The 72,089-nt window shown below is 35.9% G+C and overlaps 2 protein-coding genes and 1 long non-coding RNA gene across 4 annotated transcripts; 1 reads left to right on the top strand and 2 right to left on the bottom strand.

Moving 5' to 3' along the window:
* Positions 1-26,125: 26,125 nt before the first annotated feature.
* Positions 26,126-27,545, bottom strand: LOC114411165. The gene is made up of 6 exons (XM_028374919.1): positions 27,246-27,545; positions 27,102-27,161; positions 26,845-27,009; positions 26,592-26,772; positions 26,396-26,469; positions 26,126-26,302 (listed from the first exon to the last, which is right to left on the bottom strand). Exons 1-6 carry the CDS (start codon positions 27,543-27,545, stop codon positions 26,126-26,128), a joined length of 957 nt encoding a protein of 318 aa, XP_028230720.1.
* A 2,596-nt stretch (positions 27,546-30,141) lies between these two features.
* On the bottom strand, positions 30,142-32,638 carry LOC114412355. Its single transcript, XR_003666689.1, has 3 exons — positions 32,355-32,638; positions 30,610-30,995; positions 30,142-30,199 (listed from the first exon to the last, which is right to left on the bottom strand). It is a non-coding gene; the product is annotated as an uncharacterized LOC114412355 (long non-coding RNA).
* A 10-nt stretch (positions 32,639-32,648) lies between these two features.
* On the top strand, positions 32,649-49,841 carry LOC114412354 (double-stranded RNA-binding protein 1-like). 2 transcript variants are annotated; one of them, XM_028376202.1, is made up of 7 exons: positions 32,649-33,071; positions 33,874-34,020; positions 35,256-35,491; positions 35,603-35,828; positions 37,525-37,662; positions 48,922-49,095; positions 49,296-49,841. In XM_028376202.1, exons 1-7 carry the CDS (start codon positions 32,762-32,764, stop codon positions 49,541-49,543), a joined length of 1,479 nt encoding a protein of 492 aa, XP_028232003.1. In that variant the 5' UTR covers positions 32,649-32,761; the 3' UTR covers positions 49,544-49,841. The 2 variants fall into 2 exon arrangements, with proteins under 2 accessions (XP_028232003.1, XP_028232004.1); XM_028376203.1 differs by lacking the exon at positions 37,525-37,662.
* The last annotated feature ends 22,248 nt before the right edge of the window (positions 49,842-72,089 follow it).

The raw sequence follows: 72,089 nt of genomic DNA, 5'->3' as shown, positions 1-72,089 counted from the left end.
TCTGATTTCCTCATCGCAATTGAGGATACATAGGAGCGAGGGAAACACCCTTGTCGACCACAAAAAGATAAAAAAGATATATATATACAAAAGACCCATAAAAAACATAAAAACATAAAAAGTAAAAATAAAACAAATTGAAGACATGATATTGCACATTTGATTAAAGGTTGTCGTCCCTTGTGACGGACGCGTAGGGTGCTAATACCTTCCCGGTGCATAAAAACAACTCCCGAACCTTTCATGATTAAAGTTTGTAGACCACACCTTTTCTGGTTTTTTCAACGTTTTCCTCAAATAAATGTTGGTGGCGACTCCGCGCGCCTTCCTCCCTTGGAAGATGCACCAGTGAGCCTCGTGTCACCCTCCCGCCGAAGGGTAGGTTGCGACACTCATGATATGGTGTTTCTTGATTATACTTGCAAAGGGATTGGGTTTTCCTTCTTAAGTTGTTGTATATTCTTTTTTCTTTTTTCTTTTTTATTCTTTTTGTGGCCTTATGATGATTCATGAATCAACTCAACCCACCAGTGAACGTTGTAGCTTTGGCCAACAATTCTAGTAAACAGTTATGTTCAAATCCACTAATTATAGTCACTTCAACTAGTTGTGACCTCTAACTTCATTTTACCTTGTTGCCTGTGCTTGCTCAATCCACCTGTCTTTTCACATATTTAATGTTATATTTACAATTTTAATATACATATCATAAATTTTATTTCTGCTTGCTGTTGGCTAGGCTTGCGGTCACGTTTGACTAATTGTCTCTATTTTCTTAGTCTTCCTCGCTAATTTTACCCTATTGTCCATCTATTATCTTCTTGTTTTCAATTGTCCCTCCATCCTGTTGTATGTGTGATGTGTCTCTAGAATATATGTAGATATTTGACTAGTGACTACTGACTAGTCATTAAGCTTTGGGAAACCCACTACAGCTACAATTATTTGATGGAAATTTGCATGTTTAGCTAGCTTCAGCCAAACCATTCAAACTCTTCTATGTTTCTGTGTGTATAATTTGTAACTTAATCAATATAACGAAAATTTTGGCAGTTTCATAAAATTATGTAGCTTTTTTTATTCCTTTCGTTCGAGATGTTAACATATACTTTCATATTAGAGATATGATCTCTTGCATAGTGTTCATCTTAATCTAGAAGGATTATATGAGCTTTTCAAGGTTGTTCAGGTATGAGAGTTGTTAGTGCTTAGCTCTACTGAGTTTTAAAAGATTGGCTAAGATTTTGTTAAAACATAAGCACTTAGACAATGAAGGAAAGCTGGAGTTGCTGCACATGATGTCCAACCTTATGTCAAGGAATAAGATCGGGCTGCACAATGCACAAGGCAAGATAAAGTGTCAAGTGAAGAATTGAAGCTGCAGGATCCACGATGTCGGATACAATGTCCAGGACATCCTGCCCGAAAATACTGGAGTTGCTGCACAATGCACAAGGCAAGATAAAAGAATTGAAGCTGCAGGATCCACGATGTCGGATACGATGTCCAGGACATCTTGCCCGAAAATACTGGACACATAAATCTGTTATATCTTTAACAGATTATTGTGCAGTTAGCAACAGATTAGACGATCTATCTTTAGGAACGAATTAAAAGATAATTAAAGTTCGAATTACAAACTAGAAGAGTTCGTTCAGGGATTAAAGATTAAAGATAAAAACTAAAAGATCAAACTGTATCTTTTAGTTCTTTAAAGTGCAGATTTTTCAGGAGAATGATAGATCTCCTCCAGCACAAGTTGTTGCAGCCCAGATACGCACACTGCTATATAAACATGAAGGCTGCACGGGGTTGAGGACCAAGTCCGAGATTGAAGAGTTATTTTGTGAGTTTTGGGACTTGAGTGTTTTGTGAGCCACCTTGATGTTACCCTAACATCAAGTGTTGGACCTGAGTGTGTAGAGTTGATCTCTTTTGTTCAGAGAGCAATCTCTGGTGTGTCTTTGATTTATTTGTAAACACGGGAGAGTGATTGAGAGGGAGTGAGAGGGGTTCTCATATCTAAGAGTGGCTCTTAGGTAGAGATTGCACGGGTAGTGGTTAGGTGAGAAGGTTGTAAACAGTGGCTGTTAGATCTTCGAACTAACACTATTTTAGTGGATTTCCTCCCTGGCTTGGTAGCCCCCAGATGTAGGTGACGTTGCACCGAACTGGGTTAACAATTCTCTTGTGTTATTTACCTGTTTAATCTGTTCATACTCTCAAATATAATCTGCATGTTCTGAAGCGTGATGTCGTGACATCCTGTACGACATCTGGCATTGGTATCAGAATTTCAAGAGTTTTGTTAGGGAAATTTGTGCTCAAATAGAACTACTTGAGCCTGTATAAGATAGATTGACCAGACAGGATTTGAACCCACTTGATATACTTTTGAAATATAACTTTTGATGGTTCACTATTGTTAACGTTTCCATGCCACTTGGGGTTGTGTGTAAATTTAATGCTGGTATTATTATTGATATTATTACATCATAATACTCCAATTGCATTTTTTTATATTATAGTTTTCAACTTTAATTTGCCGCATGTAGCTGATATCACCTAGTGGGATAAGACTATTGTTTTCTCTTGTACTTGTATACTTGTTGAAAGAAAACCTTATTGTCAAGTCTGAGCCCCATTTACTTATTAAACCTTTTTCATAAAATTTTGAGTAATATTTTGGCTTTACCATTTTGAAAGAAGCTTTGGATGTTAAAAAACTAAAAAAAATCAAGTATTCCCTTGAAAAGATAAAACACCCACATACAATATTCCCGGGTATAATAATCTTGATCAATGTAGTCTAGTCTTTTTGGTTTCCTTATTGTTATGGCTTCTTATTTGCAGGAACTTCCTGGTGATGTAATTCCAAATGAATATGGAATTAATTGAAAGTAGAAGCTAAAGATTGGCTCAAAGGTAAAAGTCTTTGGGTAAGGAATCTTACAAATTGATACTAACAATTTTAGAACAGATTCCTTATAATGCATTTGTAATGAATAAGAATCTCTTCTTTGATTACAGGTGAAATAATTTGACTTATAACAAATATGAAATTTACTAGATTCCATGAAAGGAATGGATTGTTTATTCCATCACTTGAGTTGAAAAGATGAAGTGAAATATTAGGTTTAACTCTTGGAACAACGTAAATTGGGAGTTTTCCCCATGTATTTAAGCGCTGGCCAATAAATTTTAATTTCTAAGTCATGTAAATATTTTATAATTTGAAATAACAATGTATTAACTAATACTTGATTTAGTGTACCCGTGTGTAAATTAAATGTACACAGTAATCTTTTGGGCATCTCTACCACAACCAACAGTTGTTAATTCATTTTATTAGTTTTAACTTAGGAATTTAAACATTTAAAAGCAACAAGGTATTAACTATTACACATTTTTGTGTTATTTTTCTGAATTAATATGTATAATGTATCCTCCTTATTTATTGTACTTGTACCTAAGATGCATGTGTTTCGAATGTGTCTCTGATACTTGTATCCAGTGCTTGAGTTGGAGGTATTGCTCACTAGGAAAGCAGGAGAAGAAATTAAGGACCAGGTAATTCTCTCGCTTTATCATTTTTGTTTATACCTTGACATGCTTATTTAGTATATTTACATATACATAATAATTCATTTATAGGTTATTATAGCTTGCTGAATATTTTAGAAGAACTTGTGCATTTAAAAGAATTGTTCATACTTCATACAGGCATCTCGTTGTTAAACTCTGAACATAGCAAAAAATGCTTTGAAACTACTAATTCCCTATTTTTATTGGTGTGACTGTGACATAAATCCATTAGCGAGATTGCAAAGGCAATGTCAGTGGACAATGGGTATGATGGTTGTACTCTGTTTGTTGGTTTAATTTTTCTAGTGTTGAACTCTAGTTGTGTAATTTGTACCTTCTAGTAACTAGTGTGGATTACTTTATTTGAAATTTTTCTTCACTTCATAGTTGTAATGTGCTTGATTGCAAGCCTTGGCGCAACGGTAAAGTTGCACTTTGGGGACTAGTTGGTCATGGGTTTGAATCCTGAAACAACCTCTTTGCAGTAGAATTGTAGAAGGAACTAGGTAATAGGTATCATGAATCATGTTGGTCAACGAATATCATCAACTTAACCATTTATTATTTACTGTTTCATAAATTCAAACGGAGAAATTCATTTATGTTTGATTTTATTTATTTATTTATTAAAGTTACCTTGATGTTTCCCTATTTCTGCAGTTGAGGCTTCTCTGTTATTTTGCATACTACTTATGGACAATTAAGACAGTGAAAATTAGATAATATACTATGTATAGTGAGTCTTGTTGCAGTCATTCTATTCTTTGACTTCATTAGGAATTGCTAGAATAGAGCCATGACCTGACTTTAAGGTGTTTAGAGGCTATCAATTTAATTTTCCTAATACAACAAGCATAATTAGTTACGTGAGACCAAGGCATGTATGTATAATTGAGTGTGTGAGACAACAATAGTTTCCATGCAGTACCAATAATTAGATAGCAATTGTGTCACATAAAGAACATGTTTGTAATGTGCTTAAAAAATCAACATTGTAATAAAGTATTTTTAATAAAAAGAAATTTTATTTAAAAAGTAGATAATTCATAGCCAAATACATTATTGAATTTTGATAATATATAAAATATTGAAATATATACATTTTAATTGCAGCTTTATTGTTTGAAGACCGAGACCATTGTCGTGTTGCATTAAGGCCTGAACTTACTCCTTCTTTGGCAAGGCTGGTGATACAGAAAGGGTAAAATTCATTTTTATGCATATTTTAGATTTTCCTATATTTTCAGTTTTTATGTGAAGTCTTTGTCTAATAGTTAAACCTTAATCTACATAAGTTAATTCTTTTGTATGTGAATGCCAAATTCTCATTTTCATGTCTATTCTTTAATTTTTAGGAAGTTTGTATCATTACCAATAAGCCTAAGGCAGTATGTTGCTATTAAGAGAAGATAGTGAACAACAAGTGATAAATGTTTTTTTGAAAAGCATAGATAAATCTAATTTTGTATTTATATTTGTGATTGTGTCATTTCTATGATTTCACTTGTGCCATAAGGTACACTACAAGCAGGAACTTTTTGGATTTCATAGAAGTCCATGAGCTAGTGCTAGGATTTTGATATGATCATGTTGTTTCTAATCATATTGGTAAATATGCATCAAATCTTTGTGCTTCTAATGCCAAGGTGAATAGTATAGCAAAATTAAACCATGATATATAGTCAATTTAAAAGCAAAACAATGCTCTTATTTATTCATTTTATTGTTTAACATTCTATATTTTATGCAAATTATAGGATCTTCCATATGAAATAAAAAATTGATTGCACAAACAGATTTTGTTCAAAATTGATGTTCCTGATTCAAACCAAGTTCAAAGATGGCAAACTTATACTTTGAAAAAAATGACTGATGATAGAGATACAATTGACAAATTTATCAGTCTGAACAATATACAGGTTGAATCTATTATTAAATTAATTCATTCATGTTCTGTGGTCTATTTAATTATTATTCTTATGAGGGTTACATTGAATTGAAGTTGTTCAATTAGGAGGAAGCTGACTTGAATGAGACAATGGAAGACTTAGCCAGGGACAAGTGATTGGTACATTTATAATCCTCAGTGGCTTTATCTAATTCAACTAAAAATATAGAGAGAATATAATCATGTTAATTGTTTGAATAAATTATTCGTTTATTTTTAGACTAATGTTGAAGATGGAGATTCAAACACTAGAGGTATACTTGGTCAATTGATATTTACTACATGTGGTTGGTGCCCTGGAACATGGAAAGGTTTCTCTTTTTTACCATTCAAAGATATTTGCTTGTTGCCAAGCTTTTCGATTCATGTGGTGCCATGTTATGGTGAGCTTTCTTCTCTATCAACTAAAGGGGTTAATAAGTTCTTTATAAATGCCATGATTGCTTAATAAATTTGGATTTCCGTTATATAGGATATAGATTAATGTATACGCTGATAGAGGACTGAGCTGCACTAAGGTAAGTAAGAGATAATTGATAAACATTTTCTTGCTCATTTTATTCATTGATATGGTTTATATAGAGATGCCAATGATGAATACAAAGCCAATCATTGGTTGTTCACAATAGGACAAACTTTGTTATGGGATAATAATCACAATAGGTAGTGGAGGTAACTAATTTAGTGATCCTAACTAATTCTGCAGAGCAAGAATGATATAATAAGAAAAATAAAGTGAATGAATATAAAAATTAAAATAGTAGTAGCATATATTTATACAAAGGGATAAAAACAAAAACAAAGAAGAGACATACCTTAACTCTCCGTGATGTGTGATACAATTGTGGTTTCTAATTCTATCATGCTGGGATCAATCAGTTACTTTCCATGTTTCTTTCTTACTTTCTCTTGTGGTGGTGGGCGGTGAAAGAGAAGTCTATAGGTTGTCAAGTATTATGGATTCAAGATTGCCCAGAGGCAGTCACTTAATTACCATGAATCTAGGGGGACAGCAGGGTGAATATAATTCTCTTGTGAAGCATGCTTCAATGAAACCCAGAAACTATAACATAATTAATATGCTTTATGAAATTAATCTTCAAAATTAGTATTAAAATTTAAAATTTTAATATTTAAAATTGTCTGCTTACTGCTAATGCAATGAAAAAAGTTGTTTTAATTGCCAATATTTGTCTCTTGAAGTATGATGGAGACATACCAAGCTTAATTGAGGAACTACTCTTGCTGCCAGGAGTAGGTCCTAAGATTGCTTATCTGGTACATACAAAATGCTTATGAGATTCCAAAATCATTTTTTCTTTTTTTTTATTAAAATAATTATTTGGTATGACACACATTAGGAATTAGACCCTGGATGAAAAAACTCAAGTTTTAGTCCTTATAAAGGCATATAAGGACTAAATTTTAAGTAAGGGTAGGACTTCATATTGTGATGTGGTCACTGGTAGTTATAGTGGCCACTGCGGCTGAGCTGTTACACCCACATCATGTGATGTGGTCTACAATTTAAAAAAAGATTTGTAAGGGTATGACTTTAGATTGTGATTAATCAAGTTTGTTCTGATGAATTGGTTGCCATAAGATAACTGGTTTTTCACTGGTAAGTGATTTCTTTTTCCTATCATATTATATCACCTATTATTTTGTATATTTTTCTATCTTTTTTTATGCATTCTCTAGGTGTTAACTAGCATTTGGGGTGTCTATAGATATTTTTCCTAATACAATTTTCTTTTCAAATTAAACTGAGGGATTCACAAACAAACACAAAAATGTGAGAAGTGTCTGTCTCCTTTTGTGGTTGAATGAATGCCTGTTAATTGAGAATTTCTGTGAGTAAATTGCATTTTAGGTAAATAGATGTCTGGCAATTTATCGTCTCTGCTTTTTGAATCATAGATTATTTTCTTTTCAACTCATTAATCTTCTTTAATTTATGAATAACAATTGATAGTGAGTAGGGTTCTGCTATTGTTAAGGTGTAATATTCACTCTTTATATTGTGCTTTGTTACTGCAGGACAATGTTGAGGCAACTACCGAAGTTTCAAAGACTTTCAATGAAAAAAATTAGAAAGTGCTCTGACATGACACTACTATCATATGCCTATGCTGGAATTGGAAATGTTCTCAAGGTACAATCTTGTGATGAGCTAGTTATGAATTTTTTTTAAAAAAATGAAACTTTTGCGGCACCTTTCTATGTTTATAATTGTTGATTGTGGATGCATCTTTTATTTTAATATTTTGTTGGTGCTTCTTTCTTGTAGGTTAAAAATCTATTGGGTCATTGTTCACAACATCTTGATAAAGGTGAAACTCACCAAGGTCCTATTGTGCTTGGAATTGCTATGGTAGCTATGGCTAAAGAATTGGGAGTTAAGATGGAAATTCGATTAGAACATCTTCTACAATATGGAGAGCAGAATATTCGACAAGCAGTTCCTTTAGCCCTTGGTCTACTCTGTATATGAAATCCAAAGGTAAAATGGACTTGCTTCCTTGTATTTTTATCACTTTGGCAGTGTTATTATTGAACAGTGTGAAACACATTACCTTGCTCTTAAAAGATTACATATCGTTATAGGGCTACAAAATGCCACTAACTTTTGCTAATTTTTCTCTGAATAATGCTTGAATTGCTGGCATGCTTCACAATCTTTCAACTTATTACTACAAGGATACCAGCCTTCTATTCTGCGTAAGCTTTCTCTAAGCTTTCCTCCTTATTTTTTAATTTCCACTATTTTTATGGTCACCAATTTTGTTTTACCTTATCTATAGGTGTGGATTGCCCAAGGTCTTGTACATTTGGTAAAGGGCTTATTAACCCTTAAGCCATATCATTCCAATCGCTTCCTACTATCATCGTAAGCAAACCTTAATTTTAAGCTAAACATGTAGTAAGTCTTGACTTGGTTGCATTTTGCTTTTCTTTTTAACTGAAAGTTTCCTCCACTCAGAATTAGTGTAATGTGATGGAGCTGGACAAAAGATCATAAATTCTTGAAAATGGGAGTCACGTGGTAATAAACATTATTGTATTAATTTTAAAAAATGGGAAAGGTTTTTTTAGAAGAAAATGGGAAAGTTTTATTCAATGGATAATTAATTATATCTCCCAACCATTTATTAGATATAATAACCATTTGCCACGTACTTTGAATTTTAGAAATTAGATTAATATGTTGAAAATAAAAGAAATGAATTTAGTTATATCTCCCAACTTCTGTTTGGATGTCAGTGTCACGACAAAGGCTGTGTTTGACTTTCTGCGTGATGAATGGCTGAGAAGTGAGTGAGACATCTTTCCCAATGGTGGATCAATGCAGGAGATGGTACATATTGCCAATGGTACTTGTTTTTTGAAGCTCTCTTAAGAAACTAACAAAAATAAGGGATTATTTCTCTAAAACAAGTTGAGTCAAACACATATTTAGTCATTATCTTGTTCTTCTCTTAAAGACAAGTCAATCACCTCATCACATATTTGTACATGATGTTGCACGTGCTTTGAACCACTATAGGTGAAATTTGTAATTTATTTCTAATCAGGTCCTTACTGGTGTAAGATGTTCAATTTTTTAATGATAATATTTTATTATTTTAATTTTTTTTAAAAAAATACATTCTAAGACGGTTCTTAGAAAAACCGTCTTAAAAGGATACCCTTCAAATACGGTTTTTGGAAAAACGTCTTAAAATCTTCAAATTTTTTAACTTTTTTTGCTTTATTAGTAAGACATTCTAAGACGGTTTTTCAGAGAACCGTCTTAGAATCCTCACAAATTTTTAATTTTTTTTAAAAAATGATTCTAAGACGGTTTTTACATAAACCGTCTTAGAAAGTATACACTTATAAGACGGTCCTTACATAAAAATCGTCTTAGAAGAGTATCATTCTAAGACAGTTATTAAAAGAACCATCTTAGAAAATATACTTTCTAAGATAATTTTTAGCTAATAACCGTCTTAGAAAGATATCCTTTTTAAAGATAGTTTTTTATGAAACCGCCGTCGAAAGTCTTTGACTTTCAACGGCGTTGACTTCAAAGACGATTCAAAACTGTCTTTGAATACATGTTACAGTCGTCGTAAAAGAGATATTTTCCAGTAGTGGCATGGGATAAATGATGTGAACTATGGTTTGAATTGTTTACTTTGATCGAGAGTTATTTATGTGGAATTGTGGAATTATCATGATTGAATATTGTAAGACCAAATTAGTGTGAGCACTTGGCAAGGCGTGCATGTTATGGATATGATTTATTATGCTGTTGATCATTGTACTTACCATAATCCGAAGCTAGGACACGTTAGGGTGGACGTGGCAAAATTGGGTCTTGGACTTCACATGTCAGCTTTGAGAGGGACCTTTGTCAAGAGGACAGGAGTAGGGACCTGCAAAACAAAGGACTCTGATGCTCAAGTAAGTACATGAATTATGAGATAAAGCAAGTATATGCTTGAATGAGGCTTGAGTGAGCAATAGAGAGAGATGTGCACAGGCTTGTTGCTTGTGTGCTAAAGTGTGTAGGATTGTATTGAGGGTTCGATGGAACCTGGTATTTATAGGAGTGGAGCATAGCAACGGGTCCTTGTTTGTAGGGGTTGTTATAGCCTTTGCAGATAATTCCTGGCTTATAGATAATAGCCGATAGCTTGTAGACAATGTTAAAGATAAAATGTAGCTTATAGATAAAAGCTATAAGATAATTGTACCTTGTAGATAATGTGTGGCGTTGTAGATAATTAACTACCTGCCAATAGATAAATATATTCAAATATTAATATGTTAGAGATAACCTATCAGTTAGGGAGTCTGCCTGCTAAGGGTTGAGTGCTCGTGCTCTTATTGTAGGGCTAACGTGGAGGGTTGACACGTCTCTTAGAGTACCATGTGGGGTGCCATGTGTATTTTGTGGACCCTGAACAATACAATTATGAACTGTTGCTCTTTGGGATTAGGTCTAGGGGTGTCTGACCCTTAGAAAAATTTATTAGGATGTCTTGAAATGATTTAGGGATTGAAATTGAGGTGATGGATGAATTTGTAAAGTGGTCTTGTCTTAAAGGGCTATATTGATGATGACCCTAAAGAGGGAAGAGGATTAATTCCCCGCCCCCTTCCTTGTTATGCTTGTGTGTGTGTGCACGATGGCAGATACTTGCAGTCTGAGACTTCATGAGGATTGACATGCATTAAGAGGAATGAATGGGTGAACAAGGCATTGTTTAGAGTTAAAGAGATTTTTGTGACGGGAGTTGGGGCATGACCCTATACTCAATGGAAATACACTCTCTAATGTCTATTCACAAGTACCAACACGACTATCATTCATGCTTCTAATCAGGGAGAATGAGTGAAGATTTGATAAGTGAGGGTGAATGATATACAGTAGGTACACTAGGGGATGGTCAGAACGGTTCAAAGGAACCTAGGGAAATGTTGAGTGGTGATTACTTGACTAAGGGCTTTTTCCGGTTAGTTCAGGGGACTCGCATGCCTCACTTGACATTCCTGACTAGAGTAGAGCTATATCCATGGTTGGTGAAAGTGTCATGTCCAGTACTAGCATGTGACATGTCCTCCCAATCGTCATCCCTATGTTGCATAAGACCGTGAAGGCTTGGGAGGCTTAGTGACAGTGTTGGGCCCAAGAAAAGAAAAGTGTAAGAGTTGAATGTAGAATAGGAGATCATGAGTGATGCTTACAAGCCAACCACTCGTGGTGCTTGTTAGGTTATATGTGGGACTTAACGTCCGCATTTGTGGTTCCGAAAGGGATGTAGTACTCACTCCCTTATTACCATTTTCAGGATCAGATGACGGGCCTGATGCCACCTCCCCATTCTACATTGACGCTATTAAGACCATGTGTGAACATGATAAAGTGCTCCATGTGGATTGCTTCTACAGGTTCCTACATTGCTGCCATATGTCAAATGTACCAGGAGTCAGGATTCGCATAGTTGAATTTTATGTTTGGTGGACCCTGCCTATGCCATCTTATTACCACTTTGTGATCCCGTGCCTGAGGTTGTCATTCCTTCCAAGTCACATTTGTCGCCTACCAATGTTGTGATGTCTTCTTCTGGATCTGACTCCTCATTTGAAGATACTAAAGCCAGTTCCTTCTCTTATGTCTCTCCGTTCGGTGTTGTCAAAGTCTTGGGCACCACCTGAGGTGAATGTGGTGGATCTTGTGTTGGAAGATGAGGGAGAGTGTAACAACCCGCCTCGTCGCTACGATACACTAACTATAAAATATGACATTTTAATTTTTAGTGAAAGCTCCATTAATTTGATTATGAAAATGATGGTAAATTTTTCATGATGTACATTCATCAAACAACGCATAAACACATGAATAAATACATGTGTGTGTGTGTGTGTGTGTGTGTGTGTGTGTGTGTGTGTATTAAACCACTATACATCATTCAAATGTCAGAACATAATTCAGTTTTTACATATATCTAAACTTGGGACTTACATGCCCAATCAAAAAGAGTCAAGGAACCAACATAGGAAGAGCTAATAACAAAACATAACTCTCCCCCAAAATAAATTCCAACATTATCACGTCGGCTTGGTGGCTCCAACAAAAGACTTCCCTCCAAGTCACCTACTACTGCTCATATGCTCCCATGAATGAAAGTTCAAGATCATCAAAGGCACCAATCACACGGTAAAAAAAATACAAGGGTGAATTTATTATAAAATATCAACAAACACCAAATGACAATGATTAACAAGAAAACAATAGCAATAACCACAATCATTCTCAATAACCCATCGGTTCAACATACACTTAACAAACTAGTCATCATCTTTTTCATAATTCAAATTAATTATGCTCCGAATGATGCATGTACCTGACTCAACTCTAAAATGCAATGTGGTACCATTTATCAAGAAATAGCCTAAGCACGTCCACATGACACTCTCACATAGGAAAGCTAAGCAGCAAGTGTCGAGGTCACCCTGTCGTGCACAGGCAATGATGTAGCTCCATGTGGAGCTTGTAGGCCTTGGATCTTCTTCATCAATAGAGTCCTTTGCTTCTTGAAGATCAATGGCAGCGGAATGGAGAAGGAAGAAAGATGATTGGAGACGTCACTTCAAGGAGAAGATGAGTCAAGAACAAGCTCACCACCATAGGAAGCCATGGATAAAAGCTTGAAGGTAGGAGAAGATGAGTGGAGGGAGAAGGAGAGAAGGAGCACAAAATTTTATGCCTCAAAGAGGTTTGAATTTTGAAGTGTAATTCTCAAATGATCAAAGTTGAAAAAATGCACACACAAGGCTTCTATTTATAGCCTAAGTGTCATACAAAATTGGAGGGAAATTTGAATATCTATTCAAATTTCACATGAATTTGAATTTGAATTGGTGGAGCCAAAATTTCACTAATTATGATTAGTTAATTTTTACCTATGGTTCAGCCCACTAATCCAAGATCAAGTCCAAGATTCTCCACTAAGTGTGCTTAGGTGTCATGAGACATGTAAAGCATGAAGGACATGCACAAAGTGTGACTATATGATGTGGCAATGGGGTGTAGCAAGCAAATGCTTACCTCCCCCTTAAGATGGTCCAAAATTTAATTGGATTTGGCTTCTCCCAATTCAATTAAATTTCTCTTCCAACACACACACATCAAATAGTGCACTTAATGCATTTTAATTTACAAAACTATCCCTAATACAAAAACTAGTCTAGGTGCCCTAAAATACAAGGGCTGAAAAATCCTACATTACTTGGGTACCCTCCCTACACTATGGAGCTCTAAATACAAGGCTAAAAAATAATGAAATCTTAATCTAATATGTACAAAGATAAGTGGGCTCATACTTCGCCCATGGGCCCAAAATCTACCCTAAGGCTCATGAGAACCCTAGGGCTTTCTCTTGCATCTCTGGCCCAATCTTCTTAGAGTCTTCCATCCAATGCCCTTGGGGGTAGGATTGCATTAGGAAACATCCTCCCCATGGTGATCAACATGAGTCTCAAGGAAGTTCTAAACCGAGTGACATGCCCCCAAGTACAAGTAGTTTTCCTCATGAAAAACTACGAGTACTTACTAACAAAGTTTATACTATTTCCATGCAATATGAAGTATGAAACATGAGCATCATCATTGCACTAACTATGGATTGTTAAAGATTCTATGTCATCCCCTTATTTCTCCAGGGATGCTTAAAACTCTTTAAACACTCTATTTCCCCCTCCAAGGATATCCAACATGGTCATTGCACCCCCATGTACATACACAACATACATCATCTCATCTCAATATCATTGTCAACATCAATATCATCTCATTTCAACATCACAAGCAATCACATTCCACACACATACATATAAATTCATGCATGGGACTCACATTCCCTAGGTCTTCAGGCAACATAAACCTCATACAACAAGAATCCATAATATCACAAGACTAATATTTTAAGGAAAATTCTAAATTAAAGACGAGAACTATAGTATTCAAAATAAACTCTTATGCCCATTTAAAATTTAATAAAGAAGTAAATAGAAGAACAAATATAAAATTTAGGGCAGAGTCTCCTCTGTAATTAAGACTTTTCCCAAAAATTCCAATCAATACAACAACAACATCATTGACAATTTCAATCATAAAAAACAAATATATCACATCCCATTAGTTAAAAACACAATTTTTCTTGACAACCACCACGCACAAGGACAGGCATACATCCCCAAATATGGTATCAAAAGCTATAAACAAACAATAAACTCCCTTCATCTATCTATATCTCTCTGTTAGTTCCTTGCGGTGTTGTTCTAAGATCTCTTAGGTTAATGTCTGTTCGTCCAAACACAAAACTCTATATACCAAATCAAAGATAATTCAGTATAGATTTCAAAGACATGGTTAATATCATCTTTTGGGGTCAAATACACATTCAATTTAAAAAGGGGCTAAATGGGTGTTTTGAGATCCATATCAAAGAGACATTATTTTGAAATTCTGGTCATGCCATTGTGACCAGGGTTCAACAAATGTTACAAAAACAAAGTCTATTTTATAAAAGGCAACTTTTAGAATGTCTCATTTTTAAGGGTTTTTCAAAGGAAGTGTAAAAACATCCAATAATGGTACCCAAGTCATAAGAGATGCAAAGATAGGCTTAAACTAACTAAGAGAAGGCTTAGAAATCATGATTACCTCAAAGAAACCGCGAAAGGAGGATTGGAGGCAAGCAACATATTGTTTCGAGTTGAGTTTTGAAGATTCCGCTCCGATTAAATTGTTCTTCTCCGTGCGGTGGTCCGGCGGCAAGCAAAGGTGGCTCGTGGCAGTCACCGGTGGTCAGTGGTGGTGGAGGAGAAGGTTGGGGATGTCCGGGGAGGGTTTAAGGGAAGAGATGGAGGTAAAAATGTATGTTTTACGATGTTGGACGTATTTGTAGCCTGCAAGACTCGCCTAGGCCAAAATTTGGCTCACCTGGGCAAATTTTTCTCTAACAAATTTTACTACTTCGGTGAAAATATCATATGTCATACTCTGGATGTTATATTTCAAATCACCTCAATCAAAACATGCAGAGTTGGGTTGCAAGCCTACAATCCAAATGTGAAGGCAATCCAACGGTTAACAAATCCAGGATTGCGGTTTTAGTGGAACATGTTTAGGTAAAACTTGAAATCTCATAATTTCAACCTAAGTCAATAAAAGTCCACATAACTCAACATCCACATCAAGAAAATCACATATGGCTAATTCACACAATACCTAACTCATCCAAATTAATGAAGTAATCAAACGACACAAGAAAACATCAAACATATATTTTTAGTTATCGAAATTTCAAGACGTTACAGAGAGGGCCTGGAGGAGGACATGTTGTAGGAGAAGGATCCGTCTATGGACAAGGAGGACCCTGTCACGAAGCCAAAATTTATGGAGGAGGATTCCTTGCAGGCTTCATCTGAGGAGTCTTGCTACGAGGCCTTTCTCCATCGACTTTATTGAATTCTTTTTGTGGATACAGCTAACCTTGGGCTTGGGTACAGATGACTACTTTGAGTTTTAGGTTTTTTCCCTTATATGTTTTTTTGGACAAGTAGACCTAGGCTCAGACCTTTTGTAATTATCAGTCATTACTATTTACATCATTATTTTGGCTTGTATATGTTGCTCTATGGTTCATTTGAAACATACATATTTTGTTAACTCTTTTGGCATATGACACTTAATTATTATATTTTGTGACCTTGGAGATTCAGCTATTTATTTTCATCCATTACTTATCTAAGCATGTATGGTTTATTTACATTTATGTTTTACTCACTAACCCAAAGTTTTATTGCGCTAAATGTACGTTCTATGTCACACAATTCAAAAATCAAGTGATGTTTCTTGAAATTGATGTAGAAAGTTTTTATTTTTGAAAAAATTTATGCTACCTTTTCTAATCTTTGAGTTAACATTAATAAGAAATGAGTTTTAATCTTTTTGGTTTAGTAAAATTAATGGGTATTTGAAAGGTTATATTTGATGGCGTTACATTAGTGGTATCAGAGCAGTTCGTCCTACCAAGACTGGGGTGTGGACTTATCCATGTTTGCATGGTGTATTTCTACAATCGCTTGTATAAACAAGAATGTAGGAATGTATGTGTGTGACTCACTTGAGATACTCAAGAAAGAATTTGTGTAAATTGTTTGTGTTGATTGATGTATGTGCACCTTGAATGGTGGGTAATTTTGGGTTAGAACATGACTATACTAGTATTAGTAGTAGTCTTATGTTGTAATGATTCTTGAAATAACTAATAAAGATGTTTCAGGGAATCATGGTAGAAAGACCTAACCTTGCAACCCAACATCTCTTGGATCGTATGACTATTGTACTAAAGACTCTAATACATGATCGCAAGGCTAGACCTGTTGAGTATCATGGGTTGTCCACTTTTACCAAGCATGGTCCACCTAGGTTCAAAGGGGGTTTTAACCCGAAAGGAGCTCAACTCTGGCTCTCGGAAATTGAGAAGATCTTTGCAGTCGACTGTTATGAGGAGCACAAGGTGACCTATGCCACCTACATGCTAAGGGGTGAGGCTGAGGATTGGTGGATTTTTGCCCTACAGACATTGCCAGCTACAGATGATGTTATTTCTAGAGATGCATTAAAGGAAAAGTTTCTTGAGAACTACTTTCTCAAGGATTTGTGATTGGAAAAAGCCAAGGAATTTCTGGAGTTAAAACAAGGGAATATAATCATCAGAGAGTACGCTTCTAAGTTCAATGAGCTGATGAAATTCCAACCGCACTACAAGAAGGGTGAGAATGATGAGGACATATGTACTCAGTTTGAAAATGGACTGAGGGCTAACATCCAAACTATAGTAGGAGTCTTGCATATTACTTACTAATTTTCCGACCTTGGTGAGCAAGTGCTATATCTATAAGAACAACGCCAAGGCGAAGCAAGCACAATGGAAGTCTATAGGTCCACAGAGGAATGATAGAAAGCATCATGGGGATCACAAGAAGCCCTACTACAAGTCAAATTAGCCTTCTGGGAGAAGTTCCGAACAAAGGAACAATCCAGTGGGAGGGTTCAACAAGCCTAACAACAACAATAATGCTATTAAGTGCTTCTAGTATGGAGGACCACATCAAAATAAGGAAGGCGCTCAGCCTGTTCCTACTTGCGGCAATTGTGGAAGACAGGGACATATGACTAAGGACTGTTGGAAAACACCACCAAAACACACCGGGAACAATGAGAACGGAGCTAAAAAAATAGGAACAGTAGTGGGAAGCTAAGAGTGGCAGAGAAAGTTTTTGCTATGTGTGCCTATGAGGTTATGGCATTTAATGACTTTATCCAAGGTAAGTGTGTCATAAGGGATATACTTATTGATGAGCTTTATGATTAGGGTGCAACACATTCTTTCATATCAAATGATTGTGTGGGAGCTTTAGGGTTATCCTTATCATCTTTGCCTTATGAGATTGTGGTAGCAACCCCTACCAATGAGCCTATTACTACTTCTCATGCATGTCTAGATTGCCTTGTATGGATTGAAGGTAGGATCTTTTTTGTGAACTTGATTTTTTTGCCTCTTTCGCATCTTGATGTGATGCTGGGAATGGATTGGTTATCATCCAATCATATCCCTCTTAACTGTAAAGACAAAACCTTGATATTTGGAGCTTCTACTCCAAGTTCTCTACGATCTAGGAGTTTAGAAACCGTCAAGGATGAAGTAGTAAATCATGTTATATAAATTATTTACTTTATAAATTGTATTAATATTATTTTAAATAATAATAATATATTAGTTTTGAAACAGAAAAAAGAAAACATTTTCATAAACACAAATGTATTGTATTAGGTCCTTCTCTCTTTTGTAAGACATATATATGAGTATTGAAAAAGAAATCTGAAAAACAAATTATTTAACAAATTAAATAATTTTTGTAAAATAATTATGTATTTTATTTAATTCAAACTTTCGTTCATAATTTATGAATAAGTTAAAGGATACAATTAGAAATGTGAATAAAAAAGCTAAACTAATACAAATGTAAAAGTAATGGTTAAGTCTCCGTTCTGCTGGTAACCACACACTCTTGGTCGTAGGTTCCTGATTTTTTATTCCTTCAAACTATACAAAATGGCTCTCATTAACACATTCTCACTTCCCTTTACATTTTCATCGCCTCTAATCCTTGGTTTTGATCCAGGACAATTTTCTCTTTCTCTCCCTTTTCACATATCGATTGATGTCCTTCCTGTCATTATTTATTCAATTTCAGATTTTTGAGTTCAATTTTGTTGATAAATTTCTAGGTATAATGATGTGTTACTTTAGGATGGTACAAAGACACATGGTGTTATGTTGACATTATAGAAAGCATGAGGGCTATATTGATTGACTGACTTATTGAGATATACTGGCTTAAAAATTGTCAATATTTTGGCGTGTGTTTCTATTTCACTATAATCATTTGATTTTTTTTCAATCAATTTTAAATGCCTTAGTATTTATATATGTTGGTTTTAATTTGATCATTCACGTGTTCGACAAATTTTATCTCATGCACGACACAGTGTTTCTCGCGATTAATCTTATAGATCTAGGTTGTAACATCCCAATTTTCTTAGGTGGGAAAGTTCTGCGTAGAAATTGTATGTGCTTGATTAATATGTAGTGTAGTAGTATTATCCTTAGTGAAATCATGCATATAAGAGATAGAACCATCATTAGATAGTTAAGTGACCTAAATTTAAGTTCTGAATCTAGAAATAAGTGGTTTAGATGTAGAAACCCTTGGTCAAACCATCAGTCAACAAAAGTCAACTATAATTTAGAAAGTTAAAGTAAGAGAATCCTTCATTAATGACATTTTAGTAATTAAAGGTTTTTAGGCCAAACAGAGAGATTTAGACAGGTTAATGGAAATTTAGAACATGTATGTGTTTGGATGTGAAAACCAATAATTTAAATAATTAAGGAAAAAGAGAATTAATTTCTCATTTTCTTTAATTATTTTTAGTCAAGATTAATAGAAGATACTAATAAATGAACTTATCACTCTAGAATTAATATAGAAGTTATAATTGATTAGGGACTATTCGAGAGCTTAAGTCCTTAAATGTAGTTAGTTTAAATAGGAGAATGAGAGAAAAAACCTATGGGACCCATATGTGGGGTCCCCTCTAAACCTAATTCTCGCTCTATAAAAGAGAAAGCAACCCCCCCCCCCCCCCCATTGTTGTGTGTTGGCTGTCTAAGGAGAGAGAAAGAGGGAGTTCTTTGCTTTTTCTTTCATCTCTTCCTCCATTGTTGGAAGCTCAAGTCCTTGGAGGTGTAGGAGAGTCCCTCTTCTCATCTCCATTTTCTTCTTCTCTTGAAGCTTGAATGCTAATTTCCTTCTCTTTCATTCTCCATTTTCATGACTAGGAAGGATTTAAGTTTCTAACTCAACCCACACTCTTTTCTTTTGCTTCATTGAGTCAACAAAGAGGTAAGGGAGGATTATTTCATTTCTTAGGACCCATACTATGTTACTAGTTGCTAGAATTTCATTTATTTGATGATTTTGTATGTTAAACACTAATCCCATAACTCTTTTATTGTGGTATTGTGAATGATGAAAATTGAATTTGTGAATTCTGGGTTTAGAGTTGAGTTCCTTGACCCCAAAAACATAGGAAAGCATAAATAATGTCTCATTTGGATTTATGTAGCCTTGGGAAATTAATTTTCATGTTAGGGCAATATATATTATTTTCATGCTCTGTCTTCGTAGCTTTTGAATTTGGAGTTGGAATCTATTGATATGGACCTCAAAATTGAACTTATTAGGTCCAAGAACCTAGGGTTAGACATAAAATACACCCCATATATCCTATGGAACCATAATTTCAAATTTTGTGCTCTTTTGGTAAATCCTGCAATGTTTTGAACGAACTGTGCATATGGACTTGTTTTCTGTAGATTTTGACCATATAATTGAACTTCTCATATTTAAAAACATATGGTTTGATATAAAATTTTCTCAAAATGGATTTCTACAACTGTTGGAATTTATGAAACAAGTTTGTGAACTTTAGAGGCCAAGTGCATGGCATTTTCGAAATCTGATCAAAGGTGAGTGGAATTGGAGGGTTTTGAGTCCAAAAATGAATTCCTTACATTCAAAAACCTTGAGAAACATATATGGTTTATCTCAATTGGATTTCTACATCAACGAGAATGTTGTTTTTAAAAGAGGGTGATTAGGCGCAATTCCAAATGAGAAAGTGTCCATATATGTAGAATTTTATGGAAATTATGATATAGCTTGTGGACTTAATTGCTTGCTATGATTGATTGATTGATTGATTGATTGATTATTATTATTATTATTATTATTATTATTATTATTATTATTATTATTATTATTATTATTATTATTATTATTATTATTATGTAGAATTGCAATGATTAAATGTGTAAGACCAAGTGAGTGTGACCACTTGACAAGGCATGTTGCATGATTTGGATTATTATGATTAAATGTGTAAGACCAAATGAGTAGGATCACTTGGCAAGGCATGTTGCATGATATGGATTATTATGACATTGATCTTGAATTGTTGCACTTTGGGATTTGGTCTGGGGGTGTCCAACCCTTGGCAAATTTTAGGACAAAAAATGAGGTAGTGTAATTGTGTTAGAATTAGAGTGAATGTTGTGTCGGGAGTGGGGCATGACCATTAACTCAATGGGAATACATCCTCTAATGTCTAGTCACAAGTACCAATGCAATCATTGTTCATATTGCTCATCATGAAGAATGAGTGAGGATTTGTTAAGTGAGGGTGGATGACACCCAATAGGTACACTGGGGGACAGTCCGAACGTTTCAAAGGAACCTGGGGGAAATGTTGAGTGGTGATAACCCGACTAAGGGTCTTATTCCTGGTTAGTGCAGGGGACTCACATGCCACACTTGGCATTCTTGACTAGAGCAAAGTTGTATCCATGGATGGTGAGAGTGTCATATCTTGTACTGACATGTGACGTGTCCTCCCAATCATCATTTACATGTTGTGTAAGACCATGAAGGCCTGGGAGGCTTAGTGGCAATGTTGGGCCAAGATAGTAACAATGTGAGAGTAGAATGCGGAATAGGATGCCATGAGTTATGTTTGCTAGTCAACCACATGTGGTGGTTGTTAGGTTATGTGTGGGACTTAACGTTCATGTTTGTGGTTTTGAAAGGGTGGAGTACTGTCACCCCTTACACCAACATTTGTAAGTTCAAATGATGAGCATTAGGACAAATTTTCGCTTGTGGGTTAACATCTTTGAGTGTAGAAAGATCTCTCCAAGAGTTCTTCATCAAGTTCTCATTGGTGGGTTCATTTACGTCTAGCATGTACCTTCTTGATGTTGCGATTATTTTGCAGAGCTTGGATAAGTGACGGCTTTGAGACTTAGGTTTTCCACTTTCGTGTATTGATTTGAATAGACCTAGGTTTCAGGAGCTTTTATATGTGTTCATCTTATTTACTTCTATTTACTTATGTTTGGTGGCCATGGAGGCTCATCTTAGATCTTTATGTAAATACATGATGTTATTTCAAAAGCCTAAAGTGTTATACATGAAGTTTAACTATTTGTTATGTATACCAACTTGTGGTTTTAAATGAAACAATATTTTGTAAATATGTATGTTGTATATGATTTTGAAAATAAATCGCTTTTTTTCAAGTTGATAGCTTTCATTAAAAAGAAAGGGTTAAGGAGTCTTCATGAAAAGTTTTATTTTAATCATATCTTTTTGTTCTCTATTACAACATTCATGAAAAGACTTTGAACTCACTTGTTTATAAAGATAAATAAAATAATATTTAAAGTGTATTTGTAAACTCAAATTTTAGGGTGCATTTACTTGTGAGAGAGAAGCATCGGATCATAGATTGTTTGAATAGGAAAAACCAATTTTGTTTATTCTTTTGGTTGATTTGTTTTTCTTCTTCGACTCACAGGTTCTGGATCATAAAAGGCCTATAAAACGGTATAAGATGGAGCTTCAAGAAGTTTAATATAAAATTCAAGTCAAAAGGAAGTTTTTCTTTTAGAGTTGATATAGATAATTATAGATGAATTCAACCCCAAACCTGTGTAGCAATTAATCATGTATTATGCATAACAGGTAATTATATATTTATATTTATTAGTCTGACTCTAACATTACTTCTTGAAAATTTGAAATACTAGACTGGAGTGCTGCATAACTAAGGGAGGTCGAAACTTTTAGGCAAGACCACTTTTGCACAACCCATATAAGGTTACAACAATAGTGTTTCCACATATGAATTCTCTTAATTATTGGTTTATACTTTAATTTGTAAGCAGTTGGTGCAGTTATCAAGGCCTCAAATTTATACTTACGAATATATATATATATATATATATATATATATATATATATATATATATATATATATATATATATATATATATATATATATATATACTCTTTTGTTGTATCTCTCTATTGGAAATATATATTGAAAGGATATAAGTGGTTATGCTTCATTAGGATAGGATTTTCATTTCAGTTTTAATAATCCCCTGTTGAATAGAGGATAGGCTTAGTGTTTGACCTATTATTATTAACATTATTATTAATTATTATTAGTGAACAAATTAAGTCTTATTAATTAAAAAGTTAAATATGATAAAAAAAATATTCTAATTGTTTCCAAAACTCCAAGTTAAAAAGCCACATGAAAAGAATTATCTAAACACAATATTAATACATGTAGTTTTTTACTCCAAAAGATAGATGATTGAATCACATAACACCACCACTTTGCCCATTTTGTTGTCTCATCCCCTCTTCTAATCTAAATCAGAACTAAAATTTACATTTTTTTTCTTTATAGTAACTTCCAATTCCTAAATCTCTTTTTCGTAAAAAAAAAAAAATTCCTCTTGCTCAATTCGTTAATAGAATAAATCTTATAAGGTTAAATCTTTCATTTGATCCCTATAATTTCATGATTCTTACCTTTTTAGTTCCTATAGTTTGAAAGTGGTCTTTTTAGTCCCTATAGTTTACATTTTAATTCTCTTTTAGTCACTATAATTTAAAAGTATTATTTTTAGTCCTTATAGTTTGTATTTTAATTCTCTTTTAGTCCCTATTATTTGAAAATTACAGGGACTAAAAAAGTAAGAATCATGACACTATAGAGACTAAAAATACCACTTTTAAAACTACAGGAATTAAAAGAGAATTAAAATATAAACTATAAGGACTAAAAAGACCACTTTTAAAACTACAGAAATTAAAAGAGAATTAAAATGTAAACTATAGGGACTAAAAGGACCACTTTCAAACTATAAGGACTAAAAAAATAAGAATCATGAAACTATAAGTACCAAATGAGTAATTTAACCATCTTATAATTAATACTGAATTTAAAATTGATTTTAAGTTTTATAATTGAATTTAATTAGCATGACTATATTAATAAGTTATTTTAACATAAACTAAAATGGAGTAACACAATAGTTGTTTGCAATTTCATTGATTTCTTTTTTTAAAACAAAAATAATAAAACACAAGTTGGGTATACCCTTAATTTTGACCAAACACAAACAACTTACCAACAAATGATAAATCAGGATTCACTTCATGAATAAACTCATTTTGGCTTTATATGTAAAACTGTTAATTTTAGAATCACCTCTTTTTAGTAGGCTTAAATGTAATTTTGGTCCCTCTATTTTATTCAATTTATAATTTTGATCCCTTTATTTTAAAATTGAAACATTTGATCCCCTATTTCTAAATACAAATATTTTTTATTCCCATATTTTATAAAATTCGTAATGTTGGTCTCCGTATCTTCAAAAATCCAATATTTTGGTTTACTATTTAATTTTGCTTACATTTTATTTCTTACTTTATAATTAATAATTATGAATCATTTATTGATGATACCTTAAATGAATACGTGAGGTTAAGGGTTTAGCTGGACCAAAAGAAAAAAAATATATAGATAAAATTGAGAATTTAACCAAAAAAAAATTTAAAATAGAAAGACTAAATTTTTTTTATTTTAAGGTGAGAGAACTAAAATTGTAAAAGACCAAAATTTGGGATCGAACCAAATATATAAACTATAATTACATAAGGCTTTTGAATATGCATGTTCAACTATGCTAAATAACCGTTCGTTTTGTATAAAAAAATAACTGCTCATTTTAAATAATTTCCTGAAACAAAATCTATTTTATAAAAAAGACAGCTTTTAAATAATAATAGTTTATTCAAAATATCCAATAAAAGAGTAGTGGGATAGTTTTGAATTTTAAAATTTAAAATTAAACAAAAAGTTCTATTGATTAATTTTACTAATTTGAAAATTTAAAATTCCAAAAAAATTACAGTTTTTAAAATAACACTGATTTATTTTTAAAAAAGATAAAAGAGTATCGGGTAGTTGCTTGGAATATATCATAAAGTTTTGATTGAAAAACACCAAAATATAACTATGTGTGCATCAGTGATGTTAGAAAATGATTTATACATGTTAATCTTATTAAAATACTAAGGGTACGAAGGATGAAATCTAATCTTGTTTTCTTGAATTAATTTAAGTTATTATTATTATTTTTGTAATTTACATATTTCCGACGCATTTCCGACGCATTGAATTCCGTTATTTCCATCATTTCCGTACTTTCGTTATTTTTATTATTCCCGTAATTCCATTATTTTCACTACCAAAACCAATGACTTTCAATTAAATTTGTACATAACTATTGAATTGATAATTCTTTATTCGAATGAAGTAAGTAAACTAAATCCCTTTGAAAACGAACTGTGTTATAAATGTAAAACCTATAATGACAACGCTTGACAAAAGTCCTAATTAGTTAGTTAAGGTATTTATCCTAGCTAATCACTTTCTTTTAGTACAATCTTCCCTATCTAATACTTTGATTCTTCTAAGGTAATGGATGGTGATGAAGATACATACAAATCAAATGCAGCAAACGCAAGAATGCAAAGAAAACGTATCATGCAGCAAAAACAAGTATTTATTTTTAGATTTGAACCTCTATCAAGGACATTGATCGGATAAATTCCAATCATGCCAAATAAACTTGATTTAATATTTGGGAGATTCATACTTTATCTATTATTTAGTTTTGGACTTTTAGCAATCATGCTTTATAGTTGAATTTTATTATCTTTCTGTATCCTTTTATGTTCATGATTTTGCAACCCATACTTGATAGTTGTAGCTTTGATGTGGTTACACCGTTATATTTTGTATTTTTCCGCTTTTATTTTATTTGTCACGTTTATTTATTTATTTTCTTGTTTTATTCATTTATTTATTTATTTATTTTTGTTTCTATGTGTTATTATGTTTGATTTAAACAACCAAATAATAATAAAAACCACACGGCCGTATGCATGGCCCCCTACAAGTTTAATTCTAGGGTGTTGCTAGGTGCACCCAGTAGTATTGCTGGGGCACCCAGCATTCTTTATAAAAGCCAAAAATGCTCCTGGGTCCTCGTACACCTGCGGATCAAGTTGATCCTTAAGTAATTCACGGATCAACTTGATCCGCAAGCTCGCGGATAAACTTGATCCGTAAGTGTGCATAAGACATTTTTTTAAAAATTGAAGGCCATTTTTTTACAATTTGAAGCTTTATTTCTTTTTTTACAATTTGAAGCTTTATTTATTTGAGTCATGACCAATCAAAAAAATATTTACGAACTAAAATCCATTTGAAAAAATAATTAATTTTATTTTATGTCTCTTTTGTTTATGTAAATTAAATATTATCCTAATGAATGTTTAGTTAAACGTAACAATGATACTATTTCAAGGAAATTCAAATGAATTTGGAATCAAGTAATTTAAAAATAACACTTAAACGTTAACACTAATATTATAAACAAAAATAACTTTAGATATACAGAATGTTAAGTAAAAACAAAAATGTGGTCAAGTACAAGAAATGTATATACATCGAATATCAATATGAAATGCGTAAAGAAACTACGGCTGATCCATGCGATGCCTATGTCGAGACCTCACGTACACAATGTGATCCTGAGTGACACTCCTGGCAATCTTGAGGCATTCTTTGATGACCTCATATGTCGATGTGCCTGACGTGACTACCCCAAGGCTAAGGTGACGCTCCAATCTCTCGGCGATCGCATCGCAAGCCTCCTATTAAATAGAAAACAAACAAATTAGATAAATTAGTATTAAAAAATTGAAGTAAATGACATTTCATACGTCTAACCATATAGTAACACTTACCACTGCATGTCTGGGCTCGTCGACATCAGACCTGACTGGATCATCCGAGACCTGAGGGATATCTGACTCTGGACCTGAGGGATATCTGACTTTGGGACCTGAGGTGCATCTGCTGGAGGATCTAATGGTTGTGTCGTGGTCATGAATGGATGAGAAATACGAAAGAACCAGTCAATGTAGTCTGGCACACACTGACCTGGCACAACACATGGATCATCTGCTGTCGCCAAATGGTCTGAGTAGTGTGTCCACGTATCGTCTACGTCATCATATGACACCCATGGATGGACAGGGTGTGCAGGAATGCACTGGATGTAGCCAAACTGGCGCATAACCCTCTTCAGTCTGTATTTGACAACAATAGGCCCCCAGCGGACCTGTCCAGAGAAGCACGAAATCATATGAAAGTCCTGCACAGGTCGGTGCTTTGAATATGGCATCCAACATACATGTGGGATCTGCAGACGATCCAGGCACTGCCTGTACATCGCTGTGGACACCTTCTTCATAGTCTTCTTTGTCGCAATCCACCGACACGCACGTGGTGACACCTCGTCGTAGTCTGGATCAGCATTGCACTCCACAACTGACAGAAAGTGCTTGTATATCCAACACTACAAGGTTTACACAAAAATTATACATGTTAACTAAATATACACTTATTAAAACATTGTTGTAATTAAATTATTAAATACATATTAATTACCTGTAACAAGGTGATGTAACCAACAAGCTGTCGGTTGGTGTTGAGACTGGCATCATTAAGCTAATCGTACATATGGACGAGCCCAACAGCTCCTTATGCATACCGCCTAGCAAGAGTGAGGTCACACAGGGCCTGTAAGTGTACAACATGAACATAGGTTGTACTCTTATTAGCAAAGAGAGTGCAACTCAAAAGATGCAAAAGATAAGCACGAGCGGCAGCTGTCCAGTGCCGCGTCTGACATCTGCACTGGTATATGTCTCGCAGCCACTGCAGGCACACGTATGGTCCGTCACATTGGCCTGTCTTGGCCATGGCCACCTCTGGTGAGACCATAAATAACTCAACCAAGAGCAGCACCGCCTCGTCGGTGCGTAGAGGCTGGAAGTCATGTAATGCATCCACAATCGGCAGATGGAGAAGAGCCGCGACATCGTCCAGCATGATCGAGATCTCCCCCACAGGAAGGTGGAAACTAGAAGTCTCCCGGTGCCACTGATCGAGGTCGTACCCGAATCAAATAAACATTAAAAATGCAGTATCTAGGAAGTGATCCTAGGTCGTCTCCCAACGAGCAATGGTCAACCAAACGTTCATAACAGATAGTAATAAAACAGTAACGAATTGGGGGGGTTGTTTGTTTTTGTAAATTAAAGAGCAAGCAAATTTGAATTAGAAAATAATAGAATTAAAACATATTGTTTCCCCTTGAATCAGCTTGCACACAATTTCTTGAATCTTTCCCAGTACTTATACAAGCTCTCTCTACTAAGTTGCCTGATGCCTGAAATATTTTTTCTGATGGCAGTGGTCCTAGATGCAGGGAAAAATTTCTCCAAGAACACCTTCTTAAGGTCATCCCAGCTGAAAATGGACCTGGGAGCAAGGTAATATAGCCAATCTTTTGCCACTCCCTCCAGAGAATGAGGAAAAGCTTTTTAAAAGATATGATCTTCCTGGACATCAGGGGGTTTCATGGTGGAGCAGACAATATGGAACTCCTTAAGATGCTTATGAGGATCTTCACCTGCAAGACCATGAAACTTGGGCAACAAATGTATTAGTCCAGTCTTGAGAACATATGGAACACACTCATCAGGATATTGAATACACAAGCTTTCATAAATGAAATCAGGTGCAACCATTTCCCTAAGAGTCCTTTCACGAGGTGGAGGTTGAGCCATGTTCTCAGTATGAAAATTAGTAGTCGAATGCTCAAAATCAAAATATTCAAAATCACCAGCAACAAAATACTCAGAATGCTCGAAATGCTCAAAATGCACAAAATGACCAGGATGCACACTATGCCTAACTAATCTATGAAAGATTCTATCTATTTCAGGATCAAAGGGTTGTAAATCACCTGGATTATCCCAAGTCATGCACTATATGCAGCAAATAATGTGTTTCTCAACAAGCATCTAACAAGGGGGTAAGACTACAACTATACTCAAACGATATCCAAATGAGCTGAAATTTTGTGAGGAACACCCTAAAATCATGAAAAGATAGCACAAAAAATTTCAAACAAAAATTCAAAGTCTAACTATGAAAACTACCTAAGCAAAGTTTATAAAAATAGAACAATAATACTTGGAAAAAAAAACTTAGTAAACGGCTGATTTTATGAGAAGCCGATTTTCATAGTATGGGAAATTTTTTTCTACCCCAAATGCATATATAATAATAGTCATTCTGATATCCGGAGCAAAAGTTATGGCCATTTTAAGTTTTACTAAAAACAAGTTCCCAAAATTTTTGTCTCTCTCAAATATTGCCACACCAAGTGCTCTTGGTATTTTTCACACAAAATATGGATAAAAAGAAACTACCACACAAAAAATCAGCCAAAAATAACAACTCTAACTATCAAAACAAAAATCACTAATTAAATTGCAAAATCAGTCTCTAGTTTCCAGTCGCTAATCACTGTTCACAGCAAAGCACAAAACTGAAACAGTCGCTAAAACAGTCGCTAAACAGGGAACGCGACTGAAATGCAAAACAGAACGCTACTCAAAATAAAACAACACACACTCACAACCTAAACTACAGAGCTACACACAAAAAAACTAAACACTATTATGAACCTTTGGCTCACTGCTCCCTGGCAACGACGCCAAATTTGATCGAGGCCATATCCGAATCAAATAAACATTAAAAATGCAATATCTAGGAAGTGATCCTAGGTCGTCTCCCAACGAGCAATGGTCAACCAAACGTTCATAACAAATAGTAATAAAATAGTAACGAATTGGGGGGGGGGTTGTTTGTTTTTGTAAATTAAACAGCAAGCAAATTTGAATTAGAAAATAACAGAATTAAAACATGTTGTTTCCCCTTGATTCACAAGCAAGTCTCTTATCCTAGGTTATGAGAATTTATCCCTAATCAGTTCAACCACTTAATCCAACCCTAAATTAAATTACTAAGCGAAAATTAACATAAGGCTGTCATTATGTGATTAAGCAACACATACACCAATTAATCATGAACGAAATTGATCATTAACCATAAACGAAAATTAAGCGCAGAGACAATTAATCAAGCACTAAGCATACATGGATTAATAGCAACAAATACAGAGTAATTGGTGAAGAGGAAAAACTGATCAGAATTCAATAGTAATAACAAAACCTCAAAGAGAGCTGTGCTTCATCCTCAAGAGAAAACAAAAATGGAGACTTAGCCTTCCATTAATCAGTAGAAAACAAAATTGTAGATTGAAGCAGAAACGAAATTGCAGAAAACGAATTTTATTCTACGTGAATAGTGTGCATGAACAGTAATAAAAATTGGAATTACAAGACCCTAAAATTATTCTTCTCTTCAAAAAAAACTCTCTAAACTAAAACCTTGGTGCTGTTATATAGGTCCTCAGCCCCAAAGCTTACAAATCTATTTTAAGTCCAAACCCATAAACGAAATAAAATAAAATCTGGACAAGATAAGATAAGATAGGACGAAATAAAATCTGGACGAAATAAAATCTATATGAAATAAAATTTGGATAAGATAAGATTTGATAAAATAAAATTGTCTACTCTCTTCAAGTCCAAGCCCAATTCTGGATTCAAGTCCAATTGCTTATAATTCTCCTAAAATTAAATTAAAAACACAAAATTAGTCAAGTAGGCCCAAATGATAAAACTGCATAATTAATTTGACAATTAAGGCTAATCAGTAATTAAAATGGTGACAAAAAGGGTTAAGAAATAGGAGAAAATAATGACACATCAGCCACCTCTCAACAAAGGAGGATATAAGTCCCTGATCGCCAGTGTCAATAGAACACGCGATCAAAGGACTTAATCCTGTCCCAGCAACCATGTCCTCAATTGCAGGAACAGGTCTGCCTAAGTGATGCACCTTCCTCCCATGGGAGGATAACTTCAACTCAGGACATTCCTGAATTGAAGTACAAAGGAACACAATTTGTTCAAAAAACACGAATCAGTAATCAATAAATAAAAAAATAAAAGTTAACTAACTTTAATATTATGAATACCTGTCCAGACCATACGTTGGCGCAACATGGTCAGCATACTTTGTAAGCACTGATGGGTCCCTGGGTCCACCAGGAAATCCCTCAAGCTCATCCCCAATATCCTGTGCACCGGTATCCTGTGCGTCAGTCTATGCACCGGCGGTAGCATCTACCATGGGCTCATCCCCAGCTACAGCAGCCTCTGCCTCTGGTACCGCAGGCAAGTCCGTAGGCACCACAGGCACAACATCATCAATAATGACTGGTACCCGTCGCCTGCATGCCGATGCGGTCGGCCTTCGGCGCTGGGGAGCACCGTCAGTATCATCACCATCCCCTTCTCTCCCCAGACCTCTAGCAACAACCCTACCTAACACACAACCTAACCCTCTAGTCTTAACCATGATCTGCAAATTTAGAAATTTTAAAATTTTATGTCTGTGTGTAATTTTGAATCTTTGAAGAAGATTAAGGCCCTCATAGATACACGGCCTAATCCTCTAGTTATGGAAGATGTCATAATTCACGTAAGCATTTAGCAATAAATTTTTCACATGTATAAATAGTTTTGACATGAATGAATATGAATTAGAATCAAGAAATACATAAGTGTAGATTTTTTTATCTATTTTTAACATATTTAAATTGGATTGCACTTGTATTACATTTGTTATGCTAACATGCTTTCATGCTATATCATGTTTTGTTTAAAGTTAATTGTCTAATACAATGTTGATCAAAGTTGCTCTCTTTTATAGCTAGTTCTAAGCTATGTCTACTTTGCACATTGTATTGAATATGTTTCCATATTAAGACCATTGAAGCAAACATTCAATATTTGATTTAGTTTCTATCCACCTTTGGCAGTTGGTTATTGTGTCAATATCTTAAATAGTTGCAAATTATAGCAAACATTATTGAATGATTTTGGTTATAGGATCTTCTCTTATCAACTTAGAGTTGTATGCTTTATTTGGTTTCTAGTAAATATGTTGTCCACTAATGGTATCTATCTGTTGGGACAAACTCTCAATATGTGGTTTAATTTATATGCACCTTTGCATATGTCATATTCAATTCAGTTCAATTTTTTTTGCCCTAAATTTAGCATGTGTTGAAAAACCATTTCCTATAAACTCCATAATATGAATCTCAATATTTGGTTTAGTTTCTATACACCTTTGAATATGTGAGTTCAATTCAGTTTGATTATTGTGAATAACCTTATATTTAGCATGTGGTTTAGTGTTGGAACTTTCACTCAACATTTTGATGGTGGAAAGGCTCAAACACAAGTGGGTGAAGTAGTTATGTGTTGTTTGTTAGGTTTCCTAAACTCACATCTACCTAACTAAATAGCTCCTCAAGATCCAAGAAAGAAGAGTCAAAGACAAACATGACAATTTTCAGACAATATTCAGCAAAGCAATTTTGATAACATACAAACAAAGATGGCAAGTGGTGTTTATTGCCTTCAAATCTTTAAATTTATACTTGCGGATCAACTTGATCCGCAAGTTATGCAGATCAATCATGCGGATCAAGTTGATCCGCGAGCTTCATGATCAACCTTCTCCGCATGCGGATCAACCTCATCATCTACCTACTGCGGATCATCTACCCTAATGTGGATCGTCTATCCTAATGCGGATCAACTAGGTTCCTAATGCGGATCAAATAGGTCCTAAGTTGTCTCTACTACGGATGACCTTAAGCATTCAACAATGGAAGCAATGGAAGAAGAAGAATGGAAGAAGGAAGCTTACCTCAATGAAGAACGAAAGAATGGAGCTCGCTAAAGAAGAAGAGGCACTCCCAGGAAGACGGAGGAAGACATAGGAGAAGACGGACGAAGACGTGGGAGAAAGAAGCAGCAGCACCAGCAGCTCACGGGAGAAGGAAGAAGACGCGGATGAAGGTGGAAGAAGAAGAAGAAAAGCCTGGCGGGAGAGAAGAAGAAAAGAAGCGCTGGGTGCACGAGATTTTTAAAAAAATAAAAGGGCAATTTTGTCTTTTCGCTTTAAGTGCTGGGTGCACCAGCATAGCAACTCCCTTAATTCTATTGTCTTTGTCCTACTATGAAGGGTTCGATTGCAGTTCCTTTGTTGTCTCGTCAGTAGTGGAAGTTGTGAAGAACGTTGAAGGTGAAGGAGGAACAGCGAGCGAGCGAGCAATGTACAAAACGAGGTTGCAGGAATTGTGTCAGAGAAGGTCATGGACCTTACCTACCTACGACAACAGCAGAGAAGGCCCCGATCACAACCCTCGCTTCACTTCCACCGTTAATGTTAACGGCGTCTCCTTCCACACCCCTTCTCCCACCCGCAGCGCCAAACAGGCCCAAAACGACGCCGCCATGCTCGCCTTCCTCCATTTCTCCCCGCCCTCACCGTCAACGTCATGTCCCACTTTTCCTCAACACTCTCTCTCCATTTCGGCTCTTTCTTCTTTTCCTCAGCCTTCTCTTTTCGCCTCATCTTCTGGTACCCCTTTTCCCACGTGTTCTTAGTGTGTGTAAATAAGCCTTCGCATAATTGACTTGATTTTGGTTAAAATTGATTTTGAAGTGATGTGGTTTATGTTTAGATGTAAAATTTGGTATGAATTTTTTATCCAACGCAAAGTTGTTCGACTCAGAATTAATTCCTCAACATGAAACCAACCAAACTCGTGAAAATCAAATCACGTTAGGTGGTATTTAAAAGTGATAATCACGCACATTATATTTGTAGCACGTGCTGTTATTTGTTCATTTGTCCTTTTACATTTGGTGATGCTCCTATGTGTGGATTTGCCATGACTTTGGCTTGCTTAACTGAATAAAAAATAAACCTTTCTTATTCGTCGCTTGTGCTGAGGGAAGCTCATGAAAATGCTTTCTATTTGACATTTCATTTTTAATCGTAAAAAACTATAAATGACATGCTCCTTTTTTTTTTCTTCTTTTTCCTGAAACAATTGAAATAAGTACGGGAAACAAAAAAAATAAAAATTCTGAACCCCCCTAATGTTTATTAGTTTTCCTTTAGTGTGTTGATTTGGTTGTTTTTCAGGGTTTGTAGTTAACTGCGTGGATATGCAATTATAATTGCCATGTTGAGAAGTTTGTTTTGCGATGATTTTATTTGATTTTGTGAAGGAGAATCTTTGAATTGTAAGCTGATATTAACCTTTTTTAAACTGTTGGGACTTGGGACTACAATCAAGATTCTTGATTTTTGTTAGACTATCTTCAAGATTTCAGTATTTACAAAAGATTCATGTTAACTTGCATTGGACCTACAGGTTCACCTGATCCCAGCTCTGTTGTTGATGATATACTTCTCACAAATGGAGTGTTGCAACCTAAATTAGAAGAAGTGTGCCAAACATCTCAAATCAGTGGCCCTGTAATAGCTGTTAGAGATACGATAACAGCAGAAGATCAAAAAAGTAATTGAGTTCTCTTTATCTTTTCTTTTGTTTGATTAAATTGATATTTAATGGTTTAATATGCTTGCGTTATTGTTAGTTCCAGTTGAGTAGGTTAAGAATCTTTCTTTTGTTAGAGAGAGGGAGTTCTTTTGGTGTGAGGGGTGCTGAGGAGACTGTATTAATTTTAATATGATTTGTGTGATCTAAAATCAGATGCAGTTTTTCCTCATACTGCTAGGCAGTGCTCTTTCTGCAATTTCAGTTTTCATTTGAATTATAGGAAAAGATAATAGTGGCATTTGTAATACTCCCTAGCATAACACCTAGGTTCCGCTCTCATTTCTCTGTTATCAGAACTTTCTGCCTCCATCCCCCAGTGATTGTTGCAGCCAACAGACTGATATGTAAATACAAATAAGAAAAGAATGTTAGTTAGTTACTTAGTCAGCTACTGCTAGTGCATAGCTGTTGGGTAGCTTCCTATATATAAGGAAGGGCTGTTGTATTTTAGACAGACTGAATGTAGATTGAGGCTGGAAAAATAATAACAGAAGTGCAGTGCACAGTTTCTTTGATCTCTCGGTTTCTCTCGCCTCTTTCTCTCTATCCTCTCTATTTGGTTCTTCTTCCCTTTTCCCCTCTGTCTTTATGTTTTTCTGTTTATTTCTCTTCCCCCCTAAATTCTATATCACAGACACTATGCAATGCAGGGGCATTAGAAACTAAAAGACCTGGTTTTTGTTTAGAATTTTTGTTTTTTAAAGTTTTTTGACCCTGAATACATAAAATTATAGGGCAAGGTAGACATGGTACATATGTTTGTGTGTGTAAAATTGAAAATTTAAGGAAAAGGATTCGTGATTCATAGTATGATATGCATTATATGCTACCAGATTTATAATATATAAATTTCATGGGTGCCAACACTTGCTATTTTGTAAACTCCTCCGCAAAAATGTTGCACCCTACTTGTCATATAGAACTGGCCATATACAAGAACAATCCAAAAATTTGTTTTTCATATTAAATGGATGTGTTCATGTGTTTTTTTAATTGGACGTGTAGTGATGCATTTTGGACATGTCTAAAATAATAACATATTTGATTCTTATCCCACTAGGTTAGGTTGATAATATAACATAGCATATTTGATTTTTTTGTTTCGTCCTCTCTCTCATGGCATTATTTTATTTTATAATGATGAATCACATTGTGGTAGTATTGTAAGTTTTTTATATTCAATTTTGTCATAGATATGTTACATTTGTACAAGAACCAGCTGCAAAGCTATGTTCAAAAGAACAATCTAAGTCTTCCAGTATATTCTTCTGAGTGGGAGGGTCCTCCTCATGCTATGCGTTTCAAGTGCAAAGTCACTGTTGATGGACAAACCTATGAAAGTGACAAGTTCTATTCTACGTTGAAGGATGCTGAACATGCAGCAGCTGAAGCTGCTTTAATATCATTATCACCAGGCAGAGTTCAAGAGGCTAGTCTTAGTCACTTGTAGTTAATTAAATAACTTATTCTTTAATCTTTAACTTCTTAAATGCTTTCTTCTGGTGTTTCTTATATCCATATGATTGTCTAAAAATATCAGGGTCATGTTGGATTATACAAAAATCTTTTACAAGAATTGGCTCAAAAGGAAGGATTTCGTTTACCCATTTATAACACAAATAAATCTGGTGAAGCTCATATGCCAATATTTGTGTCACAAGTAGAGGTAGAAGGGGAGCTTTTTACTGGGGAAGAAGCTAAATCCAAGAAGCAAGCAGAGATGAGTGCAGCCAAGGTGGCTTATATGGCTTTGAAAGAATGCAAAGGTACTCTTTAATACTAGTTGTAGTTTTTCATTGTAACACATGTCCATAAATATGGACGTCTATAAATATTGAATGATCATTGCCTTGTATGCTGAGGAAAAACCATAATTCTGAATGATCTTAATCCTGTAGTTCTAGTGCAAAAGTTTCTTGAAATTTGACTTTTAAGTTTTTACATATAGTTATGAGCAATGTTGTCAAGATCCTACTTAGAATTGGGATCTGGGAGGGGGTTGCAAGATTGTAAAACATAGGATTGTATGATCCTACAAAAAAACCATCATCCCAAAATAAGAAAATGAAGGTATATGTTTTAAGAAAGGTATATTCACCTTCATAAACCAACTTTTTAAGTTTGTTTCTATGATGACAAACCGCACAAAAAAATGTGAGAGGAATTATATTGCTATAGAATATTCATTATATTTTAAGCTGACTTTTCTGCATATTAAAAAATGAATATTCTTTAACAATATTGATTTGTGTCTATCCATATAGAAGTGTTGGCTCAAGTGTTTGACCTGTATATAAGTGTTAGCCTAAGTGTCCAAAAGTTGACAAAAATACTTTTTTAATTGGGCACTTAATGATAAGTATTGGACATGTGTCAGACAAGTGTTGGGGAGGTGTAGGTGTCAGAAATGTGTCCGACACTTCAAACAGGAGAGATGTCCATGGCCATGCTTCATAGGTATACAATTAACTGAATTATAGCTAAACAAGATCGTCTGGGCCATGGCACAATGATTGGATTAATTCTTATTGACTAACTAAAAGCTTGTTCTTGTTTTTGTATGTATAATCTATTTAATTATACTGTGTGTGATTTCTTCATTTCTATGATTGTTAGGATAATAATAGCATAATTACTGCTCTTTAATACTGCATTTTTCCCCTTCTTTGTCTCCAACAGTTTTACTTTGTGTGCCTTTCCAAGTCTTCTATTGCCAGTGGCTCTGATTGTAGACTCTATTGATGGTTTATTTAATTTTCAATAGAAGATGTGTTACAGAAAGCAGTAGATAACTTTGAGTACATTGAAAGTGGATGTTGCCTTCCTTTATTAGAATAGAGAACAAACCTGGGAATATATGTCTGGGTGTTATAGCCATCCACTCTATTTGTGTATAGATACCAACCCTTTGAGCCTAACCTTCAGATAAACTGCATGAAGATGATGAAATGATCCAAGTCCCATAAGAGCAAAAAAGGTAGGAAAATCCACTTAAGTTTCTGCATTACACTCAAACTAAGTACACCAAATTAATAAGAATAGGAGAGGATTTGAAACTTGTAAGATGCAATATTGCCTTTTGAAGAAGAACTCTGGAACTTCAACCCCCCCTTTTTTGGATCCATGCCACATCAATAACTCTACCCCTACCGGCTGTAGGTAGTTTTAGACAAGTTTCCTTTGAGGTGGATACCATTTTATATTTTGTTTATCAAATGTTTGGCTTTTCTGTACTCTTCTTTTGTAGTTACATCTATTATTTTTAATGCTATTATTAGCATTATCGTTAAGATTTGGATTGTAGTGCATCTAACTTTTCTCTAATGCAATTATTATCATTATTGTTAACATGTAACATTTGGTATCCATCCATCTATCTATCTACTTAGGAATCATTGTACTTCTAGGTTCTTGCTTTTTACGCAGGCAAGTCAGATCAAATATCCTTTTTTTCTTTATCAGTTCATCAAGGACAAACTCATGAGTTCTCACCTGACTGCTCAGAGGCAAATGTCATAACTGGTTTAAAACACCATGCTAATCCAAAATCACCTGTAAGCCCTGGATTAGTCGACAGGAATCAACATAACAAAGATAAAGGTGAGTTCTCAAAGGTCAAAGCCCTTATCATTTATACCCCATTCTGAAACAAATTGTGGACTTTATCTAAGAATTCTGCCAGTATTTTGAAGATAATCTACTGTATGTAAGCTAATACCCTAATCTAGAACACCAATTGGAGAGTAGATAGTTAGATGTCAAAAATAAAGAACTACATAACCAAGGTAAACAATTTTCAAAAAGTAAATTGTACACTCTCCACCACTAACCAACTTTTATGAAGTCAACAATGAATTGGTAGGTTGTTAATGGTTTTTGAATTGGTTTAACCAAATCCACTCTAAGGTAGTCTAAATTCACGTAAATCTTGGATGACATGGCAGTTTATATAGTTACTTAAAAGTTAAATAATCAATAAGACTATGGAGAAAATTTGGAATCACTGAGGCGCATTGCCTTGATAAAACTGCAACTACAATTTATATTTATTTCATAGTTATCAATCCCAAATAGCCATGCAGTGCAGTTGACCTCAAAAATCTTATAGCAGGATGGCTGCTATATTGAAGATTTGATATAAGTTACATTCTACACTTATAAATGCTTAAAAAATTTATCCCAAATGATAGATTTGCATCATTAATAAGTCAGACTCATAAAGTGGGCCCAGTGCATGAGTGATAGGTCCTCAAGAATCAAGAAAGAAAATTAGGAAGAAAGAGAGATGAAATATCAGAGAGAACAAATCTTTTATTCTGCTCTGCCAAGGGAAAACCCCATTGACAACTGATAAGGACAGTTTATTCTATGACTGAAAATTTAATTTCCCTCTAACTGTAGCATGCAGTATATATGTACACCAATCTATTAAATCTGCAACAATCCTCCTAACTTCCCCCTGGTTTATTAACTCTTCTAACTAACTATTCAACACCCCCCTGACCCAACTTCCTTCTAAAACACACTTTTAATTTTGGGACTTCTGATCTCTAACAATAAGGCTCCGACTTTGTTTGATCTGGGGATGGTAGATGTGTGCTGCCTTACTTGTGCAAGCAAAGAGACTTATTAATTTAGGTCATGAGGAAGCTACTGACTGTTATGCTGAGGCTTGCTCTCATAATTAATTAGTAAAACAAAAGAAAAGTGGGGGAGGGAGGAGGGTTGGAACCACTAAAGCACAATATTACCTTGAGAACTCTGCAGCTACAATTATATTTTGTTTATATCAATCTCAAATAGTGTAGTGCAGTTGATCACAAAAATGCTATAGTGGGATGATAGAACTCACAATTCTAACAAAAGAATATCAGTAAATTCAGGTAACGCAGTGTAATAGTATGATTTATCAGGAAGGGAGAACCCCCAAATCTCTATTACAGCTAGTAAGAAAATAGCCAGAGTCACAGACTCCTAACTCAGAATACTCTCTTTTACTAACTGAATTCTCTCCCCCCTATTCTTTCTCTGCTCTCTCCTTATATGATCCCATTCTAACAGATTTTGTTATGATCTCCTGCCATGTCACATAACTAACTCCCACCCCTTTATTCTATCTTGTTTCTCCTAATGTGGACTTTCCATACAGTGTCCTTATGCTTACTATTTGGAAATTCACCCTTGTGCACCAGTTCCCTATCATTACTTCCCCCTGAAGAGACAGCCTTGTCCTCAAGGCAAAGTGTGGGAAACTGACTTTTCAATAATGTCTCATCTTCCCAAGTAGTATCCTCAGTTGCCCTGCCTTTCCATTTGACCAGCCACTGTTTGATAAGCTATTCCCCTGGTTCCTCATTTTCCTCCAGTTCCAGCTCCAACCTTGCAGGCAGCACTGCCTCAACAGAATAATTCCCCATTGCTTTCTTCAATTGTGATACATGAAATACCGGGTGCACCCTAGCTCCTTCTGGTAATTTCAACTTATATGACACAGCCCCAACTCTCCAATATTGGAAAAGGTCCAAAGAACCTAGGAGCCAATTTCGGGTTAATTCTTCTAGCTACAGATACCTGTCTATGGGGTCTGAGTTTCAGGAACACCCATTCTCCTACCTTGAATGACATGTCCCTTCGTTTCTGGTTAGCATATTTTCTCATCAACTATTGAGCATGACTCAAATGATGTTTCAGCTGACGCAATGCCTCATCCCTATCCATCAATTCATCGTCCACTACTTCTACCCTTGTTTGCTCTTGCAAAACACGAACCAATGAAGGAGGTTTCTTTCCATACACAGTCTCAAACGGTGTCATTCTAATGGACACATGAAAAGTAGTATTGTACCATAATTCTGTCCGTGGTACCCAGTATGTCCAATTTTTTGGTTGTTCGGAGGCGAAACATGGCAGATATGATTCTAAGCACCTGTTAACTGCTTCAGTTTGCCCATCCGTCTCCAGATGATATGAAGAACTCATTTTCAAAACTGTTCCCTGCAATCTAAACAGCTCCTTCCAAAATAGTCTGACAAAAAGTGGATCTCGATCACTATTGATTGCGGTATCCCATGTAAATGCATTATCTCCTTGGTAAACACCTCTTCTACCTTGCTAGCTGTATAAGAATGTTTTAAAAGTATGAAGTGAGCATACTTGGATAATCTATCCACCACCACAAATTCTGCTTCGAATCCCTTAGACTTAGGAAGCCCCGTGACAAAATCTAAGGATATGTCCTCCCAAATTCAAGCTGGGATTGGAAGTGGGTGCAGCAGCCCGGCTGGTGATGATGCTGAATGTTTTTGCCTTTGACAAACATCACAACTCTTCACAAATTCCTGGATGGTGGTCTTCATTCCAACCCAATACAAGCTTCCTCCAGCCATTCTCCTGTAGGTTTGTAGGAACCCAGAGTGTCCTCCCGTAGGAGAGGCATGGAATTCCTTCATCAATATAGGGATACAAGAAGATATGGAGGACAGTACCAACCTATCTTTATAGAATAGGGAGCCATGCTTCATACTAAATACGGGCTGTGAGGCTGGATCCTTCTGCAACCCTGCTATCACTTGTTTTAAAAAGGGTCTTGAAAAAACTCCTTTTGAACCTGTTGCTCTTGCATCCAAACTGGAAATGAAGTGATGTTTTGCAGTTCTCCATCTTCATATATTTGAGACAGTGAGCCATGCTTCATACTGAATCCGGGCTGTGAGGCTGGATCCTTCTGCAACCCTGTTATCACTTGTTTTAAAAAAGGGTCTTGAAAAACCTCCTGTTGGACCTGCTGCTCTTGCATCCAAACTGGAAATGAAGTGATGTTTTGCAGTTCTCGTTCTTCGTATATTTGAGAAAATAAGTCAGCAGCTTTATTGTCTGGCCCTGGTTTATAAATAATATCAAATTGGTAGCCTAAAAGTTTAGCTAACCAGTTTTGTTGATCAACTGTAGTTATCCTCTGTTGTAACAAATTTCTCAGGCTTTTTTGATCTGAATACGCCACGAATTTCCTACCCAACAAGTATGGTCGCCAGTGCTGCACTGCCAACACTAATGCCATCAATTCTTTCTCATATGCTGACTTGCTTAAGTTACTTTCAGACAGAGCCTTACTGAAATGTGCTATGGGTCTCTTGTTTTGCATCAACACGGCTCCTACTCCCCTTCCTGACGCATCACATTCAATTTCAAAGGGTCGAGTGAAGACTGGAAGTGTCAACACTGGAGCTTTGGTCATCACTCTCTTTAGCTTTTCAAAAGCTCTGAGTGCCTCAGTTCCCAACTAGAACCCTTCTTTCTTTGTTAACTCTGTCAGAGGTTTAGCTATCATTCCATATCCTGCAATAAATTTTCTATAATACCCTGTCAATCCCAAAAAACCCCTTTCAGCTTTGACATTGCGAGGTATAGGCCAATTCATGACACTCTTACCTTTTCTGGATCCAAAGCTACCCCCTCACCTGAAATTACATGACCCAAATACTCCACCTGCCTTTTACCAAAGGTGAATTTCTTTTTGTTTACTACCAGTTGGTTTTCGTGAAGCATCTTCAGAACTTGTTTCTAATGCTCCATATGTTCCTGCCATCCCCTGTTGAACACAAGTATATCATCAAAAGATACCAACACTATTTTCCTTAGCAGCTGTTTGAACACTTGGTTCATGGTAGCTTGGAAGGTAGCTGGAGCATTGATCAACCCAAAGGGCATCACCAAGAACTCGTAATGTCCTTCATGTGTTCGAAATGCAGTTTTATGCACATCCTCCTCCTTCATCCTAATTTGATGATATCCCGATTTCAAATCCAACTTTGAGAAGTATGCAGCTCCATGTAATTCATCCAAAAGTTCTTCTACCACCGGAATTGGATATTTGTCAGGTGCATTAACCTTATTTAACTCCCTGTAATCCACACACATACGCCACGATGCATCTTTCTTTTTAACTAAGATGACTGGACTATAAAAAAAGCATTGGAACTATGCCTAATAATTCATGGTTCCATCACTTGTCTCTTGATCTCCTCTTTGTGATGATAAGGATACCTATAAGGATGTACACTCACCGGTTCTGCCTCCTTGGTTAAAACAATGGAATGCATTGTTTTCCTTTCGGGAGGATGACTTGTGATTTCCTGGATTACTTCAGGAATTTGCTTCAACACCTCCTCTAACTCCCTTTGTTGTTGCTGATCCAGATCACCCTCGTTTCCCTCTTCCCCCTTAGACTCATCTTTCCACAACAAACCATACAGAGATGACATTTGATGTCCTGACTTTTGATTCTCCTTATCCCATTCCCTTCTACAGTTCACCCCCTGTACTTCCCTTATTTCCCCCTGCCAAGGAAAACTCAACTTCATTTCATCCCAATCGAAGGTCACTTTCCCAAACCTCTGCATCCAGGCGGCTCCTAAGATTAAATCTGTTGAATATTGTTTTATTTTCTGGTATCTTGCTCTGCTTATAGAGAGACAGCAGGGTTAGGTTATTTGTGTGAGCAGTCTCTCTCCTCTCTTGTACTATATATATATGCCATTTTGAAAGCAATAAAGTTAAGCTAAGTGAGAGAACTTTTTCTCACTAAATATCTCTAGCTTCAACTTGGCATCAAAGCCAGGTTCATCCCAGCGCCGCTGTCCGCGCTGCCGTCCGCTGCCGTGCCGCCGTCATTTTTCTCCGGCGACAGCAGGGTTTGGTGCGCCTCAAGAAGCACAACCTAACCCCAACACTCGCGTGGTCAACCGGCCACTCATGCGCCGCCACGCGCTGTTGCCGTCCGCCACGTGTCGAAGGTGTGTCAGACAATCGTGTCCAAAAAATGTCACACATCAACATGTTCTATAGAGGTGTTGGTGCTTTCTAGCTTTTTAGTCTTTCTATTCCAAACATTAATCATGCTCTTGTTTCACTGTGATTGACTCAAGCATAATCTTCCATCTACACATCTACAGAGTTGTCGGTGCTTCCTTTTAGTTTCTTTATTTGAAACATTAACCGTGCTCTTGTTTCTTTGTACCATAATCTGCCATTGATGATCTTAGAATTTGGACTTTGGGCCTAACTCCCCACAAAACCAGCTTGTGAGGTAACGACTGCCCAAACCTTACAAGCCCTACTTTGGCTATTTTTTGTTTTTTTGCTGAAACCGAGTGTCTTGACTAATTAACTGTCTGTTTTTGTTGACAGCTGTATGTCTATATAAAGAATTAATTAGACAGCTGGATGTTTATTTTTGGAATTAATTTTCTAGAAGATTGAATAATTAGGATCAAGATTAGATTATTCCAATTTGATCTGATTTGATTATTATTTTGGTTCAGAATCAAATCTCTCTGATTTGATCTGATCCCTTTTTATTTACTTTCCTTTCTGCATTTATTATGTAATTGGCAGCCTTGCCTATATATGTAAATCTTTTATTCCTGAATAATATACAAGAATTATTCTTTCTCTCCTATTGTTTTTCTCCCCAGCAGTCCCTAAAATCACATGGTATCAGAGCTTCGGCTCTGATCCTGTGGTATCCTGCCATGGAAAAAAACATTACGACTGGAGAAAATTCCTCCACCACTTCTACGAATTCTGGTGGTAATGAAACTGTATCATCCTGTATCATATCTGATTCTCTGTCCATGGGTATGAATTTACAGCTTGTGATTCAAAAGCTGAATGGTAAAAATTATGTTGAATGGGCTCAATCTGTGAAACTGACCCTTGATGGCAAGGGAAAGTTGGGCTGCCTGACAGGAGACACCTCTCAACCAGGAGTGATTGACCCCTCTCTCCCAAGATGGAAGTCAGAAAATTCACTAATCATCGCATGGCTGATCAACTCAATGGACTCTTCCATTAGGAAGCCATACTTATTCCTCCCAACTGCAAAAGATGTGTGGGAGGCCGTCCGCGATTGCTATTCTGATCTAGAAAACTCTTCTCAGATTTATGAACTTAAGACTCAGCTGTGGCAGTCCAAACAAGGAGACAATGATGTCACAACCTTTTACAATCTCATGGTTACTCTCTGGCAGGAGCTGGACCAGTGCTATAAGGATGATTAGGAAAATCCCAATGATGCAACCAGGTTCAAGAAGAGAGAAGAGAATGATAGAGTTTACATGTTTTTAGCAGGCTTAAATCAACAATTGGATGAGGTGCGTGGCAAAATTTTGGGCAAAAAACCACTGCCGTTAATGCGAGAAGTGTTCTCTGAAGTTAGGAGGGAGGAATCCAGGAGGAAAATCATGCTGTGAAACTCTGATGGTACAAGGATGCAAGAAGCTGAAAGTTCAGCCCTGGTTGCAAGGGGACACGAACTAGAAGGAGAAAAAAAAGAAGCGACCTTGGTGTGATCATTGTAGAAGACCATGGCACACTAATGAAACCTATTGGAAACTCCATGGAAAACCACCCAACTCAAAAAAGAAACCAACTGGAGAGGGTCGGGCTTTCCAAACCTCAAATGCTGAAAATGTGAAGCAGAAAGGCAACTCCGAGTCATCTCCGTTCACTAAGGAACAACTAGAGTACCTGTCTAAACTCTTTCCCACAAAAATGTCAGTGACTCCATCCTCTTCTTTGGCTCAAAAAGGTATCTCTTTCTTTGCTGCTCTCCTTAGTTCCAAACCCGATTCCAAAGCTCCATGGATCATCGATTCTGGAGCCTCTGACCATATGACAAACTGTTCAAAATTGTTTTCCACATATAATCCTTGTGCAAGTCACAAAAAGGTCAAAATAGCTGATGGTACCTTTTTTACTATAGCCGGTATTGGTTCTATTCCTGTATCTAAAACTTTAACTCTTCACAATGTCTTTCATGTTCCAAATTTATCATATAATTTGTTGTCTATAAGTAAATTAACACAGGACTTAAATTGTTTGGCTATTTTTGATTCCTCTACATGTAAATTTCAGGAATTGAGTTCGGGGAGGATGATTGGCAGTTCTAAAGAGGTTGATGGTCTCTATCTCTTTGAAGATGAGTCTGGTCCTAAGGAGAAACTCCAGAAAAATTGTCTCAATTCAATTCTGATTCACGAAGATGAAGAAATAATGTTATGGCATTATCGGCTAGGTCACCCCAATTTTTTGTATTTGAAGCATTTATTTCCTGACCTCTTTAAAAATAAAAATCCAAATTTGTTTTCTTGTGAAATTTGTCAATTTGCAAAACATCATCGTTCCTCTTATTCCCCTAAGGATTATAAACAATCTAGTCCATTCACCTTAATTCATAGTGACGTTTGGGGACCTTGTTGGGACCCTACACCAAATGGAAAAACATGGTTTATAACCTTCATAGATGATCATACTCAGATAACATGGGTTTACTTGATGAAAACAAAATCTGAGGTTGAAAGCATATTCAAAACTTTTTTTTCAATTGATACAAACACAATTTCAAGTGAAAATAAAAGTTTTCCGTAGTGACAATGGAAGGGAATATTTTAACAAGCACTTAAACAAGTTCTTTCTTGAAAATGACATAATTCATCAAAGCTCTTGTGTTGACACTCCATAACAAAATGGAGTGGCTGAACGGAAAAATAGACACCTTCTTGAAGTAGCTAGGGCATTATTGTTTCAAAATAAGGCACCCAAATATCTTTGGGGTGAAGCAATTCTCATTGGAACATATTTGATAAATAGAATGCCTAGCAAAATCTTGAATTTCAAAACTCCATTAGATGTTTTCACAAGTGCTTTTCCAAATAACAGGCTCTCGTGTACTCTACCTCTTAAAATATTTGGGTGCACTGTTTTTGTCATATTCATGAACCAAACCTAGGGAAACTTGAGCCTAGAGCAAAAAAATGTGTTTTTGTTGGCTATGCTCCCAACCAAAGGGATACAAATGTTTTGATCCCACTTCCAAGAAAACCTTTGTTACTATGGATGTTACCTTTTTTGAAAAAACTCCTTTTTTTAGTGATCGTCTTCGGGGGGGGGGGAGACAAGAGGAAGATGTTCAATATTTTCAAACACAATTTAGATTTCTCAGAAAGTTTGGATTTTTTGGAAAATTTAGAAGAGGCTGACATTGGAAAAGCAAAAAATTTGGGTGAATCAAACCAGTCAAGTCAAGACAGCCATGAAAATGATATTTCAGAAACTGTATTGTCAAAACCAGAAGTTGAAAATGAGACAATTAGAGTTGGTAACAAAGGTATTCAACCCTTTGACCGTGTTTACTTAAGGAAAAAAAGACCTCAAAGAAAAGAACGAACCAAATGATTCTTGAACTGCCAGTCATCCGAGGATCCATCAGGTAAGAATCCTTCTAGTTTTGTTCAACCTATTCAAAATACATTGGAATCTGAATCTGTTCTTACTGTTCCTGACCTTGTTGAACCTATTTTTGACAATTCTGACCTTCTTATTGCTGTTAGAAAAGGTGTAAGGTCCTGGACAAAACATCCTATTTCTAATTTTATATCTTATGAAAAATTGTCTCCTTCCTACCTTTAGAGCTTTTACTTGTGAACTGACAAAAATAGAAATACCAAGAGATATACAGGAAGCTCTAAGGGTTCCTAAGTGGAAGGAAGCTGTCTTGGAGATGAGAGCTCTAGAAAAAAATCAGACTTGGAAAGTGGTGGACCTACCAAGAGGAAAAAATAACCGTGGGATGCAAATGGGTGTTTACTATCAAGTATAACGTAGATGGGTCTGTTGAGAGGTACAAGGCCAGGCTAGTTGCCAAAGGCTTCACCCAAACCTATGGTATTGATTACTCAGAAACTTTTGCTCCTGTTGCAAAACTTAACACCATTAGAGTCCTCTTATCATTGGCTGCAAATTTAGATTGGTCATTACAGCAACTTGACGTAAAGAATGTCTTTTTAAATGGGGACTTAGAGGAGGAAGTCTACATGGACTCACCTCCTGGTTTTGAATCTCAGTTCAATCAAAAGATTTGCAAGCTTCAAAAGTCTCTCTATGGCTAGAAACAGTCACCTAGAGCATGGTTTGAGAGATTTGCCCAATTTATTAAGAAGCTGGGATATTCTCAGTGTCAGAGTGATCACACCATGTTTGTGAAACACTCTTCTGAAGGAAAGATAGCTGTATTAATTGTCTATGTGGATGATATTGTAATTACAGGGGATGATTATAGAGAAATAAATAATTTGAAGGCATCTCTTGCGGGTGAATTTGAGATTAAAGACCTTGGATCCCTAAAATATTTTTTGGGAATGGAGGTTGCAAGATCAAAAAAGGGGATTGTGGAGTCTCAACAAAAGTATATTCTGGACCTACTCAAAGAAACTGGGATGATGGGTTGTAGGCCAGCAAATACTCCAATAGATCCCAACCAGAAACTTCGGAGTGAAGACAAAGGAGATCCTGTAGACACAACCAGATATCAGAGATTAGTGGGGAGGTTAATTTATCTATCCTATACCCGTCCAAATATAGCCTTTGTAGTCAGTTTAGTGAGCCAATTCATGCAATCGCCACACGAAGAACATTTGGAGGCTGTCCACCGAATTTTAAGGTACCTTAAAAGTACTCCAGGCAGAGGATTGTTTTTCAAAAAAACTGGACAGCAAGCTATTGAAGTATTCACAGATGCAGTCTGGGCAGGATCTATTACTGATCGGAAATCAACATCCGGTTACTGCACATTTGTTTGGGGAAACTTGGTTACTTGGAGGAGCAAAAAACAAGATGTTGTGGCCAGGACCTGTGCCAAGGTTGAGTATAGGGCAATGGCCCAAGTTGTTTGTGAGATTTTATGGCTTAAAAGGATTCTAGAAGAATTGCAGCTTCTTATGACTCTTCTAATGAAATTGTATTGTGATAACAAGGCTGCAATCAGTATCTCTCGGAACCCTGTTCAACATGACCGAACCAAGCATGTTGCAATTGATAGACATTTCATAAAGGAGAAGGTGGATGCCGGCCTAATTTGCATGCCTTTTGTTCCTTCTTCACAGCAAGTTGCTGACATTCTTACAAAAGGATTGTTTAGGCCCAACTTTGAGTTTCTTGTAAGCAAGTTGAACATGGTGGACATCTATGCACCAACTTGAGGGGGGGGGGGGGGGGGTGTTGACAGCTGTATGTCTATATTAAGAATTAATTAGACAGCTGAATGTTTATTTTTGGAATTAATTTTCTAGATGATTGAATAATTAGGATCAAGATCAGATTATTCCGATTTGATCTGATTTGATTATTATTTTGGGTCAGAATCAAATCTCTCTTATTTGATTTGATTCATTTTTATTTACTTTCCTTTCTGCATTTATTATGTAATTGGTAGCCTTGCCTATATATGTAAATCTTTTATTCCTGAACAATGTACAAGAATTATTCTTCCTCTCCTATTGTTTTACTCTCCAGCAGTCCCTAAAATCACAGTTTTATATAGACTTAATGCAATAAATACAAACAAATATTGGAGATAATATTCCTATTTACATGATACGTATGATATGCCTATAATTACGAAGTTCCTAATTAAATGAGGAAGCAAATCATAACATATAAAATATGAATGAATCCTAAAATATCATTTAGGATACTCTAAAGTATGTTATCATTAGATATTTCTTAGATTTTCTAACAAATAACATCGCTCTCACATATCTTTCAAATCTATTGTACCTTTTGCATATCTTGATATTAGTTACATGATTTGAATATACTAATCAATAAGAAACTATCAACTAGAATATTTAAATTAGGAAATTGGGTCAAAATAAAGCTATGTATACTTTTTGGATTACAATGACATCTACTTTCTTTCATTACTGTTAATATGATTGTTATTAAGATTTAAAGAGCATGGTATCTCCAACTACTCAGAAGTACTTGTCATTGTGTTTTTTGTCTTGCTTTGTTTTTGTTCAGGCAAGTCAGATAAGAGTTCTTCATTTCCATTTTCAACTCATAAAGGACAGGCTCCGGAGTTCTCGTCTGACCACTCTGAGTCAAATGTGGTAACTGCTCTGCAATACAATGCTGATCCAAATTCACTTGTAGACCCTGGATTAGTCACCTGGAATCAACATAGCAAAGATAAATGTAAGCCCTCAATGCCCTTGTCATTTATAACCCCTGCCCCTTTCTGAAACAAATTTCTGGATTTCTTCTGAGCCTTTTGTAGATTATCCACTGTCAAGTCTATTATCCTAATCCAGAGCACAGATTTTAGATTATCAACATTATCAATGTTTAGAACACATCATACTGTAATTTCATCTTGAGATCTGTTATTGTTACAGTGAAGAATGTATCGTCTTCATCTGAAAATACGAATGGCTGCACAGAGGATTCTTCCTTGTCAAGTGACAAGTCTGCACCTTCACTCTCTGGCAGCACCAAAGTGGTTTCTGACTCAAGTAACACGTATTCAACTGCAGTAGAACGGGTCGTTGTTTACTCACGCAAGACCAATGTGGAAATTGAAGATGGTGGCACTATATTGCCGATTAGCGATGACAGGTGGGTTGCTTACTCATATTCTCATTGAGATAGTTGGAACAGTTGCAGGCTCTCCTGTGTCATATTTTGCGTCTCTCTCCGAATTGATTTGTATAGAAGGATTTGACTCCCGGTAAATTTAGAAAACAAAACGTGGAACTTGTAACCTATTGATTAAAAACCTAACTGTTAATATTTTAATAACTTAGGAAACTGAAGCAGATTAGTTATTATTCTGTCATCAACAGCTAGGAATTTCTCTACCAAGGATTATGTAGATCATTTAAGAATATAAACATGTTAATAACTATGGGTGTGGGGAAACGCCGGAGGTCCTTATATATATATATATATATATATACCCTTTAATGTATTATAATTTTTATCTTTTTAAGGCTGAAGTTCTCATTCTCTTCACTCTCATTACAAATTTTCAATTCTTTTTTTATTTTTCTCCAGACATGTATTACACGTTTAGGATCAGTTAAAAAATTTTCTCTAAATCATTTAAGACTCTTTTTAACCTATGTATTTGATTTTTTTAATCCCCTGTTCATTTTAATTTAAAAATATTTTTTATTACAAATTATATTAGTTATTATAAACTTAAAATTTAATTTACATATTTAACAATAATTATTTGTCATGAATTTTAATTATAATATAATTTATTAATTTTAAATTATAATTATTATGAATTTTAATTATAGTGGGTACTCCATCCTTTAGAAGCCGCAAACATAGATGTTAAGTCCCACACATGACCCAAACAATCACCACATGTGATTTTCTAACATACATCACACTCGACATCCTATTCTAAAATTTTACTCTTCACAATTCTTGTCTTGAGCTTAACATTGTCACAAAGCTTCTTAGGCCTTCATGGTCTTAAGCAACATATGGATGATGATTGAAAGGAGACGTCACATGCGAGTATAAGACATGTCACTCTCACCAACCATGGATACGACTTTGCTCTAGTCAAGAATGCCAAGTGAGGTCCACGAATCCCCTAAACTACCTGGAAATGCCCTTGGTCGGGTTATCACCACTCAACATCCCAAGTGTCTTTGAATCGTTCAGACCGTCTCCTAGTGTACCTATATTATATCTCATCCATCTTCTCTTAACGAATCCTCACTCATCCTTCATGATGAGAAGCATCGATCCTCGAACGATGGTCGTGTCAGTACATGTGAATAGATGTTAAAGAGTGTTTCCCATAAGTAGAGGTTCATGCCCCCAACTCTCGAAACAATTACTTCTCTAACTCTAACACAATCTCGCTACCTCATTCATTCGTTCCTTTCTCGTAATGCATGTTGATCCTCATGAAGCTTTCGACCGCAAGTATCCTCCATCGTGCACACACAAACATATAGGAAATTAATCTTCTTTCCTCTCTAAGGTCACCATTAATATGACTCTTCAAGTGATGCAATTATAGGGTCATGCCCCCAACTCCTGACACAATTATTTCTCTAACTCTAACACAATCTCGCAACCTCATTCATTCGTTCCTTTCTCGTAATGCATGTTGATCCTCATGAAGCTTCCGACCGCAAGTATCCTCCATTGTGCACACACAAACATATCAAGAGAGAAAGGAAATTAATCTTCTTCCCTATCTAAGGTCACCATTAATATGACTCTTCAAGTGGAATAGTCCACTTCACAAAACCACTCACCACCACATATCAAATAACTAAATCATTACACAATATCCAAAGTAAATTTTGTCAAGGGTTGGACAACCCCAAACCCAATCCCAAAGCATGATAGTTCATAATCATTCATTATTAATAAGATCGCATTCATAGCATGCAACATGCTTTGCCAAATGATCACACTCACTTGGTCTTACAACATATAACATAGCAATTCCCACAATTTCACATTATAAAGTCTCAATCAAATTAAACAACACATTCTACAATTCACATAATTTATTCCATGCATTTCATACACATTCATGCTCCATTCTCATTTGGAATTGTACATCATTGCCCACTTTGAAATCGATTTTCCTGTTGACATAGAAATCCATTTAGGACAAACCATGTATGCATTTCAAGGTTTTCAAATGCAAGAAACTCATTTTTGGACTCAAATTTTCCTAAAACCACTTTCATTTGGCCCTAATACCAGAATTGCCCTGCACCTATTATTAAAGTTCACAAAATTTGTTTTCTATTTTCCAAGAGTTGTAGAAATCTATTTTATGCAAACTTTATATCAAAATCCATGTTTTCAAACATGAAAAAGTGATTTCCCTAGTCAAAATCTATAGAAATCAAGCCCATAGGCATAGTTCATGCAAAACAAAGTGGGTTTTTACCGAAAAAGAGCAAAACATGAAATTGTGATTCCATAAGCTATACTAACTCAAATGGAGTGTATTCTAAGTCTAACCCTAGGTTTTTCGACCTAATGAGTTCAATTTTGGGGTCCATAAACACAGATTCCCACTCTAACTTTAAAATTTCGAAAATAGAGGAGTTTGCATACATAACTTGTCCTAACTTAAAATTTTATTCTCAAATGCTATACAACTCCAAATGAGACATATCATATATGATTTCCTGGGTTTTTGGAGTCAAGGAACTCATTTTTGTGCCTAAAATTCACAAACACAACAGTATCATTCATAGGGTCATAACACAAAATTCGAATTTTCGCATAATCACATACAAAAGCACAACAAAAATGAAGTTTATCTTCTCACAATCAAAGCATAGGTTCTAAGTGACTAAGTACTCCTCCCTTACCTCTTGATTGACACAAAGAAGCAAAGAGGTAAGCATGAGATGGGTTGATTCCTTGAGCACTTCCTGGATCATAAACATGGAAAATGAAACAAGAGAAGAACATAAGGGCTCTAGTGAGTAAAGAAAAGAAGAATGAACAAGAGGCTTGGAAAACTCACCTAAAGCTCTTCACTTCACCTCACAACACCACAACTAGGCAAGGCAAGAAAAGAGAAGAAGCCACCCTCTCTTTACTCAAAAATGGTGTGAACAACATAAGGGCAGGGGAGTGCTTTTCTCTTTCCTAGGTCTAGAAGAAGGCCCACTTATGGGGTCCTCTAGTTTTTTTTAACCACTCCTAATGAATTAAACTTTTATTTAGTTCATTAATTAAGCTCTAACTTCTAAGTTGATCCTAGAGTAATTACTTCATTTATTAATTCTCTTAATTAGACCTAACTAAAAATAATTAGAGTAAGTGAGAAATTGATTATTCTCTTTCCTTATTTATTAAACTAACTGTCTCTCACATCTAGAGACATTAGTGCTCTAAACTTTCATTAATTAGTCTAAATCTCTCATTTTAGCCTAAAAAGTCCTTATTTACAAAATTGTAATTAATAAGAGATTTCCTTACTTTGACTTTCTAGACTACAGTTGACTTTTGTTAACTGACGGTTTGACCAAAGGTTTTCTACATCCAAACCATTTTTTTCTAGACTCAATACTTAAAATCTAGGTCACTTGACTATCCAATGATGGTCATATCTCTTAGACTAATTATTGCACTAAAGATAATGCTACTACACTGCATATCAAAGCAAACATAAACTATATAACATAAGTCTTGGAAATTCATGTAACATAGCATCTCACAATAATCATCACCATCAACCATCCCATCAAGATTCAATCATCATACACCATCATCATCATCAGTCAATCGATCAACATCACCATAATTCAATCCTCAAACATCATCATCATTAGTCCATCAATCATCGACACCAAAGACAAGCTCGACTCCATGGAGACTTACACTTCATGAATGTTTAACTTAAGCACATTCCTTAACATAGTCACTCAATTATCTAACATTTGGGAAGACCCAGATTAATCCTATGGAGGAAGTATGGTTTTATAAAAAATGGATGAGTGTGGGTAGTGGCTTACCTCAATAAGGCTTGCAAAGACCTTAACCTATCTAGGAGTTCACCCACCCATCCATTCTATAGGCACATTCCTATTAGCCACCACCACCAACCTTCAACACTAGGTTGAGGGCCCATTAAGCACCCTTAACTTACACATCTACTTAAAACAACAACTACACTTATATTCCTTAAGAGTTTTAGGTTCGACACATTGTATTCACAATCTCACTCATGGTTGGTCTCATGTATCCAAGTTTCACCATCAACAACAATCCATCTCATATGCACTAAAAGGGTCACAAATTCCCTAGGAAGTAGTTCTCAACACCTTGATATGTCATTTGAAGTTAAAACGTAGGGGTGGTACTCAGGAAGATACCCCACTAGGAGAGACCTTTGGGTCCCTTTAGTGAGGCAAAGTTCTCGCATGGAACTCACCCTCCCAAGTATACCATTTTTTAACGACAATAAAAATCTTCCCAAAGGATATAGTTAAATCCTTTTCACAAATGAATGATTCTGAAAACAAGATTATCATCCATAACAATCATATGTTATCACAAATTCATTCACTAATCTCAACACCATAAGAGGTTATAATATCATAGATTCACTATTCATATGTTCATTGCACTCATGAACCCACATATAGTTCAATAAGCATTGCAAGACATTTCAACACCTTGAATTTGTGCAAACAACTCACCAAGAACTCATGAATGTGAATCTCATGATCTCAACATAAATTCAACTCTAATCATAAAATAGCATTATCTCAATTGCATCTCATATCATCATAAATTCATTAAGATCTTAAAATAATTAATTTACACAAGGAAAACAACCGTTAATCTCATCCACATCAAAACTGGCCACTAGACTCAAAATTGGTTATTGGACGCGAAATTGGTCATTGGACGTCCAACTGATCAATGGAGGCGAAATTGGTTAGTGAATGTGAAGCTAATTAGTTGACGTGAATTCTGCAAAATTTCAAAATTTTGTAGAATTGCCTGTCATGGCTTCTGAATCATCTCAAAACAAACTCAAACCCCTTTCTATCAATTCCAATACCTAAACAATTCATTCTCAAGCAAATTTTGAACCAATCCAAAGCAACTTAAGCATGGAAAAAGGGTAAAGCTTCCCTTACCTATTCAAACTCCAAAAGATGACTTTGTGAAGAGGAAGAAGGAAAGGAAGGAACTTTTGGTTCAAAGGGGAAGCTTTCCTCAACTCCACTAGCACTTCACATACTGAACTAGTGTCAAAACTCAAATAGAGTACTACTACTAGGTCCCTTGAGTTAAGGAATTCAAGGTCTCTCACTCTCTAATGACTTAAGGTCACACACTCTTTAATGACTCTCTCACTTCCTTCTCTTCACACCATAAACTTTACTAAACTCACCCACCCCTTTCTCATGACTGGCAGCCCATCCACTTAGGTCAAAACACTTTAAAACTCATCAAAACATACATACAACATGACATAACATAGGCATAAATATAACAACCCATCATCTCATAATTAATTAATTTAATTGCAGACACTTAAATTGAATTGCTCTTGCAATCTAATTAAAACACTTAATCAAGCATTATATAGTGAATAAAAATTCACTTATTTTGAATAATTTAATTTTATGTCTCAAAACAATTAATTTAACAAAAAAATAGCCAAAATAAAAATATATTTTGCTTATACAAATATTATTTAATCCAAAATCACCCTATAAATACATAAATAAATTGTTTACCCTAGACATTGCAAGGGAAACTAACTAGTTAAATTTAAATATAAATATGTAAGAGTTCCTTTGACGTATAAAAATTATTATAAATAAATTACCCAAATGGGTTTGCTCTATTATAGACACCGTGTGAGAATGTATATAAATATTGATTAAGGCAACATAAAAAGAATACATAATAGTTTAAAAAATATTTTATATATTTTGAATTAAAAAATAAAAGATATCTTTATATGAAAAGAAATTTAAACATCATTCATATAAAAGTTATATACATTTAATTTAAATATAAATATCTAAGAGTCTCTTAACATTAAAAACCAATGATTTTTAAAAAAATTAATCAGCTAAATGGATTTTTCATAATATGATTATGTGCGTGAACTACAAATATGGATTAACATAACCTAAATAGAAAAGATAATACTTTAAAAAATATTTTTTTTATATATGTTCATATTAAAAAAGAAGGATGCTTTGATAAAATATATATATATATATATATATATATATATATATATATATATATATATATATATAAACACCACTCATACAAAAGTTGAATTCATCAAATTTAAATATAAATATACAAGAGTCTCTTGAAATAAAAGTTAAACAATGATGACAAAACATCATTGTCACCTTTGAACTTCAGGTGGTGGTATCGGTAGTGTTGAAGATGGTGGTAGGTGTGGTGTTCGCTCAACAAATGGTGGTTGTTGGATAAGAGCAAGTGCATGTGTAGTAACAATAGGTGTAGGAGTAGCAACATAACCCAACATTGGCATTTGGGCTTGTTGTAAGTTTTGAAGCAGTGTAACACCAAGGTTGGAGAATTGTGTGGTAATGGCATTTTGCATGGACAACCTAAATTGCTCATTCTCCTTCCTTTGTCATTCAACAAATGTGTCCATTGCTTGACTAGTCATCTCCTGAACTTGATTGCGACTCACAATAGTGGGGGGAGCATAATTAAGAGCAGTAGGACTTGAACTTGTGGAGTAGATGATGATGACGTCAGGTGCATCCTTCTCTCTAGACATAGCTTCATTTGAGGTGGTGGACTTCTTATACGTAGGTTCTTTCTCTTAATGGATCACCTCATCAAGCCACCTCAAGGATTTCTTCTATAACAACAGTGTCAGTCACATCAATAATAACCTTATTTACAATGTTGTCATATACAACCTTGGTTTGGTCTATAGCAGCTTGCTCTCTTGTGTCTTAAGTGGAAACTTGGTCTTCTTCTATCTTGGTTCTTCTTTCTTGTTGGGCAACAAGGAGCTTAGTCACATGGTCTATGAATGCTTGTTCTTCCATCTTGGAGAGATTGTAAGTAGTCTCATGGAATACAATGGGAAGGTTCTTTAAGCAATTGATGAAGGACTGGCGCACTTTCCATTCGTTGGTTATTGGGGGCATCCCGAAAACGTTCGGGTCGAAATATGGCTTTCAAATTAAGTTCCGAATCTTTCTTGTTGGGCAACATGGAGCTTAGTCACATGGTCTATGAATGCTTGTTCTTCCATCTTGGAGAGATTGTAAGTAGTCTCATGGAATACAATGGGAAGGTTCTTTAAGCAATTGATGAAGGACTAGCTATCAACATCCTTGGTGAAGCACTCACAAGCATCATCGAAATGATATGTTCGAACTGGACACAACACTTGAATGAAGTGATAGTGTCTAACATTGTCACTTCCATCATAACTAGATGAGGAGGATTTTAATGTGTTAGCCTACACAATTTGATTCCAGAGAATCTTGTCTTGACTCTGCGTGGCACAAAGGAAGGAATGACAATTTCTTTTGTTGCAGGTGTTGCTTTGGCTATTTTTTTTGTCTTTGGGGTAGGAACAACTTGGGAAATGGCCTTTTTGCTCTGTAAGACAACCTTGACATTGTCTTCTTCTTCATCATCAGTTTCATTGAGGTCTTTCAACCCCTGAGGAGCTATCTTTTCTCTGGCTAAACGAGAAGGGATGGATGCACCAGTCGGCTTCTGCCTTTTCATCGTTTTGTGCTCTCTAACTATTAATTCCTCCTCTTCCTCTTTCCTTTGTGACTATTTCCTTGTTTGTGTCTTCTTTTGTTGTTCACCCATTCTTTTATAGATCTTCTTGGCAATGCTAAAGCTGAGTAAGCTCTTGTCTTCATCAGTGATAGCTTTAGCCAGCCTTTTTTGTTTTCTTCTGTTGATGGTCTCCTCGTCCACTTGGGGTACCTTCTTCAGGGACTTATTCACCACAACCTTCATAGCCTTAAAGTTGGTTTTGTTGAACTTATGTTGCTTAGCAACAACTAAGCCTTTAACTATGATGGTGTGCTTTGAGTCCTTGTTCATCCAATCAAATACATGATAGACTCCTTGAACTCAGAGAATCTTGATCATTAGAGCGACATAGTATATGTCGCCTAATCCTCCCAAGCCCCTTAGATTGCGAAGAATGTTAATATAAATAGTATGTGACAAATCAAATGGTAAATTTTCCATTAAGTTGAAAAGAACAAACTTGTGTAACTCAAAAAGACTTGTCTTTGACCTAGCATTGTGGAGAACGCTTTTGTTGAGGATGTTTGCCCATATCTTTGCACTCTCACACATCAGGTTGAAAAAAATAGTCTTTTGCTTACCACTTTCTCTGCATTTTCTTTGTACAGAGCCTTGGTTACATGGGAGTCTTAAGCCTCTCCATCCCTCATGATAAGTGCTGCCTTCACAAAGGCATCCAATAACTTTAGCAATGCAGTTACTGGACAGTGTTATCGAGACTCAAAGAACTTTGGATACAATGCCTTGCTGCTTCAAAACTCAACATTCCTTTAGAACATCCTGATGAGTTATGGTTAAATAGTCTGAGGTTCGTTGAAGAAATGCCTTGCCCTGCAAAAGAAAAGGGTTTCATTGAGTTTGAGACCAACTTTTTCAAGTTCTTGAATATCAAAGAAGTGCTCTACATGGATTGATGGTTCATTATCTATATGGATGTTCGTTATCTCCATGGTTGGAATGATCTCTATTGTGGGTGAGTTCTTAGAAGACATGAAGAGTTTGTCGAGGCTAGGGTTTGTGTTTCTGAGATTGAAGATGAAGAATTTTTCTGATAGAGAGTGAAATGTTTTTAAGAGTCTCTGTATAGGGTTATGTATGAGCTTTTGAAAGGCAATCATTAGGCTCGCCATTCAAGATATGGCTTAGTACATATGTTGTAACGCTCACTAACAAAAACACTGCATTTTGCTTAATTAATGCAAATGTTAAGTGAGCGTCGATATGTTGAATGATTGTGTGTGCTAAAAGATATTGGACGATAGGTCCTTTTATGCAATAGTGGATGACATATAGATATTAAGTCATTCACTTATAAAAACCAATCCAAGCTGATTTATTCACAAAATCAGCCTTTCTTTGATAAAGGGTTTTGTGAAAATATCAACAAGTTGATCATCAGTTGGTATGAACTATAGGTCCACTATCTCGTTCTAAACATGCTCTCTTATAAAAATGATGCTTGATTTCTATATGTTTTGCCCTTGAATGAAATGTTGAATTTTTTTTAAAGACTAATGGTAGCTTTGTTATCATAGAAAATGAGAATTTTACTTTCATAGATGTTGTAGTCCTCAAGCTAGTTCTTAATCCAAAGGAGTTGAGAACTAGTTGGTTGCTAACATGTATTTTGCTTCAGTAGTGGACAATGCAGTTGAACCTTACTTCTTGCATATCCATGTAACCAAGTTTCCACCGATGAAGTGGCAGCTTCCCCTTGTGCTTTTCCTTTTGACTTAGTCTCTAACATAATCAGCATTATAAAAGCTCATGAGCCTAAAATCTTCCCTTCTTTTGAACTATAGACCAAGATTAGAAGTTCCAATCGAATATCTAAAAATGCATTTAATTGCAGTTAGATGAACATCCTTTGGTTCTTGTTGAAATCTCACACGTAAGTAAACACTAAGCATAATGTCGGGTTTGGATGCTGTGAGATATAGCAATGATCCAATTATTCCTCTATATTAGGTCCCCTCCACCTTAGTTGATTCTTTTTCTAGTCTAAGATATGTTGTTCGATGTATAGGTGTCTTTATTTCTTTTGCATCATTCATGTTGAGCTTCTTCAAGAGTTCTTTCACATACATGGTTTGATGAATGTAAATTCCATTGCTTGTTTGCTTTATTTATTGTCCAAGGTAGAATTTCAACTCTCCATCATGCTCATTTCAAATTTTGCTTGCATTAACTTAGAAAAATCCTCACACAATATTTCATTAGTAGCACAAAAAATAATGTCACCCACATATACTTACACCAATATAAACCATGAGTCGTAATTTTTATAGAACAGTGTTGTGTCTACTTTTCCTTGTTCAAAGCCATTTTTTAGAAGAAATGAACTCAATTTTTCATACCAAGCTTTAGGAGCTTGCTTGAGTCCATATAGGGTCATGTTAAGTTTAAAAACATGATGAAGAAAAATGTCACTTTCAAATCCTAGAAGTTGTTCAAGATAAACTTCCTCTTGAACAAATCCATTTAGGAGTGGGCTTTTTACATCTATTTGATAAAAATTCATATTGCTATAAGCTGCAAATGAAAGTAAAATTCATATTTCCTTTAGACGAGCCATAGGTGCATAGGTTTCTTTATAATCTATACCTTACTATTGTGAGTACCCTTTAGTTACCAGCCTTGCCTTGTTCCTCAAACCTTTACCATTTTCGTCCAATTTGTTATGAAAGACCTATTTTTCTCTAACAACCTTGTTCCCTTTTTGTAGTTCTACTAATTTCCAAACATTATTCTTTTGAAATTAATCAAGTTCTTCTTGCATATATTTTACACAGTAATTGTTTTATATTGCATCATCAATATGTTTGGATTCTATTCTTGAAATCAATGCAGTGTGCCCTTGTGATTTAAGTGATGATCTTGTTCGATCTATTGGGTCACCAATGATTTGGCATTCTAGATGATTATTTCTCAGGATGTGTCTAGTCAGTTCCTTTTTTTTTCTTGAGGGTCATCTGGATGTTGAGCGGATGCTCCATCTTTTACACTTTGACTGGATGACATGTGTCAAACCCTATTTTCATCTAGGTATAATGCTTTTATCATTGCCAGCAACAACAAAAAACATAGAGATAGAGATAGAAAAAAATGAAACACAGTAAATTAAGAACAAAGTAAGTTATGGAGAAGGAAAAGGGGAACCAATTGAATTGCAGTGTTTGACACCGGTTACAGCGCAAGGCCAAGTGGTCACTCAGGTTTTGCTGGTTGTTTGTTAGATCCATAAACAAAGGCACAAAGAAGGGGAAAATAGTTTTTTCGTGAAGGTTTTTGACCCTAAATTCGTCGAGGCTAGTATCCAGGCCGCCTGGGCTAAGATGTAACTTCAATCCTAAGCAAGCAACTCACCTGGGCGAGCTACAACTCGCCTGGGTGAGTAGATACCTTCACCATTAAGCAAGCAACTCGCTTGGGCGAGCTACAGCTCGCCTGGGAGAATTTCCCTGCACTCAATGGTTGTTTTCTATAAATAGCCATGCATGGTTGAAGAGAAAAGGGGTTCAACAGCCTAAAAAACAGAGAGAAAATGCAGAAGAAGAAGGAGAAGAGGAAAAGTGGAGCCGAGGCACTGTAGAGTTGTGACCGTGAATCACTTCCTTCGTCATTTCTCTTGTTAGTCTTGTGCTCTACGCAATGATTGGTTAGTTTTTCTTAAGGATTGGATGTAATCTTGGTACCCTTATGTGTCCTTTTTGATATTATATATGTATTAATCTTTTCTACTCATTATTGGTAATTTCATTCTACTCGTAATACTTGATTCTATTTGATCACTAGTGTCATGAAATTGGATTTTAAGTGAGACTATAAAGTAATCTTAGAATTTGAACCAAATGATTTTACTCTTTACGTTACGTTGCTAGGAATAGAGCATAACGTTTCGATTGCAAAAAGCACGAGAATATAATTGTAATGCTGGGATATTTACTGCATATGCGAGGGATCGATATTTTGTAAATACTCTTAGGTTCCAAGTGCGAGGAATCGACTTGGGATAACTATGTGTGCATCAGTAATGTTAGAAAATATGTTAATCTTATTAGGATACTAAGGGTATGAATGCTGAAATCCAATCCTATGTTTTCTTGAATTAATTTAAGTCATTTTCGTAATTTACATATTTCTGACGCATTAAATTCTGTTATTTTCGTATTTCAGTTGTTCCCGTGATTTTTTTATTTTTACTATTATTTTACTTTAAGTTGTCTTTAGTTAATCAAGCCGAAACCAATGACATTCGATTAAATTTGTACATAACTATTGAACTGATAATCTTTATCCGAATAAATTAAGTAAAACTCAAGTTCCTGTGGAGACGAACTCTTTTATTAGTGTGAAACTACAACGACAATTGGTACGCTTGCCAAAAGTCTAACAAGTTTCTAGCGCCGTTGTCAGGGATTGCCACACTATGTCTTGGACTTGCCTGGCAATTCTCCTAGAGCGTTTTTTGTTTTTATAGCACACAACATTGGGTCTTGGACTTTCCTCGCGTGCTCGAAGATATTCATCATATTCATAATAGGTGGATACAAAGTATATCCAACCAATAAACAAAATCAAATCAAAAAAATCAATTCAACACACAAACATTTATACCTAAAGAACTACGTAGGTCTTATTTTCTCATTGTACATGGGGATATGTAGGAGCAAGGGCAACACCCTTGTCGATTAAAAAAAACACAAAAACAATTCACCGCACTTGGGAAAATAAATAATTTTGAAGTCACGTTATTTTTATTGCACACTCGATTAAAGGCTACCGTTCATTGTGACGGGCGCGTGGGGTGCTAGCACCTTCCCTATGCATAAACAACTCCTGAACCCATTCTTTTCAAAATTCATAGACCTTCTTTTTGGTTTTTCTAACGTTTTACTTAAATAAACGTTGGTGGCAACTCCCTCTCGTTTTCTTCTTAGAAAACAAATCTCTTTTATTTTCTTTCGCCGTCCCGTCGTGATGTTAGGTTGCGACAGATGGCAACTCCACTGGAGAACCGTTAGAGAGTCAAGTCATTTAATCGAGTGTGCAATTTCATCAAGATTTTTTCTATTTTATTTTCCTTTTTTCTTTTATTTATTAATGCACCTTGCTTCTTTTCATTATTGTTCTCGTTTTGTTCTTTTTCGCAATTTTATTTTGATCTCGCTTCTTTTATCCTTTGTTATGCTATTGCGTGCATATATGTTGCTATTGTTAAACAAGTGATCTCTATAACTTAAGGGGGGTGATTTAAGTCTTAAAAATTTTCCGACTAACAAGTTTAAATCCCCTTTTAAATGATATGAGATAGATTTAGAATGTAGAAGAAGCAGCAGCAATCAATTCAACAATGTTCTTTAAATGTGTAAGACAAAATAAATTGCAATAAAATAAATGAGATAAGGGAAGAGAGAATTGCAAACTCGATTTATATTGGTTCGGCCACTTCCCATGCCTACTCCAGTCCTCAAGTAACCCACTTGAGATTTTCCACTATCCTTGTACATCCTTTACAATCTTTGAACACACCTTGGGATCCCTCACCCTTGTGTTCGAGTTTCTCACACGCCACAAGACAAATAATCTCTTGATTACAATTGAGTTTTATAAGATGAACAGAGTGATTTCTCTCTTTTAGAGCAGATGATACAACTTGAAGTTCCTAGAAGAATTCTCAATAATTTGCAAGAGTTTGGCCAAAGATGTTTAGAGAGGTTTTGAAAGTTAAGTTCTCTGAGAATTATCTTATTTTTGAAGTAAGGACACATATATATATAGGTCCATTGTGCTTGTTTAAAACAGTTTGAAGAGATGTGTCTTTTCAAAAGATTTTTTGAAACTTTTTCACTGGTAATCGATTACATGACACTTGTAATCGATTACATAGTCATATCTTTGAAGGGTTGTGACTTTTCAATAGTTTTTCTGAAATCTCTTCACTGGTAATCGATTACTTAGATCAAAATTCATAATTTTGTGCCGTTGGTTCATCAGTTCAAAATTTTCAATATATCATTTTCACAAACTCTCTGGTAATTAATTACATGAACCTGGTAATCAATTACCAGTTCTAAAAGAGATTTCTGAACTGATTTAACTTAAATAAAAGAATTTTAATAGTAAAGATTTTGGGGCCAAACTATAGCAATCAAATTGAGATTCTTGTAACAAATTTACTAAGTCCTTATCTTAGATTTTCTTGATCTTGTTCTTTGACTTGATTCAATCTGTGCTCATCAAGTAAACTTTTGGCATCATAAAAAACAAAGGATTTACATTCACAACTATGTCATTTTCTCCGTGTGTATGATTGTGTTTATTTGTTGCTTTATGGGTAGAAATAACTGTTATTGAATCCTAGGGTGGACCACACTTGCTATACATGTCTGGGAATTTTCTGGTTGTTTTGCAGGTAGTGTTGGGTAGTCATTTAGGTTTCTCCACTCACACACTTCACCTACACCTTATTACACACTTTGAGATGATGGGCTCGAGTCTGAGTGAGCCATAGGGAGTGGAGGTCTAACAAGTGTCACACTGGGTTTGGACTAGCTTGACTATCGTGAACCCTAATCTAGAGTTTCACTCTCGAGTAACGCATAGCCACTGGTACGTCGTCTACTGTCGTGTATGTTGTTACAAAAGGGGTTGCTAGCTCTAGAGGCGGGTGAGATTTGTTTAAAGCTACCCATGGAAAATGTCATTGATAGTGGGCCCTTAGATCTATGCCATTAGGCTGCCGAATTAGGGACACAAAGCTTTCTTGTTCTTTTGTCTTAAATTTTTTCGTGCTCATACGAAGGTTTTCTTTCTTTGCATACAATGCATGTCGTATAAGTTAAGATTTTGCATATCATAGTTAGTCATTCACGTCATATTCATTGCATATCTTATAGCATCATGTTAGTATGATTCAACGCATTTTGTGCATCTTCCTCACACATATTGTTCATGCCTTGTGTGTCCATGCATTCTCATGATCATGCAACATTCATCCATGTGACGGAAACAAGGGCATGTTTTTGCATGATGGTGCACATTGGGTTAGCGAATGTTAGCTCATCACCTCTTAAAAAAAAGGGGGAAAGGATTTTTATGGATATTAAAAATGATGTGTACAATCAAGCGAGGAATCTTTGTTCACATCCCTCTTCATGTTCATTAATCATAGCTCTGGCTCATTCTTCACATTCTGATTTGTTTGAGTAGGTTACTGAAGATTGCTAATTGGAAATACTACTTTAAAATTGGGGTTAAATCAAGCTTTTTAATTTATCAAGAGGTTCGCACATGTTAAGGTTTCGATGTCCGACTTATCTGGTTTGAAAGCATTGAAATAGTTGATGACATCACAACAATGCTGAGATTTTTTCAGTAGTTATGGGAAGATTCTGGACTTAACCATGATAGAAGTGCCTACAACTACCATTACCGCTTTGGTCCAATATTATGATCAGCAGATGTGATGCTTCACTTTCAGAGATTTCCAGCTAGTACTCATGCTTGAGGAGTTTGAAAAGATTATTGGATGCACTCTAGGAGGAACTAAGCCTTTCTTCCCTTCAGAACACTCTCCGTTCATAACTAGATTATCCAAAGTCTTAGGAATTTCGGTGACTAAACTCAGAGGGAATGAGATGAATAGGAATGAAGTTAGGAGCTTCTTGAAGAAATTCATGGAGGATAAGGCACAAGAATGTGCAAGTAAAGAAGAGTGGGAGTATTTCATGAGTATTCTAGCTCTCTTAATATATGGAGTGGTCCTTTTCCCTAGCATGATTGACCGGATTGATCTGGTAGCAGTTGACGCGTTCTTAGCCTATTATTATCGATGGGAAAGTCCTGTGGTTGCCATCCTTGTTGATGTGTACTTTACTCTGGACTTGAGCTGGGAAAAGAAAAGCACTAGAGTCATCTATTGTTTGCCCGCACTCTATGTATGGATGGTGTCTCATTTTGTGATGCACAATGGTAGGTCTACTTGTCCATTAGAAGATTTATGCATGGCGCTTGATAAGAGCAAGATTAATTGGGAGGAGCTTTTGGCTAGCATGACAGGTTCAACAATTCGCTAGTTCCCAAGGTGGGAGTAGGTGCCTGATGTGTTATGTTGATGTGGAGCTTTCCCTAACGTCCCTTCGATGGGAACAAAGGGTTGTGTCAACTATAACCCTATGCTGGGGATTAGGCAGTTAGGATACCTGATCTGTGGACCACCCTCAAATGGAGCTATCCAACCGTTCATTGCTCGATGATTGAACGAAGAACATCTCGGCCTGCACCAACAAATTAGGAAGGCTTGGGACTCACCAAATAAGAGGGACAAAAAGTTAAGGAAGAGAGATGAGGGTGTTGTAGGCAGCTATCCAAAGTGGTTGGAGAATAGGGTGCGAGAAGTCAAGCTGCCTAAGAAGACAAATGGTGAAAAGGTCGAGATAGATGTACCTATTGAGACGAAGGAGGTCAGAAAATTGAAAGCAGAATTGTAGAAATCCATGGGGATGAAAGAAAAGTTGAAGGGAGTAGTTATCAGGGTAAAAAAAAGAAAGCAATAGACTAAGGGATGTCAACATGTCAACAACTGAAGCATTGGAGTGAGAAATGAGAAGGCTAAAGGGGAAGAGATGAACAGAAAAAGGTACCAAGGAGCTTTGTCAGGCAATAGTAATGAACTCAAGCTAAGAAGGGTAGAGAGGGACTAAGCAATAGCGGAAAACGTGACACTAAGAGATGAGTTGAAGGATTGTTGGGTGTTAAAGGAGCAGCTAGGCATGATGGAAAAGAATATGCTAGTAATTGTCGATCAATATGAGGTAAAGATGATGAGGGAGAGGCAAGATCTGGCTACTATACATGGGTAGGCTTTGAGAAATGAGCAGGCGAAAGTGCTAGCCTTACAGGATGAAAGAGAAGCAAGGGAGGAAGTGATAGAGCTACTACATCTGGAAAGCATGAAGTGGATGAATAGGTTTGCGCTCACGCTAAATGAGAGTCAAGAGCTCCCAAAACTGCTAGCTAGAGCCAAGGCGATGGCTGATATATACTCTGCTCCCGACGAAATTCATAGTCTCTTCGATTACTGCCAGCACATGGTTGAACTGATGACACATAATTAAGAACCGCTAATGCACTTTTTATTTATTTTTGGTTGTACCTTGATGCGATGTAATGAACCTAATTTTGTTTTAATGAAAAATGGGTTTGGTTTGACCCTATGTTCTTTGAGTGGCTTGTGTAAAATTTGCAATATTGTAGCAACTTATCATTTTCATGCATTCATGCTTATTGGTTGTTGCATCCTTATGCATTGCTCATTGCATTCTTTCCTTGAAATCATAAAAGTAACCAATGTAATCAACAAGACAACGCTTTACGACACCCTTATCGGACACGTGCCAATACCAAGATAATGAGTGAAATAGAGCAGGTGCAGGAACAAATGAAGGCCGCTATGGAGGCCATGATGGACCAAATAATGGCAATGATGGATATGAGGAAGATAATGGAGGTTAACGCTACTGCAACTGCTGCTGCCAGTATCACTATTGAGAGGGACCCAACTCAGCTGCCCGTTTTTAATCAAGAAAGTCACCTAGTGTCAAATGTGGAAGGTCGAGAAGGTGCGACGGGGTAACTGCATATGGGCCTCAGTACACCCAGAGCCATAATAGATATACTTTTCCACCATATGGTCTACCACCTAGTTATTCACCACCCTTTGTTGTATCGGTGCCTCAGTACACCCGTTAATGTCCACCATATGGGCCTCAGTACACCCGTTACTAATCTTATCCCTATCTGTACTGGGAATCATCAAACTCAACCCGATCAGACTCATGCCTATAACTCTAATGCCAAGGAGGAGGCACAAGAAGCTCCCATAGACCACACTATAGCTGGTTTTGGGCCCCATCCAGGATATATCGCTGAAGGGCATGCATTTTCTGGCATCCTTGTGTTGAACGCTCCTGGAGCCTCTCAATATCGCCCGTTATCACAACCCTTGCATTTCATGAGGGGAGAAAGGCCTCCCATAGTATTTGAGAAGGAAAAGATTGAGCATATGGAGGAGAGGTTATGTGCCATTGAAAGAGGGGGAAGTTATGGTTTTGTCGACATGTCAGAGTTATGTTTGGTACCCGATGTGACTATTCCCCCAAAGTTCAAGGTGCCAGATTTTGATAAATACAAAGGGACTGCTTGCCCTAAGAACCACCTAAGGATGTATTGCATAAGTATGGGGGCTTATGCAAAGGACGAGAAGCTGCTGATGCATGTTTTTCAGGAAAGGCTGGATGGGGCGGCTACTATTTGGTATACTAACCTGGAACCCTCTCGAATTCGCTCTTGGAGGGATCTGATGGATGCTTTCATTAGGCAATACCAATACAACTCTGACATGGCGCCAGATAGAATGTAATTGTAAAACCTGTCCAAGAGAGATAATGAGTCATTCAAAGACTATGCTTAGAGGTGGCGAGACCTAGCAGCTTAGGTAATGCCCCCTATGGCAGACAAAGATGATAACAATGATAATGGACACGTTGCTAGTGTTCTATTATGAAAAGATGGTGGGATATATGTTTGCGAGCTTAGCAAATTTGGAGTTTGTGGGGGAAAGGATTGAAGTTGGTTTAAAGAAGGGGAAGTTTGATTATGTTGCTTCAACAAATTCTAGTAGTAGGAGGCTTGGGATGAATGGAGTGAAGAAGAGAAAGGGAGAAGCCCATACCATGGTTGTGGTTCCTGATGTAGCTCCATGTGGAGCTTGTAGGCCTTAGATCTTCTTCACAGATGGAGTCCAATGCTTCTTGAAGATCAATGGCAACGGAATGGAGAAGGAGGAAAGGTGATTGGAAATGACACTTCAAGGAGACGATGAGTCAAGAACAAGCTCATCACCATAGGAAACCATGGATAAGAGCTTGAAGGTAGGAGAAGATGAGTGGAGGGAGACAGAGAGAGGGGGGGCACGGAATTTATGTCTCAAATGAGTTTGAACTTTGAAGTTTAATTTCTCAAATGATTAAAGTTGAAAAAATACACACACAAAACTTTTATTTATAGCCTAAGTATCACACAAAATTGGAGGGAAATTTAAATTTTTATTCAAATTTCACATGAATTTGAATTTGAATTTGTGGAGCCAAATTTGGAACCAAAATTTCACTAATTATGATTAGTAAATTTCAACTATGGTTCAGTCCACTAATCCAAGATCAAGTCCAAGATTCTCCACTAAGTGTCCTTAGTTATCATGAGGGGCATGCACAAAGTGTGACTATATGATGTGACAATGGGGTGTAGCAAGCAAATTCTCACTTCCCCCTTAGGCTGATCCAAAATTTAATTGGATTGGGCTTCTCCCAATTCAATTAAATTTCTCTCCCAACACACACATCAAATAGTGCACTTAATGCATGTGAAATTACAAAACTACCCCTAATACAAAAACTAGTCTAGGTGCCCTGATTTGTCATTATTTTCTCCTATTTCTGAACCCTTTTTGTCACCATTTTAATTACTGATTAGCCTTAACTGTCAAATTAATTATGCAGTTTTATCATTTAGGCTTACTTGACAAATTTTGTGTTTTTAATTTAATTTCAGGAGAATTATAAGCAATTGGGCTTGAATATGGAATTGGGCTTGGACTTGAAGAGAACAGACAATTTTATTTTATCAAATCTTATCTTATCCAGATTTTATTTTATCTAGATTTTATTTCGTCCAGATTTTATTTCATCCAATCTTATCTTATCCAGATTTTATTTCATCTAATCTTATCTTATCTTGTCCAGATTTTATTTTATTTATGGGCTTGGACTTAAAACAGATTTGTAAGTTTTGGGGCTGAGGACCTATATAACAGCACCAGGGTTTTAGTTTAGGGAGTTTTTTTGGGTGAGGAGAATAATTCTAGGATTTTAGAATTCCAGTTTTTACTGTTCATGCGCACTGTTCACGTAGAATAAAATTCGTTTTCTGTAATTTCGTTTCTACTTCAATCTACAATTTCGTTTCTACTAATTAATGGAAGGCTAAGTCTCCAGCGTTGTTTTCTCTTGAGGATCAAACACAGCTCTCTTTGTGGTTTTGTTATTGAATTCTGATCAGTTTTTACTCTTCACCAATTACTCGGTATTTGTTGCTATCAATCCATGCATGCTTAGTGCTCGATTAATTGTCTCTGCGCTTAATTTACGTTCATGCTTAATGATCAGTTTCGTTCATGATTAATTGGTGTATGTGTTGCTTAATCACATAATGACAACCTTATGTTAATTTTCCTTAGTAATTTAATTTAAGGTTGGATTAAGTGGTTGAACTGATTAAGGATAAATTCTCGTAACCAAGGATAAAAGACTTGCTTGTGAATCAAGGGGAAACAACATGTTTTAATTATGTTATTTCTTTAATTCGAATTTGCTTGCGGTTTAATTTACAAAAACAAAACAACCCCCCCCCCCCCCAATTCGTTACTGTTTAATTACTATCTGTTATGAACGTTTGGTTGACCATTGCTCATTGGGAAACGACCTAGGATCACTTCCTAGATATTGCATTTTTAATGTTTATTTGATTCAGGTACGACCTCGATCAAATTTGGTGCCGTTGCCGGGGAGCAGTGGGCCAAAGGTTCATAATAGTGTTTAGTCGTTTTGTTTTGTGTAGTGTTTTGTTTTGCATTTCAGTCGCGTCCCCTGTTTAGCAACTGATTCAATTGGTGTTTTGCTGTGAACAATGATTAGCGACTGGGAATTAAGGACTGATTTTGCAATTTAATTAGAGATTTTTGTTTTGATAGTTAGATTTGTTATTTTTGGCTGATTTTTTGTGTGGTAGTTTCTTTTGATCCATATTTTGTGTGAAAAATACCAGGAGCACTTGGTGTGGTTGAATTTGAGAGAGACAAAAATTTTGGGATCTTGTTTTTAGCAAAACTTAAAACAATCATAACTTTTGCTCCGGGTATCAAAATGACTATTATTATATATGCATTTGGGGTAGAAGAAAATTTCCCATGCCATGGAAATTGACCTATGGTACGTTGCTATTCTAAACTTGAAAAATCAGCCGTTTACTAAGTTTTTTTTTTATTTTTTTATTATTATTGTCTTATTTTTCTAAACTTTCCTTGGGCATTTTTCATAGTTAAATTTGAATTTTTTTTTTGAATTTTTTTGTGCTATCTTTTCATGATTTTAGGGTGTTCCTCACAAAATTTCAGCTCATTTGGATATCGTTTGAGTATAGTTGTAGTTTTACCCCCTTGTTAGGTGCTTGTTTGAGAACACATTATTTGCTGCATATAGTGCATGACTAGGGGCAATCCAGGTGATTTACAATCCTTTGATCCTGAAATAGATAGAACCTTTCATAGATTAGTTAGGCATAGTGTGCATCCTGATCATTCTGTGCATTTTGAGCATTGTGAGCATTTTGAGCATTCTGAGTATTCTGTTGCTGGTGATTCTGAATATTCTGATTTTGAGCATTCAACTACTAATTTTCATACTGAGAACATGGCTCAACCTCCACCTCGTGAGAGGACTCTTAGGGAGATGACTGCACCTGATTTCACTTATGAAAGCTTGTGCATTCAATATCTTGATGAGGGTGTTCCATATGTTCTCAAGACTGGACTAATACATTTGCTGCCCAAGAAGCCCCCTGATGAAGATCCTCATAAGCATCTTAAGGAGTTCCATATTGTTTGTTACACCATGAAGCCCCCTGATGTCCAAGAAGATCATATCTTTCTAAAGGCTTTTCCTCATTCTCTGGAGGGAGTGGCAAAAGATTGGCTATACTACCTTGCTCCCAGGTCCATTTTCAGTTGGGATGACCTTAAGAGGGTGTTTTTGGAGAAATTCTTCCCTGCATCTAGGACCACTGCCATCAGAAAAGACATTTCAGCCATCAGGCAACTTAGTGGAGAGAGCTTGTATGAGTATTGGGAAAGATTCAAGAAATTGTGTGCAAGCTATGGCGTCCCTAAATTAATGACTGGTTTAATAGTAATAATTTAAATAACAAAACCCATGGTAAAATTTTTTTTTCTTTTTCTTTCTCATTTCTTTCTCTTTTCACCATAACTAGGTTTAGAAGGAAAATCCTCACTATAAAGTCCTGAATGGCCAGTTCACAACTCTATTCGGAGTCATTTCTTTCTTACCGCTCATAATCTCTAAACTATTTTTCTTTTTCAAAAGGAAGAATGTACCAGCCATTACTTTAGGTCGTCCCGTGAAAACAAAAGAATATAATACGGTCGATAAACTCTTTTACAAATAAAGTTGCTAATGCTTTCTTTTCAAATAACAAGATTGATCATAAATGCATTCATCATTTAAAGCTGTCCAAAATATGGGAGTTTTACAAAATACATAGTGTCATCCAGAGCAAAGGTGTTCATAGTGGTGGCTTCAGCCACATGTATACAATCATCAAATGCCTATACATCAGGTCTACCCATACAAAAACAAAAGAGTAAACCTAACAGTCAGTCCTAGATACACCCACCCTCAAAAGTATACAAAACGAATCCAAAGAGCTGTCCACTAGGATGAAGAGCCTCCGCTGATCGCCATCTCCCCCGGACCACCATCCTCCGTAGAGTCTGCCTCAGATGCCGACATGACTTCCTCGGGAGAATCCACCTCAAGAAGTGGATCCTCATCACCCTCTAGAAAGTCAAGGGCATCCATAGTAGGCTCAGGAGGTAGCTCCTCCAGATCCTCCTCGGGGTCTTCCTCGGATGACATTACCTCGATCACTTGGACGGGCTCCACTAGACGATATGGTGTAGGCGTGGGTAGTATCCACTCCACAGTGCGCTGAAGCGTCCGTGCAGGTTCATCTGGATGCACCAAAGAAGT

Source organism: Glycine soja, chromosome 5 (genome assembly GCF_004193775.1).
Source record: "Glycine soja cultivar W05 chromosome 5, ASM419377v2, whole genome shotgun sequence".
Lineage (NCBI taxonomy): Eukaryota > Viridiplantae > Streptophyta > Magnoliopsida > Fabales > Fabaceae > Glycine > Glycine soja.
This window is presented reverse-complemented; position numbering and strand designations above follow the sequence as displayed.

Excerpts from the sequence above, each read along its gene's own strand:
- LOC114411165 (XM_028374919.1), bottom strand. The coding sequence starts at position 27,545 with ATGCTGGACGATGTCGCGGCTCTTCTCCATCTGCCGATTGTGGATGCA. Across the intron at positions 26,773-26,844 it reads ATCGTCTGCAGATCCCACAT|GTCCGCTGGGGGCCTATTGT; the intron begins GTATGTTGGATG and ends TTCTCTGGACAG. Across the intron at positions 26,303-26,395 it reads ACGAGCCCAGACATGCAGTG|GAGGCTTGCGATGCGATCGC; the intron begins GTAAGTGTTACT and ends TCTATTTAATAG.
- LOC114412354 (XM_028376202.1), top strand. The coding sequence starts at position 32,762 with ATGTACAAAACGAGGTTGCAGGAATTGTGTCAGAGAAGGTCATGGACC. Across the intron at positions 37,663-48,921 it reads TCAACATAACAAAGATAAAG|GCAAGTCAGATAAGAGTTCT; the intron begins GTGAGTTCTCAA and ends GTTTTTGTTCAG. Across the intron at positions 49,096-49,295 it reads TCAACATAGCAAAGATAAAT|TGAAGAATGTATCGTCTTCA; the intron begins GTAAGCCCTCAA and ends TTATTGTTACAG.